Source organism: Bubalus kerabau, chromosome 2, assembly GCF_029407905.1.
Source record: "Bubalus kerabau isolate K-KA32 ecotype Philippines breed swamp buffalo chromosome 2, PCC_UOA_SB_1v2, whole genome shotgun sequence".
NCBI classification, from domain to species: domain Eukaryota; kingdom Metazoa; phylum Chordata; class Mammalia; order Artiodactyla; family Bovidae; genus Bubalus; species Bubalus kerabau.
Genome location: NC_073625.1, coordinates 100,534,914 through 100,607,002, shown reverse-complemented (window position 1 = coordinate 100,607,002; position 72,089 = coordinate 100,534,914). Strand labels below are relative to the sequence as shown.

General features: G+C 40.7%; 1 long non-coding RNA gene across 2 annotated transcripts; it reads right to left on the bottom strand.

The window, feature by feature from the left end:
• Positions 1 to 45,468: 45,468 nt before the first annotated feature.
• On the bottom strand, positions 45,469 to 71,718 carry LOC129644827 (uncharacterized). Of its 2 annotated transcripts, none has more exons than XR_008711005.1 (3): positions 71,644 to 71,718; positions 56,280 to 56,403; positions 45,469 to 45,675 (listed from the first exon to the last, which is right to left on the bottom strand). It is a non-coding gene; the product is annotated as an uncharacterized LOC129644827 (long non-coding RNA). The 2 variants fall into 2 exon arrangements; XR_008711006.1 differs by lacking the exon at positions 71,644 to 71,718 and adding an exon at positions 65,354 to 65,422.
• Positions 71,719 to 72,089: the final 371 nt, after the last annotated feature.

Below are 72,089 nucleotides of genomic sequence, written 5' to 3'. Positions count from 1 at the left end.
GAAAAGAATAATTTTACAGTGGAAAAATCTGACAAGTACTACTTCAGTCAAGTGATCAAGGTCAACATCGACAGGCATAAGTCATGTCCATAATATGTACTCCTGCTAGGAGGAGATGAAAATGGCACTTTACCCCTATGGTTTTTCTCCCAGTGACCCATAAGCCCAGTCTTATCATGAAAAAAAAAAAAAAAACAAAAATTAGTCCCATGGAGATAGAACATCCTACTTTTCATTCTAATTTGAAAGAGACTGCCGTAACTAAAAGGAGTCTAAAGAGATACGACATCTAAATGAAATGCAGAACCCCGGATGGGGTCCTAGAAAAAGGACATTAGGTTAAAAACTAAAGCAATATAAATGAACTGTGAACAATAGTTGCTGCTTCCCTGGTGATTCAGCCAGTAAAGAACCCTCCTGCAATGCAGGTGACCCAGGTTCCATCCCTGAGTTGGGAAGATCGCCTGGAGAAGGGAATGGCAACCCACTCCAGTATTCTTTCTTGCCTGGAAAATTTCACGGACAGAGGAGCTTGGTGGGCTACAGTTCATGGGGTCACAAAGAGTCAGACACAACTGAGGGACCAACAACCACCAACAACCAACTATGAACAATAGTAATAATGTATTGATATTGGTTTATTAGTTATGACACATATATTATACTAACGAATGATATCAATAAGAGGGAAAACAAGGTGTGGGTATAAGGGAACTCTGTACTATCATCTCATTTTTTTCTGTAAATCTAAAACCATTCTAAAAAATAAAATCTATTGTATTAAAAATAAGAAAAAGTAAAACAAAGGTTTTCCAGACATTGGAAATCAGGGCAATGACTCCCAAGAGAAGGTAAGCAAACAATATAAATTGTAAACTTCTTCAGCTCACTTCCTAACCAATCCAAAGGACATCAAACAGTGGAAGTATTTACATGCTGCTTCGTTGTTATTGTTTAGTCACTAAGTCGTGTCCACTTCTTTGGGGATCCCATGGACTGTGGCCCATCAGACTCCTCTATCCATGGGATGTCCCAGGCCTGGGTGAATCTAAATATTAATACTACAACAATTTGATAATGTCTGAGCCACCAGGGAAGCTCTCTTAAAACTCAATATATATCAACTGTATGATCCAGCCTTTCCAAGAGAATTAAATAATATGTCCATACAAGGACATGTACAGTGCAAAGACTTGTACCTGTTCCTGGAAACTTTGTAATAATCGCAAACTAGGAATAAACAAATGTCCATCAGTAAGTGAATAGGTAAACAAACTGTGGCAAATCAATACAGTACTATTCAACAATAAAAATAATGAACTATTAATACACTCAATATCATGGATGAATCTCAAAGTAATTACATTGAATGAAAGAAACCAGACCCCAGCAAAAAATAAACATTCTGTACAATTCCATTTATATAAAAGAATAGAACAAAGTGAAAACAAATTTACAGTATCAGAAATCAAATTTTTGGTTTCCTGAGGACAGGGAGAGAGGAAGTAAGAAAGGATTTTTAAGAAGTACAGGAAAGTTAGGGTTTCATTTTATTAATTGTGGTGGCATTTTTTTCACTGTATATACACACCAGGACTCCTCAAACTGTATGCTTTAAATGTATGCAATTTATTATGTGTCAAATACACCTCAATAAAGCTGTAATAAAATAATAATTAACAATATAGTATAACTAATTCAATAAAATAAGAATTTGATCCCATTCTGATAAAAGTAAACAAATACAAACAGAAAGCTCCATCTTAAAATTGAATTCCAACTAAAAAACATAGACAGAATGATAGAATTAGAAAATAAATTCATCAATCACCATTGTAATAAATGATTGAGGCAAAAGATCTCAATGGATATTATAATCACAGGGTAATTTTTTTTTTCTTTTACTTTTTTTAACTTTCTGATTTGGACTGGAATATAGCCGATTAACAATGTGCAGTCTCAGGTGAACAGTGAACAGACTCAGCCATACATATACATTTATCTATTCTTCCCCAAACTCCCCCCATCCAGGCTGCCACATAACATTGAGCAGAGTGCCAGGTGCTATACAGTACATCCTTACTGGTTATCCACTTTAAATCTAGTAGTGTGTGCATGTCCACCCTAAACTCCCTAGCTATCCCTTCACCCATCCTTACCCTGGCAACCATAAGTTCATTCTCTAAGTCTGAGTCTCTTTCTGTTTCCACATATAAGGGATGTCGTATGATATTTCTGGGCTTCCCTGGTTACTCAGTGGTAAAGAACACATCTGCCAATTCAAGAATCGCAGATTCAGTCCTTGGGTCAAGAAGATCCCCTGGAAAAGGAAATGGCAATCCACTCCAGTGTTCTTGCCTGGGAAATCCCATGGACAGAGGAGACTGGCAGGCTGTAGTCCATGGGGTCGCAAAAGAGTCAGACACCACTTAGCGAGTAAAGAGCAACGATACAATAGTTCTCCTTCTCTGTCTGACTTATTCAGTATGACGATCTCTATCTAGTTCCACCCATGTTGCTACAAATGGCATTATTTCATTCCTTTTAATGGCTGAGTAATATTCTGTCATAAATATACATACCACATCTTCTTTATCCATTCCTTTGTTAATGGACATTTAGGTTGCTCCCATGTCTTGACTCAACAGTGCTACAGTGAACACTGGGGTGCATGTATCCCTTTGGATCATGTTTTTCTCCAGATACATGCCCAGGAGTGGTATTGCAGGGTCATATGGTGCTTCTATTTTTAGTTTTTTAAGGAACCTCCATACTGTTCTCTGTACTGGCTGTACCAATTTACACTCCCACCAGCAGTGTAGGAGGATTCACAGGATAAAATTTTGATGAGAAAAAGAATATGTATGTGCAGAGTCTCAAAATAAATTACCCCCAGAATCTATTAATTCCTCAACTATCTTTAGTAATGAGAAAAAAATAATGTGCCTTCTGACATGAGCCATTGAAAATAGCACCATTTCTGTGGTATCCACACCAAAAAGTATATCCTGAATCTAGCCATGAAAAAAAAAAAAATCCGAGAAATCCAAACTGAAGGCAATTCTATAACATTTTAACCTATATATACTCTAGTCAAGTCAAAGTCACTCAGTCGTGTCCGACTCTTGTGACCCCATGGACTGCAGCCCACAAGGTTCATCTGTCCATGGGATTCTCCAGGCAAGAATATTGGAATGGGTTGCCATTTCCTTCTCCAATATATACTCTAAAAATGTCAAAATCATGAAAAACAAAGAAAACCTAAGGAAGTAGATTGAAAGAAACTAAACAGACATGACAATGAAATACAATGCATGATTTTCTGAATTGGATTTTGAACCAGAAAGGAAAGGAGGGAAGGGCAATAATTTTGTTACTACTATTCCTTTTTTTGTGTGTGTGTGGCACATGTAATCTTAGTTCTCCATCCAGGGATTGAACCTGTACCCCCTACATTGGAATCACAGAGTCTTAACCACTGGACTGCCAGGGAAGTCCTCTATTCCTTTCTATATTAGACAACTGGAGAAATTTGCATGGATTTTGTGGATTAGATAAAAGTATTGTTGCCATGTTAATATCCTGAATTCAATGGGGATATTGAATTTACGTATGCAAGTGTCATTGTTTTAGTATATATACACTAAAGTATTCGGGAGTAATTTGGAAACATGTCTACAACTTAACCTCAAACATTTCAAAAAGAAAATAATGATATATGGGAGAAAATGAAGACAAATGTTCATAATTAGGAAACCTGGGTGAAGTGTAGAGGGTAGCTCTTTGTATCATTATTAGACTGTATTTTTCTTGCAAATCTTTAAGAATGAAATTATTTTAAAATAAACTGCTAAAAATTGAAAAATATCAATGAATTTGGATAATGGGTTCATGACAGGTCTTTTTATTATTCTTGCATCTTTTCTGTAGGTTTGAAATTAATTTCCCCTCCCCGAAAAACACAGGTAATGGAAACATTGGAAAGATGAAGCAGAGATGCTTCACTGGGGTCTGGCCTAACCCAGTCATTCATACTCAACACAGATGTATGGGGTGCCTATCCTGCACCAGGCACTGTGCTTGTGTCTGAGGATATAGACATGAATGGAATGGGCATGATCTGGAGGTTGTTAGAATTAGGGAGTCCAAGGTGGCCAGTCAGCTCTGCACTAAGATTCTTCATGAAATCCAACAAAAGGAAAGGAGAATATGCAGTAGAAACCATCCTATTTTAATCTCTGGATAACAGCACTGTTGTTGTTTAAAGCCCTTAAATACATCCAGTTCTTCTCTGAAAATTGCGTGTATCACTTTATCTAGAAGAGCCACATCATCATTTAATTCCACATCATTTAAAACCCAGTGTCAAAAAAAAAAAAAAAGAAAAAAAAAAAACCCAGTGTCCACCTAGAGGGGTGGGATGGTGGGGGTGGGAGAGAGGCTCAAGAGGAAGGGGATATATGCATACTTACAGATGATTCATGTTGTTGTACAGCAGAAACTAACACAACATTGTAAAACAATTATATTCCAATTAAAAAATATATTTTAAGGGACTTACTTGGTGGTCCAGAGGTTAAGAATCTGCCTGGCAATGCAGGAGACACAGGTTTGATCTCTGATCCAGGAAGACCACACATGCCTCAGGGCACCTGTAAGCCACAACTACGGAGTCCACACATGCTAGAGCCCATGCTCCAAGAAAAGAAAACCCACAGCAATGAGACGCCCACAAGCCCACACACTGCAACTAGGGAGTAGCCCCCGCTCACTGAAACTAGAGAAAGCCCTCAAACAGCAAGGAACACTCAGCACAGCCAAAAATAAATAAACAAATTTAATTTTAAAAAATGACCCAACATGATAAAATTTACTAAAGCACTAGCTAGCTTTAAGGACAATAAGAAACAAACATATTTGAATACCTAATTTTTGGGTAAATCATTAACACAATGAATCTAAATTTGTATCAATAAAAAAATGAAATAAAATTCAATGTCCAATAGTGTCACCTATTGAAATAAATAATTTTATCAATAAACTTTACTCCCTTCTTGGATTAAACTTTTGTGTTCCCATGAAATTAATATCAGGATGAATTCAAGGTCAGGAGGGGTGGCAGTGAGGAGATACCCCTCGTCCAAGGTAAGGAGCAGAGGCTCCACTTTGCTGGAGCAGCCATGAAGATACCACACATCCAAGGTAAGAGAAACCCAAGTAAGACGGTAGGTGTTGCAAGAGGGCATCAGAGGGCAGACACACTGAAACCATAATCACAGAAAACTAGTCAATCTAATCACACTAGGACCACAGCCTTGTCTAACTCAATGAAACTAAGCCATGCCCTGTGGGGCCACCCAAGATGGGCGGGTCATGGTGGAGAGGTGTGACAGAATGTGGTCCACTGGAGAAGGTAATGGCAAACCACTTCAGTATTCTTGCCTTGAGAACCCCATGAACAATATGAAAAGGCAAAATGATAGGATACTGAAAGAGGAACTCCCCAGGTCAGTAGGTGCCCGATATGCTACTGGAGATCAGTGGAGAAATAACTCCAGAAAGAATGAAGGGATGGAGCCAAAGCAAAAACAATACCCAGTTGTGGATGTGACTGGTGATAGAAGCAAGGTCCGATGCTATAAAGGGCAATATTGCATAGGAACCTGGAATGTTAGGTCCATGAATCAAGGCAAATTGAAAGTGGTCAAACAGGAGATGGCAAGAGTGAACGTCGACATTCTAGGAATCAGTGAACTAAAATGGACTGGAATGGGTGAATTTAACTCAGATGACCATTCTATCTACTACTGTGGGCAGGAATCCCTTAGAAGAAATGGAGTAGCCATCATGGTCAACAAAAGAGTCTGAAATGCAGTACTTGGATGCAATCTCAAAAACGACAGAATGATCTCTGTTCGTTTCCAAGGCAAACCATTCAATATCACAGTAATCCAAGTCTATGTCCCAAACAGTAATGCTGAAGAAGCTGAAGTTGGACGGTTCTATGAAGACCTACAAGACCTTTTAGAATGAACACCCAAAAATGACATCCTTTTCATTTATAGGGGACTGGAATGCAAAAGTAGGAAGTCAAGAAACACCTGGAGTAACAGGCAAATTTGGCCTTGGAATACATAATGAAGCAGGGCAAAGACTAATAGAGTTTTGCCAAGAGAATGCACTGGTCATAGAAAACACCCTATTCCAAAAACACAAGAGAAGACTCTACACATGGACATCACCAGATGGTCAACACCAAAATCAGATTGATTATATTCTTTGCAGACAAAGACGGAGAAGCTCTATACCGTCAACAAAAACAAGACCAGGAGCTGACTGTGGCTCAGATCATGAACTCCTTATTGCCAAATTCAGACTGAAATTGAAGAAAGTAGGGAAAACCACTAGACCATCCAGGTATGACCTAAATCAAATCCCTTATGATTATACAGTGGAAGTGAGAAATAGATTTAAGGGACTAGATCTGACAGATAGAGTGCCTGATGAACTATGGACGGAGGTTCGTGACATTGTACAGGAGACAGGGATCAAGACCATCCCCATGGAAAAGAAATGCAAAAAAGCAAAATGGCTGTCTGAGGAGGCCTTACAAATAGCTGTAAAAAGAAGGGAAGTGAAAAGCAAAGGAGAAAAGGAAATTTATAAACATCTGAATGACGAGTTCCAAAGAATAGCAAGAAGAGATAAGAAAGCCTTCCTCAGCAATCAATGCAAAGAAATAGAGGAAAACAACAGAATGGGAAAGACTAGAGATCTCTTCAAGAAAATTAGAGATACCAGGGGAACATTTCATGCAAAGATGGACTCGATAAAGGACAGAAATAGTATGAATCTAACAGAAGCAGAAGATATTAAGAGGCGGCAAGAATACACAGAACTGTACAAAAAAGTTCTTCATGACCAAGATAATCACAATGATGTGATCACTCACCTAGAACCAGACATCCTGGAATGTGAAGTCAAGTGGGCCTTAGAAAGCATCACTACGAACAAAGCTAGTGGAGGTGATGGCATTCCAGTTGAGCTATTTCAAATCCTGAAAGATGATGCTGTGAAAGTGCTGCACTCAATATGCCAGCAAGTTTGGAAAGCTCAGCAGTGGCCACAGGACTAGAAAAGGTCAGTTTTCATTCCAATCCCAAAGAAAGGCAATGCCAAAGAATGCTCAAACTGCCACACAGTTGTACTCATCTCACACGCTAGTAAAGTAATGCTCAAAATTCTCCAAGCCAGGCTTCAGCTGTACGTGAACCGTGAACTTCCAGATGTTCAAGCTGGTTTTAGAAAAGGCAGAAGAACCAGAGACCAAATTGCCAACATTCGCTGGATCATTAAAAAAAGGAAGAGAGTTCCAGAAAAACATCTATTTCTGCTTTATTGACTATGCCAAAGCCTTGGACTGTGTAGATCACAATAAACTGTGGAAAATTCTGAAAGAGATGGGAATACCAGACCACTTGACCTGCGTCTTGAGAAACCTATATGCAGGTCAGGAAGCAACAGTTAGAATTGGACATGGAACAACAGACTGGTCCCAGATAGGAAAAGGAGTACTTCAAGGCTGTATATTGTCACCCTGCTTGTTTAACTTATATGCAGAGTACATCATGAGAAACGCTGAACTGGAAGAAGCACAAGCTGGAATCAAGATTGCTGGAAGAAATATCAATAACCTCAGATATGCAGATGACACCACCCTTATGGCAGAAAGTGAAGAGGAACTAAAAAGCCTCCTGATGACAGTGAAAGAGGAGAGTGAAAAAGTTGGCTTAAAGCTCAACATTCAGAAAACAAAGATCATGGCATCTGGTCCCATCACTTCATGGGAAGTAGATGGGGAAACAGTGGAAACAGTGTCAGACTTTATTTTTGGGGGCTCCAAAATCACTGCAGATGGTGACTGCAGCCATGACATTAAAAGACGCTTACTCCTTGGAAGGAAAGTTATGACCAACCTAGATAGCATATTCAAAAGCAGAGACATTACTTTGCCAACAAAGGTCCGTCTAGTCAAGGCTATGGTTTTTCTAGTGGTCATGTATGGATGTGAGAGTTGGACTGTGAAGAAAGGTGAGTGCCAAAGAATTGATGCTTTTGAACTGTGGTGTTGGAGAAGACTCTTGAGAGTCCCTTGGACTGCAAGGAGATCCAACCAGTCCATTCTGAAGGAGATCAGCCCTGGGATTTCTTTGGAAGGAATGATGCTAAAGCTGAAACTCCAGCACTTTGACCACCTCATTCGAAGAGTTGACTCATTGGAAAAGACTCTGATGCTGGGAGGGATTGGGGGCAGGAGGAGAAGGGGACGACAGAGGATGAGATGGCTGGATGGCATCACTGACTCGATGGACGTGAGTCTGGGTGAACTCCAGGAGTTGGTGATGGACAGGGAGGCCTGGTGTGCTGCGATTCATGGGGTCACAAAGAGTCGGACATGACTGAGCGACTGAACTGAACTGAACTGAAGGGTTAGAGTACATCATGAAGGTAGGGGCTTCACGATGAGATCAGCGACCTTATAAAATGAGGAAGAGAGAGGAAAAGCCTTACGAATACACAGTGAGATGGAATCCATCTGGAAGCCCTGAAGCAAGTTCTCATCACAATTCCAGCATGCTGCCACCCTAGTCTCTGACTCCAGCATCCAGAACTAGCAGAGAATGAACTTTTGTTGTTTAGGTCACCCAGATGGTATTTTATAATGGTATTTGGAATTAAGACATTGACTTTTCCTCTTCCCTTTCCAATTCAGGATCCAATCCAGGATACAGTACTGTGCTTGTCATATCTCTTAATATATCTGTCAGCATTATGGACAAATGAGTGAACTAGAAGTGAAGTGGCTACAAGGAAAGTTCACAAAAAAGATTTAATGGCTAATTTTTTTTTAGCTTTCTTTTTGTTTGTTTGTTTCTCAAATTCCATTGTTATTTTGTGGGCAAAAAGAAAACAAATTTAAGTCTAAATGTCATGAATGTGAAAGAAGGGAACTGACTTTCCCCTGACACAATGACATACTCTAAGTTAGCAAACTTCAGTGCACTACAGCTGGGGACAAGGCTATGGCAGAGGGGAATGATGAAGCAAATATGAATAACAGAAAGGCAGGGAAATGGCTGCTTCTGCCAAAACCTTAAAGAAGACCAAGTCCTGGGTCTACTTGCAATACCAGGGCTAACTCTTCTACAAACACTTACTAGATACCAGCCAGTGTGCTAAGTGCTTTAGGAAGTCTGTCTAAATTATATGCCCCCAATAATACAATAGTCATGTACGAATGTGAGAGTTGGACCATAAAGAAGGCCAAGTGCCAAAGAATTGGTGCTTTCAAACTGAGGTGCTGGAGAAGACTCTTGAGAGTCCCTTGGATAGCAAGGAGATGAAACCAGTCAATTCTAAAGAAAATCAACCCTCAATATTCATTGGAAGGACTGATGCTGAAGCTGAAACTCCAGTACTTTGGCCACCTGATATGAAGAGCCAACTCACTGGGAAAAACCCTGATGCTGGTGATAGCTTACAGTGAATGATGTCGAATTCATGATCTCCATAAAAGAAGATTCAGCCTTGGTCCAAGGGCCAGGCTTGATCACTCAAGAGCTTTTGTGTAGCAGAGGGACAGAGAAAGCTTCTGACATAGAGTTCTGAAGGGAGATGGAGAATGCCCCCTTCCCTAGTCTTAGCAAGGGAATTATATACTTTTTAATTGGTTATTAAAATAAATCAAAAGTGTGTCACAAGGTTGTAAAGATCTTACTAGACCCACTCCCATAATATACATTTTAAGGTAACAGGATTAGTCAGAAGGTTTTCAGGAAGGAGAAACATGTCCTTAAGCAGGATACATTATGTTATATAATCCTTACTAAGGAATGTGGGAAAAATGTTTGTCCTTTCCTCCTCCTTGAGAATTCCAGACCCCTATCTCCTTCTTGAGAGCCCCAGACCCCTTTCTCCTCCTTTGGGACCCCGGACTTCTTATCAACCTGCCTTACTCTCTCTCGTTCACCGCCACCCCCCCTCCCTTTTCTTATAGGAAAATTATGTTGCCAAGGGAAAAGAAGGTCGTTTTCATTGCATAACTACTTCCTGCTGTTGAGGGGCATGGTCCCTAAATTGTTGAGGCAACATATTCTCCTAACCCTCGTAATGAGGGTCTCTGATCCAGGAGCCCCAGGTAATAGTTGGAGGAGGCTGTGGCATCGTAAGAACCTAGACAACCATTTGTAATTTAAAAGCTTTCAGATGGTTAGAAACAAACCCCATTTTACAGTCACAAATGTAAGGCAAAATAGTCAGCAAACCAAGTTAAAACCTAATCAAAATTAAAAGTCACATTATGTTCATAGTTAAAGTACAATATGTTATACCAGTCCATCTTAGGATTGTTAGATGTCATCAGACCAAGAAGAGGCGTTGCATATGATTGTCATTGGTGAAGGTATTCGCAGAGTTGAAGAAAGTCCCTTCCTTGAAGTGGAGAAACCCACCATGGGAAGCCTTCAATTGATGAGGAGGCTGAAAAGCTGAAAGCTGGGTCACATAGTTAATTCTAAGGCTTCAGGGTCTATGACAATATCTGTGCACAAAAACAGTCTGCCATAGAGACAGTCCCTTCTTAGGGGCAGTTTGAGCCCTCATTAAAGCTATGGGTAAAACTTTAAACCAATTGCCTTGTGTTTCCTGAGTTAGCTTACACAAATGCCTCTTAATAATGTCATTAGCCTTTTCAATTTTTTCTGAAGATTGGGGTTTCCAGGAACAGTGTAAGTGATATTCTATTCCTAGAGTTTTCAACACCCCTTGAGTTACAGAAGCTTTAAAGGCGGAGCCATTGTTACTCTGAACTTTAGAGTTTAAGATCCCTCTTACATCCTGAGAAGTCAGCACAGTAAAATTTTGCCTATTAGCATACTTATGAGCTTTAGGCATTAGCAAAACAATAGTAGAAATTATCCTTAAGCAATGTGGCTATAGCCTTTTCTCAGTAACAGACATACTAAACTCTGATCCTGTGGGCAAGCTCAAAGCAGAAGCCTGCAAGAGAGCATTTTAAACAGTCTTAAAAGCCTTTTGAGTCTCTGGTGACTCAGAAACTGGTTTGGACCTGCTAAGTCTCAGTTATAAGTTTATATAAAGGCTGGACAAGTTCCCCATAACCCAGAATCCAAATGCGGCAATAGCCTGTTAATGCCCAAGAATCCTCTCAATTGTCTTAAAGTCATAGGTATATGATTTAATATAGGCTTAACTCTAGAAAGCATCCTTCAAATCAAAGACTGAAAAATATTTGGTTCTTTCAGGAATTTCAGACAATGAAGTAAAAGGATTAGGCACTTACTATTCATATACCTTGAACTAGTCTCCGTTTATCATTTAATTTATTTATACCCAGAATAGGAGTGTTGCATGGACTGTTACAGGGAATTAATAGCCCCTGCTCCTTTAAATTCTCAATGATGGGTTTTAACCCTTCCTTTATCTCAGGCTTTAGTGGGTACTGCTTTTGATATGGAAATAGGCAAGGGTCTTTGAGCTTGATAAAGACAGGAACAGCATTTTGTGCTTGACCCACAGTTTTTCCATCAGCCCACAATTTAGGATTTACATTCTGTTCAATTAATGGGAGAGAAAGAGCAGGCTCCATATTTATGAAAACAGAGGCCTGGACCTTGCTCAGTATATTCCTCCCTAGAAGGGGTGACAGAGAATCCAGCACGATTAGAAACTCATGAGAAAACAGCACAGAATCCCAGTCGCAGCTTAAAGGATGACTGAAATAATAGCATTTGGCTCGTCCTGACAGTCCCATTACAGGAGTGGATTGGCAGGAAAGCAGACCAGGGGCTTCAGTGAGCACAGAGAAATTTGCCCCAGTGTCCAAAAGAAATCGACTGATTGGCCCTCCACAGTTATTAATATGCTGGTTTCCTCAGGTGTAATTAGGACAGGAGCTCATGTGGGGACCCCCAGGCACTGTCAGTCACAATTGTCTTGAGAGTCTGACCCCTGGGGCCTACATCTCGTAGGGCAGTCTCCTCTCCACTATGGTCCTTTACAGACTGAACATGGAGCCTGGGGTGACTTAGATGCCTGAGGGCAATCCTGCTTGAGATGCCCCTCCTTTCCACAGTAATAACAAGTCTGTCCCTTTTCACCTGGGTCCCTCTGGGCATTTTTCTCAGGCTGTTTCAGAGCAGGTCTAACAGTCATTGTTGGGGCTTCAGTCTTTCCCTGGTCTTTTTTGTCTCTTATTGTCCTCCTCGTATTCTCTACCGTAATACACCATCTGAGCCAGCTGCAACCATTTTTTTTAAAGACTGATTTGGTCCAAACACCTGTTTTCATAATTTATGGCAGAAATCAGAAGCCAAATGAGTGGGAAATCTATCTTTAAGATCATTTCTCCTCTGCACTTTCAGGGTCAATGTCAGTAAACTGGCAGAGAGCCTCCCAGAGTCTATCTAGGAATTTACCAGGAGTTTATCAGAAGTTTCCTTCTCTCCCTGTTCTATGTCAGCCAACTTAGCATAAAGTTTTATCATGTGCTCACTTGAAGCCCTACAATAATGCAATTGACAAAGCGGTTCTGATCCCACCCTCTTTTAGCCATGTTATAGTCCCGGTCTGGCTCTGTCATGGGAACTGCTTGGCTCCCAGTAGGGAGGAGGGCTATTTCATGTTCCCTCTTATCTCATGTTCAAGCCATTCATCTCCAAAAGTAGTAGCTTCCCCCAAGACTCGAGCTCTTGAGTCAGGAGTCAGTGTTTGTCCTAAGACATGTATTATATCTCACCAAGTAAGGTCATAAAGTAAAATTAGCCCCATAAAGCCTTCTGTGTACTTTTTGGATCCTCTAAATAGTCTACGGAGACTGAGGCAATCCCCTCTAGAAGAGTGCCCTGATTCTCAGCCTGTTCAGTTCAGAGCCCCACGTACAGGGGCAAAGTAAGAGAACAGGAAACAGCTGTGTAGGTTTCACACCCAAATCTGTACCCTTAGGACACAAGACTGGCATGTCTCGAAGAAAGATAAAAGAACAACACTTATGTCACTTCTTCCCATTTCTCTTGTTTTCTACAGAACCAGTCTAGTTGTAAAACAGTGTCATAATTAAGAGACCCTTCAACAGGCCAGCATTCCCCGTCTTCCAAAGGATACCATGGCCATTCAACATCACAGAAGAAAATCAGGCATGTCTTTTTAAACTCTGGAGATCAAACTTGTCCTGGTTTTTTTAAAAAATACATTTTAAAAGAGTGGTTCTGGAACTGCTACCTCCCATCTGTAAGAGAGAAAAAAAGCAGCATCCACAGCCGTGGCTTTTTTCCACCAGAAGTGCCCTTCCCTGCTCTAGATGGGGATATAGACAGACTCTCCACCGAAGCTTTCCTTCCCTGGTCTGCCCCTTACCAACGCAGGTGTCTTGTCCCTCCCGTTCTACCACTGAGGTGGCGTGGAGACGCACCAGGGGTAGGCCTGATGGCATCCCAGATTCATGTCCAGTTCCTTACCACCAACACCTGTGTTTGGTTTTCCCATTTCCTCTGATACCACCTAGGGTGGAGCAGAGTAGTTTTCCCAGAATGTTTCCTAAGGTAGGACTCCTAGGGGAAGTATCCATGTTCCGTGTGCCTATGTACATTCCTGAGTACAGTCCTGGCCTCAGTAGAAGCAGTGAATCGTAGAGACGAACAATAACCAAGATGTCCCTTCTGAGTGCCACCACGCCAGTTATGTGATAGCAAAAGAAGTTGTGGAGGGATAGTCAGTGAGGAAAAAGTTATTTTTGTCCTCAAATTACTAGGGCCAATCCTTCCAGTTCATTTACACAGATTACATAAAAGGAATATCTAGGGAGTTGAGACAAAAGCCATCAGAGAGCCTTCTCTGGTCTGCTAAGAACTAGCACTACCAAAAGAAGAGGCCCATTATAATCCCAATCTAACCACATCTTGCAATTCCGGATCTGTATTCTCAAAAACCTCATGGTCACCAGCAATGCATCTATCCACACAGATCAGAGGCACAGCCATGACAAAGACTCACTTTCAGGTCACTGGCCCCTGAGGCAGGCTGCCAAGAGAATGACCTCTAGACTGAGAGATGTTCCTGGAGCTAGAGTTCTGCCTAGTTCCCAAATATGCTTTTGTAACTTTCAGCTCTTAGCAAGGCTAGGTGCTTCCATACTTGGGGTCTAAGTAAAAGTACATAGTAAGAGCATGGATCACAATTCCCTTTAAAGTCTATGATCCAACAGATTAGGCTAGTAGTTCTAATTCCCCATGCAATTATGAAATGGTCAAAGAGACCAGGAAAAGATGACTGAGAAAGGAAAATTCGGTCCACATGCTTTGCCCATCTCTGGTCATTCCCCTCACAGGGATGTTGGGTGTCTCTTGGTATTGGCAAGTTGGTATAAACCCCCAATAAGCTTCTCCTTTTGGGGGCTTCCTTCAGTCATTACAAGACACCTCGAAACCACAGAGCAGGGCTCAACACTTGCTTCATGCAAGGTGTCTCATTAACTCACACAAGCACACCATAAAGTTATTAAAGTAAAGCAGAAAATGCCTATACTGAGAAAGCAGAGAGGCTTGAGGTCTTGAGTGCTCTTACCTGGTCCTGAAGATCCTGGATGAGCCCTGAAGAAGATAGCTTGTTGTTGAGCCATGAAAGACGCTGAGATTCTTGGCCTCCGGAGGAGAGGAATTCAATCCAGGGCCAGTGACAAGTCTTGATTGCTCAGAGCCTTCATGTAATAAAGCTTTACTAAAGTACAAAATTGATTATATTCTTTTCAGATTGATTACACTCTTTCCAGCCAAAAATGGGGAAGCTCTATACAGTCAGAAAAAAAACAAGACTGAGAGCTGACTGTGGCCCAGATCATGAACTCCTTATTGCCAAATTCAGACTTAAAGAAAGTAGGGAAAACCAATAGACCATTCAGGTATGACCTAAATAAAATCCCTTACAACTATAGAGTAGAAGTGACAAACAGATTCAAGGAATTATATCTGATAGACAGAGTGCCTGAAGAACTATGGATGGAGGTTCATGACATTGTACAGGAGGCAGGGATCAAGACCATTCCCAAGAAAAAGAAATGCAAAAAGGCAAAATGATTGTCTGAGGAGGCCTTACAAACAGCTATGAAAAGAAGTGAAAAGCAAAGGAGAAAAGGAAAGATATACCCATATGAATGCAGAGTTCCAAAGAATAGCAAGGGGAAATAAGAAAGCCTTCCTCAGTGATTGGTGCAACAAAATAGAGGAAAACAATAGAATGGGAAAGACTAGAGATCCCGTCAAGAAAATGAGATACCAAGGGAATATTTCATGCAAAGATGGGCTCGATAAAGAACAGAAAAAGTATGGACCTAACAGAAGCAGAAGATATTAAGAAGAGGTGGCAAGAATACACAGAAGAACCACACACAAAAAAAGATCTTCATGACCCAGATACTCACGATGGTGTGATCACTCACCTAGAGCCAACATCCTGGAATGTGAAATAAAGTGTTAGGAAACATCACTATGAACAAAGCTAGTGGAATTCCAGTTGAGCTATTTCAATTCCTAAAAGATGATGCTGTGAAAGTGCTGCACTCATATGCCAGCAAATCTGGAAAACTCAGCAGTGGCCACAGGACTAGAAAAGGTCAGTCAGTTTTCATTCCAATCCCAAAGAAGGCAATGCCAAAGAATGCTCAAACTACTGCACAATTGTACTCATCTCACATGCTAGCAAAGTAATGTTCAAAATTCTCCAAGCCAGGCTTCAATAGAACGTGAACCGTGAACTTCTGATGTTCAAGCTGGATTTAGAAAAGGCACAGGAACAAAGATCAAATTGCCGACATCCGTTGGATCATTGAAAAGCAAGAGAGTTCCAGAAAAACATCTATTTCTGCTTTATTGACTATGCTGAAGCCTTTGACTGTGTGGATCACAATAAACTGTGGAAAATTCTGAAAGAGATGGGAATACCAGACCATCTGACCTGCCTCCTGAGAAATCTGTATGCAGGTTAAGAAGCAACAGTTAGAACTGGACATTCCCCCTGGTCATTTAAATTATATTCAGTGTGTGTGTGTGTGTGTGTGTGTGTGTTAGTTGCTCAGTCATATCTGACTCTGTGACCCCATGTACTGTAACCCTCCGGACTCCTCTGTCCATAGGATTCTTGAGGTACATCAAGCAAAATGCCAAACTGGATGAAGCACAAGCTAGAATCAAGATTGACAGAAGAAATATCAATAACCTCAGATATGCAGATGACACCAGCCTTATGGCAGAAGTGAAGAACTAAAGAGCCTCTTGATGAAAGTGAAAGAGGAGAGTAAAAAAGTTGGCTTAAAGCTAACATTCAGAAAACCAAGATCATGGCATCTGGTCCCATCACTTCATGGCAAATAGATGGGGAAATAGTGGAAACAGTGACAGACTTTTTTGGGCTTCCAAATCACTGTGGATGGTGACTGCAACCATGAAATTAAAAGAGGCTTGCTCCTTGGAAGAGAAGTTATGACCAACCTTGACAGCATATTGAAATGCAGAGACATTACTTTGCCAACAAAGGTTCATCTAGTCAAAGTTATGGTTTTTCAAATAGTCATGTATCATTGTGAGAGTTGGACTATAAAGGAAGCTGAGAGCTGAGGAATTGATGCTTTTGAACTGTGGTGTTGGGGAAGACTCTTAAGAGTCCCCTGAACTGCAAGGAGATCTAACCAGTCCATCCTAAGGGAAATCAGTCTTGAATATTCATTGGAAGGACTGATGCTAAAGCTGGAACTCCAATACTTCAGCCACCTGATGCGAATAACTGACTCATTTGAAAAGACCCTGATGCTGGGAAAGATTGAAGGCGGGAGGAGAAGGGGACAACAGAGAATGAGATGGTTGGATGGCATCACTGACTCAATGGACATGAGTTTGAGTAAGCTCTGGGAGATGGTGATGGACAAGGAGGCCTGGCATGCTGCAGTCCATGTTGTCACAGAGTTGGACATGACTAAGCAACTGAACTGAACAGAAAGTATAAAAGAGATAGAGAAAGCTTCTGACATAGACATCAGAAGCGGGCAGAAAGAGTGCTCCCCTTCTAGTCTTTAGCTGGATGTTTTATGTCTGTTAGAAAGCTATTACTCAAATAAGAGAGACACCTAAAAGCTGATGGAGTTTCACCAGGCCCCTCTCCCACAATATGCATTTTTGAGATAGGATGGCAAGAGGTGTGTCATCCCCCAGCCATAAAACAATTGGTATCAATTCTGGTTTGTTGAGCTATTATCAGCCCAAGGTTTGAGAAAAGAAAAAAAGTTAGTCTTAGGTGGAACCACTTTGAAGAAAGGCAAATTCCAAAGCAAATACATAGTTTGATTAACATAGCTTAAGAAAAATATTTCCATAAGAAAAACACATTTGTTAGTTCAAGTTATGAGAAAAGTTAAGTTCAGGTGGAAGCAGGTGTCGTCACGGCAACACAGAATTTTAAGAGAAAAAAAATCTGACACTTGTAGTTTGTTTCCTCCTGCAGCTTAAGGGAGAGATAAAAAATGTCTGACACTTGCAGCCTATTTCCTCCATTCGGAGACCCTTGGTCTTCCTGCCTGTTACGCTCTCACTGGGAAAGAGTGAGGGCGAGAGGAAAAGGGGGCGACAGACAATGATATGGTTGGATGTCATCACTGATTCAATGGACATGAGTTTGAGCAAACTCTGGGAGATACTGAAGGACAGGGAAGCATGATGTGCTGCAGTTCATGCAGTTGCAGAGTCGGACACGACTTAGCAACTGAACAATAGCAAATAATATGTGAAGAGGTTTCCATTACCTCCATACCCTCATTTGTTAATATCTTAGAGAAGTGAAGTTACTTTCTCAAAGTCATAGCAGTATTTAAGCAGCAGAAGTAAGGAGAACTCTCTCAAATAGTGCCTTTCAAATATACACACAAGTCACTAAGGAATCTTGTTAAAATGCAGGTACTGATTCTGTATGTCTGGAGGAGGACTATGATTCTGCATTTCAAATAAGCTCCTAGGTGATGCTGGCGCCGTGTTCTGCTAAACACACTTTGAATAAAAAAGCTCTAGAAGTATAAAACAACTTAGTGTACCTGGCATATAGGTGTCCACTAGATTTTTTTTTTAATTATTTAACAAATACAGAGGGGGAAAAAAAGATTCTAAAACTCTACTGTTGACTTCATTCTTAATCAGCAAGTCTTGATTGTTACAGCTTTTCTCCACAAGGATTTTATAAAATCAAATATTTCATGAGCAATCTGGAAGGTTTTTAGGTACAAGATGCTGCACAGTTACAGAGAACACAATACTGGAAAGCTGAGAGCAGACACCAGCCTTTGGGTGGTATACTTAGTTGTAATGTAGTATAGCAGACTATTCGCTTCTCCATCCTTCTTTCCTTTGACCTGGCTGGTGAGAATGCTAAGAATTAATAAAATGCTTCACCCTCTAAACATCATATGAGGCTACAAGGGCTGCAAAAATCCTGTCAGGAAGAAAAGATTCACTGGGAACAGAGTTGAAGACCAATGCTAGCGAGCATTCTTACCTAAGAGTAGATGGGTAGAAAAACTCCACATGAAAGCAAGTCACTGTGACTTCCCTGGTGGCACAGCGGGTAAGAATCTGCCTGCCAATGCAAGGAACACGGGTTGGATACCTGTCCAGGAAGATTCCACATGCCATGAAGCAACTAAGCCTGAGAGCTGTACCTACTGAAGCCGGAGCACCTAGGGCCTATGCTCTGAAACAAGAGAAACCACCGCAATAAGAAGCCCCAGCACCACAAAAATGAGTAGTCCCCATTCACTAGAGAAAGCCTGTGTGCAGCAATGAAGACCCAGGGCAGTCAAAAATAAAAATAAATAAATAAATTTTCGAAAGCAAGTCACTGATATGGCAACTGCAGAGTTATTGTTTGAGAGTATAAACTAAGTATGCGTACATGCTTGCTCGCTTCAGTTGTATCTGATTCTTTGTGACCCTATGGAGTGTAGTGCACCAGACTCCTCTGTCTATGGAATTCTCCAGGCAAGAATACTGGAGTGGGCTGCCTTCTCCTCCCTCCTCTAGGGGATCTTCCTGACCCAGGGATCAAAACCATGGTCCTATGGGTCCTGCATTGCAGGTGGATTCTTTACCACTGAGCCACATGGAAAGCCCATAAACTAAGTATAAGTACAGGTTAATGTGTAACAACTTCCAGAAAGAGTCAGTTTTGAAACTCTTAAATACTCTTATTAACAATTAAAGCCTTTTTAAGATAATTGCTTAACTGAGGTATAAATGACATCATAAACTGTACATCAGATATTTAAAGTATATGATTTTATAAATTGTGACAAATGTTATCTTAGACAGTTTTTTTTCACCCTTTTACATACCTAGTTACCAAGTTTACTCCCTAGCTAACAATTATTTGTGTTAAATTCTCTTTGTTCCAATAACTGATGTGGTTTCTGTCCCCTGACGGAACCTTGACTCATACATGTGAAGAGCAGCCATCAGCCACCATCATTACCATCACTTACCTGCCTAGCCGAAAAAAACAGACAAAGCTCATTCTAGATATTCCCTTTCACTAAAGCAGACATCTTGGATGTCCCAACAAAGTCAGGTCTGTATTAATTTCTAAGTTCTAAGGTGCTAAAATAGTTCAAAAGTTTGTATGAAACAGGATGTCATTCAAATAAAAGAAAACCACTAGGTTTGTGGTAATTTGTTATGGCAGCCCTGGGAAACAGTATAGGTAATAAGTGGGGAAAGACATCAATAAATGAAAAAAAAAAAAAAAAAAAAAAAGATGTGCTTCTATCAGGCAGTCAAGGAGCAGAATACTTTGAAAAGATAAGCATAAAATGTAATAAGCCTCAATTTTCTTTGGCAGATCTGAACCTAAGGTCACCAGAGTCTATATATGGAGTAGGAGAGCAAAGGTAATTTGTATATGTACCCTAGGGTACTTGGAACTCCCCAATTCTCTAGGACATTCTTGTAGTGTGATTTTCATGAAAGTATCTGTGTGGGATAACAGACTGATAGTTGAACAGAAATTTGGAGGGCTTGAAGATTTCTCTAAATGACAGTTTGGATATTCCTGAAAGGAATGTTACTTTGAAAGGGGTGGGATGGGGTGGAGATGGTTACTGATGCTTGCTACTCATTCCTCCATCTAGCATAAATCATGGTGGTAGAGGTGTCCCATTCATCTATTAATTCCTGGGGTCCAGTGGCTGAGACTCCATGCTGATCAGGAAACTAGATCCCACACTCCACAATGAAGAACAAAGATCCCACGTGCTGCAACTAAGATCTGTGAAGCCAAATACATAATGAAAATTTTTTTAAAAAAAGAATGACTTTCTATCAAAAGAAAAAGAAGAGAAAAAAATAAAAGACCTCATAAGGTTGCAGGCCACAAAACTATCACTACAGGTATGATATAAAAATTTACACTAACAACCCCTTATTTCATAAATTAAAAAGCAAATCTATGCCTTTTACCTTTATTTCTTCTTCCCAACTCCTTTGGGCCACTGAAATTCTCTTTGCTAAGTGCTTTTCAAGCTCCTTGATAACAGCTTTTGGTAAGTAGCCCATCATTCCAATACAATTTAGCATTCACAGTGAAAAATGAATCTAATACCTCTATATTTTGATAAATGCAGTTTCAATTACCTAGTAACTAAAGAGCCTGGTAAACAGAGCAGGAGAGGAGAATGTTTAAATCCATTTTCTAGGGACACTCAATTGATTTTCCTAAGTTTTGTATTTAAAATGGTACCAATGAAGTTATCTAATGAATACCAAGGATTTCCCCTTCATTTCTCAAGAAAGCTCATACATAAAACCTGGTCTCGGAAATCAGTATGGAGGAGAAAGTAGAAATGATAATATTTACTTAACAGTGTCAAGACAACACTGGAGCCATCCATTCAAAACACTTGTGAGGGACTTCCCTGGTGGTCCAGTGGTTAAAACTCCATACTCCCAGTGCAAGGGGTCTGGGTTCGACCCCTGGTCAGGGAACTACATCCCACACGCTGCAACTAAAAGATCCCGTGTGCCACAACGAAGACTTGGTGCAGACAAATAAATAAAGATTAAAAACAACAACAACCACACACGTGAATCTAGGCTCTGGGCTTTTAGTATTGGTAAAAAGTGAAAGTGTTAGTCCCTTAGTCACATCTGACTCTGTGACCTCATGGACTGTGGTCCACAGGCTCCTCTGTTCATGGACTTTTCCAGGGAAGAATACTGGAGTGGGTTAGTACTGGTAACCTTTGGGAAATGGAGTAGACACACATGAAGGAAAAAACTGACTATACTTTATATGTGATAGAACATTTTCTGTTCTTTAATGAGTTGATATGATACTTTTCTAATTTTAAAAAATATAATTGCATTGTGGTGAGAAGGATTATGGGAGGAAGAAAGTGTCAATGCCTCTGCCACATGCCTTTTTCAAAAGCGAAACAGAAGTGGCAATGCCCACAGACACTTTAGAAAGATGGTTGGTAGAGTTGAAGAGGAATGCAAGAAGAAACAGAAGGTCATTGAAACAGTCAAGTGTATTTAAAGCAGCTTTACTCATAGCAGCCCACACCAGGAAACAATACAACGTCCTTCTACATTACAACAGAAAAATAAACATTATTTACCTTTGAAAGATGATATTTACTGAGAACAGACCTCATGTAACCTTTTGAGCTTCTGGAAAAACTCTAATTTTATCTGGGTTGTAGTTAAAGGGTGCATATGTAAAAATTCATGAACACTAAAGGTTAGTTTATTGTATATGTAATATAAGTCAATAGAAACTCCGGGAGATAGTGGAGGACAGGGAAGCCTGGTGTGTTGCAGTCCATGGGGTCTCAAAGACTAGGACAGGACTTAGTGATTGAAAAACAACAACAAAATGTCACTAGAAAAAAAAAAAATATGGCAATGTATTTATTGTATAAACACACTCTGGATTCTTTCATGTTGCTTAGTAAACTCTGGATCCTGCCAACTTGTAGCCAAGAAGGTGATACCAAGAGAATGATTAGCCACATTCAGGTCTCACCTCTAGGTGGAATCAGAAGACCAGTTGTAGTTCAGACCCTCCCTGGATAAATCCAAAGCCCACATCAACCTTCCCCTCGACCTGGCCACACCTTCCTGCTCTGCTGATCCAGAGGCAATCATCTTCCAGAAGAGGAAGCAGTAAATACAATTGATCCTTGAACCATATGGGGGTTAAAGGCAGCGACTCCTCCCCAGGAATGGAAAATCTGCATACTATTCTATCTTGAAAACAAAGAAATTGATAAATGACTCACCCAAGGGCAGGAAGTTGAAAGAGTTTGGACAGAATCAAGACTCAAATCCTAGTTCTTGTGGTTCTACATAATGTGTTCTCTAATAGAACCCAAACTTTTCCCAACACATTTAAAGATCTATAAAATGAAAATACAGGCACAATGCTTATTGAAAAAAAAAAAAAATCCATGTGTAAGTGAACCTTACAGTTCAAACCTGTATTGTTGAAGTGTCAACTGTACTTCTAGCACTGACAGAGGTACAAATTCTCACCCAGAAAAAAAGGCTTTGAAGGATCCCAGAGTCACTGTTTATATTACATTATACAGTAATCTCAACCACCTCGCAGCTTTCTCAACTTGAGACCTGATAATGCCGCTTTCAGAGCACACTCATCCCAAAAGTGGGGAATGCAGGTAAGAAATAAGGAAGACAGCCCTTCAATGCTTCCATGTGATAGTCCCTACATTCCATCAGGTGAAGTGCACAAGTGGAACAGGATGGTCCACTCATGGCACAATCTCCCCAGTACTTGTTCCTGATTCCTCCTAGTTTTTTTCTAGTTTTCAAAGCTTGCACTCGTTTCTGTTTGACAGCTTGTCTTCTTCTTTGGGGTTTGTTCTAGACTTCCTCGTTCAAGACTGTGGAAAAGGAAAGGAGAAGAACATAGAAATAATAAAGATGTTAAATATCTCCCGAAGGTCATCAAAATATTGCCCAAGTAGCAGCTTTAAAAGAGGAAATTGTTGATGCATTAATTTGAAATTTATGGTGCTATTGTTCTCAGAAAGCATAATTTTAAAAATATAATGTGCAAGAGAAATGACAGCAGCAAATTCCTCCAAATGGGATTACAAACAAACACAACCATCCTGCCTGGTTCACTAATGTCCAGTTGAGTCCTAACTCCATGAGGAAGATCCAGAAGTAATATCCTAATGTGAATATAGTATTTTGGACTTTCAAAAACACAGCAGCCAAGGACAAGTTCATGAACTAGGAGAGGGCTGTGCCCCAAATGTGAGAACATTGGTTACTGTAGACAGTCACCCCTTAACTTGGGCAAACACCAACCTTCAGATACCCCAGGTACTTTTCCATTACTTCCCTTCCCCTCAGATTTGCTCTTTACAATCATCTCCTCAGGCACAAAAACTTTCACTGTTACTTCCTCTGGGTTCTCAATGCCCACCCTAGCTTTTTCATGTTAACAGAGGCCTTAACATAAAACATTTTATTACTTGTTTAGGCCTCATTTGCCCCAAGTGTCTCAGTGGTAAAGAATCTGTCTGCCAATGCAGGAGACAGGAGTTCCGTCCCTGGGTGGGGAAGATCCCCTGGAGGAGGAAACGGCAACCCACTCCAGTATTCTTGCCTGGAAAATCCCATGGACAGAGGAGCCTGGTGGGCTACAGCCTAGAAGTCACAGAGTTGGACACAACTAAGTATGCACACATGTCAGCACAGTAGATAGACCATGCAGTTAATATGAACCCCAGTCCTTGACTAGCTGGTTAGCTGTGACTAGCTGACTAGCTGGTTAAATAAGTCTAAGCCTCAGTTAATTCATCTAAAAAGATGAGGATAAGATTAAAATTTAGAGGGACTTCCCTGGTGGTCCAGTGGCTAAGACTTCAGGTTCCCAAGGCAGGAGGCCCAGATGTGAGTCCTGGTCAGGGAACTAGATCCCACATCCTATAAGACGCAATGAGATCCCACATGGCACAATCAAGACACAGTGCAGCCAAATAAACACACATTAAAAGATTTTATATTGCTTCATTTAATCCTCACTGCAACCCCACAAAGTAGCTATTACCCAGCCCACTTTACAGATAAGGAGACAAGCACTAAAAGGATACATAACCTGCCCAAAGTCACACAGCTGCAAAACAGCAGCCTGAGATTGGAGGCACATGGCAGAGGTACATGGCTCCTGGTATGTATAAACTTTCTGTTCTACTGTTTCATATACCTCAGTTACTATTAATTTTACTGCATGGGAATTTAGGATAGTGGTCAGATTGTAACAGAAATATTTAGCTAAAGATGAGCTTGATGTTTTGCAGGAGACCTGGGTTCGATCCCCACGTTAGGAAGATTTCCTGGAGGAGGGCATGGCAACCCACTCCAGTGTTCTTGCCTGGAGAATTCCCAAGGACAGAGAAACCTGGTGGGCTACAATCCATGGGGTCGCAAAGAGTTGGATACGACTGAGTGACTAAACACAGCACAGAAGACTTGATGCTTACAAAGAAAAAAAAGTAATGGTAGCCCGTGACCATCATGGGAGTAATTCATTGGTACATTTATTTAAGACATATTTGAGGGCTCAGCACTGTTTTAGAGGATGAATACGCAGCTATGGATGAGACAAAATTGTATGGTTTTACCTCTGTACCTTTTGCTGAGAATGTACCTGTACACACACACACACACACACACACACACACACATACACACACGTGCTTTGTAGTCTGATCATTCCTCACTTTTTCCACTCAGTGTAGTAAAACTCAGTTACTGCTCCACCTATTCTGGATTCCTACCTTCAGCACACATCTCAGAGTCCCTAATTAAACTCAAAGAGGAACAAGAGAATAAAAGAACTTAAAAAAAAAAAAAAATAAGACAAAGAAAGAAAAGAAAAAGGATGCATTTGGGAGGTGCCAAAAGAAAGAAACCAAAAACAAAAATTAGAAATAAAAAGACAGTTAAAATAAAGAGTGAAAAGGATGAAATGACAAGGCAGTTTAGTAATATGTTTAGTACATGAAGGACTTTTACATGGAGAATAACAATAGGCTCTTCTCCTTAGGGAGTTATAAGGGAGGAAATCATTTGCAGTGAAAGTGGTACAGACAGAGGCAGCTAGCTTTTATTAGGCACTTCCCATAGGCAGGGCATAATCACTACTATCAAGGCGCTTACAATTTAATGGGAAAGACAGCTGCACATAAAAAGATGACTAGTAATCAATTTAATGGAAAAGATTACAAGAGCAATGAATGCAGAGAAGGGACAGATTTCAATGAATTCATAAGCTGCAATAGAAAGGAAACACTTCACTAAGGAGATAAAATAGTAGAGTCTTATCCATGAAAGAAAAAAAGGACTTGGGCAAAGGGTAGAGCTGAAGAAAATGACATAAAACATGATTGAACTGTCTTAAAAATGCATTTTTAGAGGCCCTTTGCTAAAGCCAACTTCACTTCTCCATCAGAACTTGCACCAGCTTCATCAAAACTCCTCTCCATTTTTTTTTTTCTCTTCTCTTTTCACTGGATAATTCCATCAATATAGCTTTCTATCATCTAAAACATTAAACCAAAACTACTGCTGCTATACCTATTGCGCCATTTCTCTCCTTTTTCCTTTTTTTCTTCCAGTTTCATTGAGATGTAATTGACATATAGGGCTTCTCTAGTGGCTTAGTGGTAAAGAATTTGCTTGCCAACGCAAGAGATGCAAAAGACAAGGGTCTGATCCCAGGGCCAGGAAGATCCCCTGGAGGAGGGCTTGGCAACCCCCTCCATTATCTTTGCCTGGAAAATCCTACAGACAGAGGAGCCTGGCGGGCTACAGTCCCTGGGGTCACAAAGAGTTGGACATGACTTGGCGACCAAACAATAACAAATTGACATATAGCACTGTATAAGTTTAAGGTATACACTGCATACTGATTTGACTTAAATATATCATGAAATGATTGCCACAAGTTTAGTGAATTCCCATCATATATATATATATATACATCAGAGTTAAAGAAATAGAAAAAAATTTTTTTTTCCTTGTCATGAGAACACTTATGATTGACTCCTTTAACAACTTTCATGTAAAACATTCAGCAGTGTTAATTATATTTATTGTGTTAAACATTACTTCCCTTACTTATGTATCTTATAATTGGAAGCTTCTATGGTAACTTCTGACCACCTTCATCCAAGTCCCCCTGCCCCCACCTCCCACTTCTGGTAACCACAAATCTAATCTTTTTTTCTGAGTTTGTTTTTGAGGTATAATTGACTTACAACACTGTAATAGTCCTGCACACAACATAGTGAGTTGATTTTGTATACATTTCAAAATAATCACCATGATAAGTCTAGTTAACCTCTGTTACCACAAAAAAATACATAGTTATTATTTACTGAGTATACTCCCCACACTGTACATTTCATATCCATGACTCGTTTTTTTTTTTTTTTTTTTGAAATAAACTCTCCAAGCTAGAAGAGAGTTTAGTCTTTTTTTTTTTTTTTACCACACCACATAACTTGTGAGATTTTTAGCTCCCACAGTGACAGTGCAGAGACCTAGCCACAGAAATTCCCCTGTGACATTATTTTATAACTGAAAGTTTGTGCCTTTTAATTTCCTTCACCTGTTTCTGTCCTTCCTTTTCCTTTTTCTTGTGGGAATATTTTTTTGACATCATTGTCTATGTTCTCTGTCTCCTATTCCTCTCTTTGCATTCTCTCTAGATCCCACTACAATCAAGCCAACCTCACACCAAACTTTTCCCATCAGGCCTCAAGGGACATTCACATGCCTAAATTCAGTGGTCAATTTTCAGGCCTCATCTCACTTACTTGACTTACTTGACACCTCTCTCCATGAAATACTTTCTGACCTGGCTCTCAAGACATCAAGCTCTATTTCCTTAGTGCTCTCATTTAGTCCCAAGGTTTTAAATATCATCTATATGCTAATAACTCCGAAACTAATATCTCTGCCTTAATTCCTCACTTGTGTATCTAACTGCCTGATACCTCTCTGCACGTGTCCAAAGGCATCTCAAATGTAACAAACCCAGGATTACATTTCTAATATTCCTCACCGTCCCTTAATTCTACTCCTTTTGGACTTTGCCGGTGCTGCAATGATTAAGACTTTGCCCTCCAGTGCAGGGGGTGCTAAGATCCCATTGCCTCATGGCCAAAAAACCAAAACACAAAATAGAAACAATACTGGATCAAATTCAATAAAGCCTTTAAAAATGGTCCACATCAGGACTTCCCTGGTGGTCCATTGGTTAAGAATCTGCCTGCAAATGCAGGGAACATGGGTTCAATCCCTGGTCCAGGAAGATTCCACATGCCATGAGGCAACTAAGCCCATGCGGCACAACTACTGAGCCCACTCTCTAGAGCCTTCGGGCTGCAACTGCTGAAGCCCACACGCCCAGAGCTCAAGCTCCCCAAGAGAACCCACTGCAGTGAGAAGTCCTTGCACCACAGCTAGACAGCAGCCCCTGCTCTAGGCAACTAGAGAAAGTCCACAGGCAGCACAAAAACCCAGCTCAGCCAAAACTAAATAATTTTTTTAAATGGTCCACATCAAAAAAAAAAAACTACTCCTTCTACAATGCTTTTCTTGATAATGATAGCTCTTCTTTGCTCAGGACAAAAATCTTAAGAGTCATCACTGAACTCATCTTTTTCTCACCCCATATTCAGTTTAGCAATCAAGGTAATCATTTTTTCAAATATATGCATAATCTGGAGGTCCTTTCAATTTGTTGTCATTGTGCAGTTGCTTAGTCGTGTCCCACTCTTTGCAACCCCGATGGACTGCTGTACACCAGACTTCTCTGTCCTTCACCATGGACAAACTCATGTCCATCAAGTCAGTGATGCTATCCAATCAGCTCATCCTCTGCCATCCCATTCTCCTTCTGCCTTCAATATTTCCTAGCATCAGTGTCTTTTCCAATGAGTCAGCTCTTCACATCAAGTGGCCAAAGTACTGGAGCTTCAGGATCAGTCATTTCAATGAATATTCAGGGTTGATTTCCTTTAGAATTGACTGGTTTGATCTCCTTGCTGTCCAAGGGACTCTCAAGAGTCTTCTCCAGCACCACAGTTATTTTCAATACCTCCTACTGTTATCTGATTTTAAGTCAAAATGGCAATTCACTCCAGTGTTCTTGCTTGGAAAATCCCATGGACAGAGGAGCCTGGCGGGCTGCAGTCCATGGGGTCACAAAGAGTTGGATATGACTGAGCTCATACACACATCATCTCTCCCCTGAATTATTACAAACTTGCTAGTTGATCCCTCTGTTTCCACTCCTCCAGTTTATTCTCAACATAGTAGCTGGAACATCCACATAAAATGTCAGTCAGACCAGTGCACATCTTCAAGCTAATGTCTCCAGAGTCTTTCCACCTCACTCATAGGGAAGAGCCAATGTCCCATCTCCAACCCACCACACTCACAGCATTTGCTCTGCCTATTTTACTTCTCTGTTCTAGTCTAATACATTCAGATCTGTTCACCCGAGGCCAACTCCTCTAACTTCTCATTCCTGGGACATACTAGGCATGTTTCTGTTGATGAGCCTTTGGGCTTGATGTTTTTCCCTCCACTTAGAATTTGCTTCTTGGGAATTCCCTGGTGATTCGATGGTTAGGACTCCAGGCTTTCACTGCCAGGCCTGGGTTCAATCTCTGGTCAGGAAACTAAGATCCTGCAAGACAAGAATAGGCCAATAAAAAAAAAAGAGGAACATGCTCCTCTCTTTTGGATATCTACATGGGTAGACTCAGTTTCTTTAGGACATGGCTCTTACACCACTTTCTTAAAAAAGGCTTTCTTGATCACCCGTGTAAAATTTTTAAACTCTTTCCCCAAACTCCTAACCTCCTTCCCTCTCTGTTTTTCCCCTTAGCACTTATTAGTTGTCATACAATGAAATTTACTTATTTATTTATTATCTACTCCATTAAAATCTAAGTTAGCTCCTTGATGGCAGGGCTTTGCTGCCGTGTTCCCAAGTACTTTAACAGTAACAACAAAATAGTTTCTCAATGAATGGATGCTGGCAAATATTCATTGTAGTATTCACATATCAAATAGAACTTCTATTCAGGAATGAATTGTTTCGTGTAACCTGTAAGCCATTTAAAATTGAAGAGTTCCTTTTTTCCATGTCACATCTTCAACTATAAAGACAAATTATAATGCATTTGGCAGGCAATAAAAGGAGTAATCAAGAGATACTTTTTTACTAATATATTCTCATTATTGCCCATCAAAAGTGATGAAATTTTGTGAAATGCATTAAAAAATGGTAATATTTATATTTCAGTGGCTTCTGGTGATGTAAAACATATGCATATTAAACTAACTGGATGTGAAATTTGGAGAATTGTTTAAATCTCTTCAAGAAAATAATCCATAGATAATCCACATATGCTCCAAAATAATGTGTCATGGGTAGTGTAGCTCAGCATGATATTATCCAGCACTAAGAAGAAACAAAAAGAAAAATTAAAACCTATTTAATTTTGACAAAATGCTTTTCTATCACTTAGAATTTTTATTTTAAGCCTACTGGAAATGTTTTTCAGACTTACTTAGACATGAATTTCTATCAAACAACATTTTTGCACTTATAAAAGAAGCATGATATAAGTGAAATAAATCAGTCAAGGTGTTTCTAGTACTTCACACTCAAAGGCTGACTCATCTGAATTACTTCTCAACTTGGTCTCATTGATGTCCGTGTTTTTCCATCAATTTGCCAGTAAAGCAAAAACAAAACAAAACAAAAAAAACTATGAAAAAACACCAGGGCTTCCCTGGTGGCTCAGCTGGTAAAGAATCCGCCTGCAATTCGGGAGACCTGGGTTGAATCCCTGGGTTGGGAAGATCCCCTGGAGAAGGGAACAGCTACCTACTCCAGTATCCTGGCTTGGAGGATTCCGTGGACTATATAGTCTGTGGTGTTGCAACATTTTCAGAGAAAAAAAAATTTTCCACCCTGACCTCTGGGTGCTTTCCTGATCTTACTATAAAGCATTAATGTATGATTTTCAAACTATGAATAGGACTTGTACAGCCTTTCTCAGATGTTCCGAAATGTCCTGATTGAAACTCTGAGTTACAGTTTTGCAAGCATGCTACCAGGAATAATCAAAGACTCCCATTGCCCAGCAATGGTAACAAGATCATGTCTGCCCCTCTGGCTGACAGTCACTGTAAGATGCCCTAGATTCTGAGACCTCAATTTCAAGACATTAAAATGTGCAAAAATGTGACACATAACATATGGTAACAAACTTCAGCTTGCTTTTGTCAGGTACCTGTCCTGGCTCTTGAGAAATCTGTATGCAGGTCAAGTCATGTCCGACTCTTTGCGACCCCATGAATTGCAGCACGCCAGGCCTCCCTGTCCATCACCAACTCCCAGAGTTCACTCAAACTCACGTCCATTAAGTCAGTGATGCCTTCCAGCCATCTCATCCTCTGTCGTCCCCTTCTCCTCCTGCCCCCAATCCCTCCCAGCATCAGAGTCTTTTCCAATGAGTCAACTCTTTGCATGAGGTGGCCAAAGTACTGGAGTTTCAACTTTAGCATCATTCCTTCCAAAGAAATCCCAGGGCTGATCTCCTTCAGAATGGACTGGTTGGATCTCCTTGCAGTCCAAGGGACTCTCAAGAGTCTTCTCCAACACCACAGTTCAAAAGTATCAATTCTTCAGCGCTCAGCCTTCTTCACAATCCAACTCTCACATCCATACATGACCACAGGAAAAACCATAGCCTTGACTAGATGAACCTTTGTTGGCAAAGTAATGTCTCTGCTTTTCAATATGCTATCTAGGTTGGTCATAACTTTCCTTCCAAGGAGTAAGCGTCTTTTAATTCCAAATCGGGAAAGGAGTATGTCAAAGCTGTATATTGTCACCCTGCTTATTGAACTTATATGCAGAATACATCACGAGAAATGGTGGGCTGGATGAAGCAGAGCTGGAATCAAGATTGCCAGGAAAAATATCAATAAACTCAGATATGCAGATGAAACCACGCTTATTGCAGAAAGTGAAGAAGAACTAAAGAGCCTCTTGATGAAAGTGAAAGAGGAGAGTAAAAAAGTTAGCTTAGAGCTCAACATTCAGAAAACTAAGATCATGGCATCTGGTCCCATCACTTCATGGCAAATAGATGGGGAAACAGTGGAAACAGTGACAGACTTTACTTTTTTGGGCTCCAAAATCACTGCAGATGGTGAATGCAGCCATGAAATTAAAAGACAATTATTTCTTGGAAGGAAAGTTATGACCAACCTAGACAGCATATTCAAAAGCAGAGACATTACTTTGTCAACAAAGATCCATCTAGTTAAGGCTATAGTTTTTCCATTAGCCATGTATGGATGTGAGAGTTGGACCATAAAGAAAGCTGAGTGCTGAAGAATTGATGCTTTTGAACTATGGTGTTGGAGAAGACTCTTGAGAGTCCCTTGGACTAAAGGAGATCAAATCAGTCAATCCTAAAGGAAATCAGTCCTGAATATTCATTGGAAGGACTGATGCTGAAGCTGAAACTGCAATACTTTGGACACCTGATGTGAAGAACTGAATCATTTGAAAAGACCTTGATGATGGGAAAGATTGAAGGGGGGAGGAGAAGGGGACAACAGAGGATGAGATGGTTGGATGGCATCACCAACTCAATGGACATGAGTTTGAGTAAACTCCAGGAGTTGGTGATGGACAGGGAGGACTGAAGTGCTGCAGTCCATGGAGTTGCAAAGAGTCGGAAACAACTGAGTGACTGAACTGAACTGAGTAGGCAAATCATTTGATTTTGGCATGAGTGCACTGCAACTCTCCTTGCTAAGCACTGTGACCCACAGAATCTATCTTTTATTAACATGGTAAGATTTTAGTTTAGGTAAGAGACCTTTAAACTCATGTGGATGTTGCTATCAGATGTTAATATAAGACAGCCAAGTTTAGTAGAAACAGAAATCCCATTGAGGTTGAACAACATGCAGAGAAAATGCCCTAAGTTCAGTTAAGAGGAATGTCATGGGTCAATTTGGTTTATTTTTTGTTGTTGTTGGGTTTTTTTTTTGTTTTTTTTTTTTATTTTAATCGAGGTTAATTACTTTACAATATTGTATTGGTTTTGCTATACATCAACATGAATCTGCCACAGGTGTACATGTGTTCCCCATCCTGAACCCCCCTCCCACCTCCCTTCCCATACCATCCCTCTGGGTCATTCCAGTGCCCAAGCATCCTGTATCCTGCATGGAACCTGGACTGGCAATTCATTTCTTATATGATATTATACATGTTTCAATGCCATTCCCCCAAATCATCCCACCCTCTCCCTCTCCCATAGAGTCCAAAAGACTGTTCTATACATCTGAGTCTCTTTTGCTGTCTCGCATACAGGGTTATCATTACCATCTTTCTAAATTCCATATATATGTGTTAGTATACTATATTGGTGTTTTTCTTTCTGGCTTACTTCACTCTGATTAATAGGCTCCAGTGTCATCCACCTCATTAGAACTGATTCAAATGTATTCTTTTTAATGGCTGAGTAATACTCCACTGTGTACAGAATCAATATAGTGAAAATGAGTATACTACCTAAAGCAATCTATAGATTCAATGCAATCCCTATCAAGTTACCAACGGTATTTTTCAGAGAGCTAGAACAAATAATTTCACAATTTGTATGGAAATACAAAAAATCTTGAATAGCCAAAGCAATCCTGAGAAAGAAAAATGGAACTGGAGGAATCAACCTGCCTGACTTCAGGCTCTACCACAAAGCCACAGTCATCAAGACAGTATGGTACTGCCATAAAGACAGAAATATAGATCTATAGAACAAAATAGAAAGCCCAGAGATAAATCCACACACCTATGGACACCTTATCTTTGACAAAGGAGGCAAGAATATACAATGGAGAAAAGACAATCTCTTTAACAAGTGGTGCTGGGAAAATTGGTCAACCACTTGTAAAAGAATGAAACTAGAACACTTTCTAACACCATACACAAAAATAAACTCAATATGGATTAAATATCTAAACATAAGACCAGAAACTATAAAACTCCTAGAGGAGAACATAGGCAAAACACTCTCCGACATACATCACAGCAGGATCCTCTATGACCCACCTCCCAGAATATTGGAAATAAAAGCAAAAATAAACAAATGGGACCTAATTAAAATCAATTTGATTTAGACTGATCACTTTTAAATATAAGATTCTGTGACTCTTTCAGATTTTTTTCTACAGAACTAAGTTATAGTATAGCTTAACTAGAGAAATTTATTAATTCAAAGTTTAATAGACTTGTGCTTAAAAAAAAAGAAAAAAATCACATTGTATATCATTATTTAGCATTTATTGAATTCCTCAGGTCTAATAACAGGTTATGAAATACAGTATTAAAAGTAATTCTATAATCCCTAGGAAAAAATGTTGGCCTTTTCAACTCTAGCATGAAAAGATGGGGCTGCCTGTATTATAAGTCAATCCACACTCTTAGAAACCCATTAAAATAGCTGGATATTATGTTTAAATCTCTTAGACTTCTTTGGTACAAAAAGGGGATTAGAAACCTAACTATTGAGAATGTTTTAGACCTGTGCACAGTTAAACTTACTCTTAAATCTGAGATTTGCAAAAAATCTGAAAGAGTCACAGAATCTTATATTTAAAAGTGATCAGTCTAAACCAAATTGATTTGCAAGAGTTTTCCCTGAGGAAGAGAGCACTTGTACCTTTTTTTTTTTTTTTTTTTTTTTTGCCTTATAGCATAATAATAATGCAATAAAAATAATGAGTTTGTACTTATTTACAAAATAAATAATTAAACAAGAAACCATAGTTAAATGTATTTCTCTGATACATAAAGAAGTGTCTCTTTGTATTCCAGGGGAAAGGGAGAAACTAAAGATAACTGTCAGAGCTTTCTTCTGGGCTGTTGACAGGGATGGATTCATTTCATTCTCACAGTATATTTATGAGATGGGAGATTTTGGAAACCAAGGTTTGGGAAACCTAGATCTCTTTTCTGAGATCAGGGGGCTAATGGAAGCAGGGCTGAGACGGAGCCCAGTCTGCTTAGCCTTCATTCTCAGTGAGTGTCTTTACACTCTCATACCTGCTAACAGATTATTAGTCTACCAAAAGTGATCCTTTCTGCCTCCACAGAATCCTAGATTTCTCAAAGAGAAGTAATTTAAAAAGAAGTCAATCAATATTGAGACATAGACAGAGGTTCTATTTCTATCTACTGGCTAATAAGCTCAACAGTCTAGTAACTGAACAGTTTCTAAAATGTTCCCCGGCCGTAGGCTACATTGCTGACAGTACTACCTAGATCCTTTCCCAGGAGTGAATCGAGATCATTTGGGAACCTTCAACCTACCCTCTTCACTCTGCCACTCACCTCTTTGTCAGCACCCTCTGCCTTCTCCAACATGGGACAGCTGGGAATGATGAAACCTGGTAGAGGAGACTGTGCTCCTGCCCCCTAATTTTAGAGTCTAGGGTCCTGGGGATTTACAATTAGGTTTATTCCTGAAAAGATTAAGCAGCTTCCTGCCCTTTACCCATAATTAGGAGAAGTCTTGCAAATCCAACTAGAATTCAGAATGCTTTAAGTACAATATACTCCACTAGGCCCTGCAGCAACCACTATTCAATAGAACGGACCCCTAATTCTTTTCCAGAGGCAATTTTTATTTTTTCTCTTTCTTTCAAGACCTTCTCATTCTATGCATTGAGACAGCAACAGAAAATCTCTTTGGCTTCCTTCCTTCCTTCCCGCTACTCTATTTATAGTTCCAAATGTTGCCTGGTGTCAGCAACAAAATTAAAGCGGGATCATTAGAGTCTCTCCAAGCTGTTGTTGTTACTTAGGGTGCACCTAATATTTTACATTAGCAAGTTGCAGTGCAGTTGCCTTTATTCAACTATTCTGGACATTTTAAAGATGCTGAATGATTTACTCTTTTCCAAGCCCCAGACAAAGCTTCTCTGTGTGCTGTGCACATTTAAGCTGCTAATACCAAAAGAATTGAGCCTGGGGGAGTCATGATTCAAGCTGAAATTCTCCTTTGAAAGCGCCTGTGCTGGCTGGAGTGTACTCAACTTCATGTTGTGATAAAGCAGGTAAGTAGCTATGCTTTAACACCAAAGAAATAGAGCAACTGCTTAAGATGGTAATTCCCACACTTTTAAAAGCAGGCGCACACCTTCATCAACAGGTTCAACTCATTTATCTATAAAATGGGAATGGTTTTAATTAAGAGATAAATTCTGGAAAAAAAGAAAACAGAAAAAGACTGCTTTCTCTATTGCTGTTGCTTAATTAGCTTTATCTCAGAAGAAAGCTGGAAACTCATAGCCTAGTTAAGTTTCATTACCGTGACCAGAGTGTCTGCGGGTGGGTGCCTGGAGGGACAGGGGTCTCAGAATACTTCATTACGAACAAGCTTATATTCTGGCCAGCGGGTTAGTTAGGGAGATGAGGCATATAACCAGGTGCTACCATCTCCTCTCAATCCTGCCAGTCAGTGGGGTGGGGGGCAGGGGGAGAACCAAACCTCAAAAAGTAACTGTGAGTTTCCCAAACTATACATGTTCATGAGGAAATATAATGGAGATATTAGATAACTGGAACTTGAACTCAGCAGACCTCCTTTGAAAGTCAGCCTGGCATTTGTAAGACCAAATGATGGGAGTAGAGAGAGAGAAGGAGAAGGCAATGGCACCCCACTCCAGGACTCTTGCCTGGGAAATCCCATGGACAGAGGAGCCTGGGAGGCTACAGTCCATGGGGTCGCTAAGAGTTGGACACGACTGAGCAACTTCACTTTCACTTTTCACTTTCATGCATTGGAGAAGGAAATGGCAACCCACTCCAGTGTTCTTCCCTGGAGAATCCCAGGGACAGGGGAGCCTGGTGGGCTGCCGTCTATGGGGTCGCACAGAGTCGGACGTGACTGAAGCGACTTAGCAGCAGCAGCAGAGAGAGAGATGAAGCAACTAGGTTTCTCTGCTCCTGTTTGCTTTGAGCAATTCCACGTGCTTTCCAGTTAACTTTCACCAAACCCTTTGGGAAATAAAAATTTTTGCATCAGTTTAGAGGATGTTGAAAACAGAATGTACAAAGGCTCTGACTTTGATCGCACACAAACACAAAGCAAACCAAGCCTGAAACCATATACTAATCATTATGTCCAGGTGAACTGGACAGTCTCTCTGGCTTCAAAACCTCTGCTCTTTCCACTCTGCATGTTGAGTTTTGTTGTTGTTTTAAAAAAAAAAAAAAAACACTATTCAGGGAGTGAAAAAGAAATTAGCCTGTATTAACACTGTTTTTGAATATATGTGTTGTTGTTGTCATTCAGTCACTAAGTCACGTCCGACTCTGCAACTCCAAGAACTGCAGCATGCCAGGCTTCTGTTTAAATGTGTTTCAGTTCTAAAAATTATAGAAGTACTAGCAGCAAATAAGACATGCCTGGAAATCCAGAAATGAAAGCAATTCAGAATACTTCAGAATTGGAATTAGAAAATATCATTCTGTGGCCTTCTACAAAAAGCATCAGTTTGTCAAATTATGAATTTCCTTTACAGCATTCCCAGAGGGAAATGTCACCAGTTTCTTCTCAATTGTGTCTCGGGTTTCCACCACTGAACTAGGAACTTAACTATAAAATCAAATATAGTATCTCCACATATTCCAACCCCTACCCCCAACTCCCACTCCATCATCCAAGTCCATTTACATCCACCCACTTTTGAACAGTTGGGGACAAATTTGAGTTCCCAAATCCCATTACGTAAAGAGTTAATGTAAACATTAATCTATCTAGAATCGAATGATCCTTTAATTGCTCCAGGTTTAGGTATCCTGGGGAGGCTGGGGGTGGGGGGGGGGCGGTGCTACTAACAAAGGATGCTTCAAATCTAAAAGTTTATGAAATTCTAAAGATCTTTTTTCTTAAACAACAACCAAAAAAAAAAAAGGTCTTTTAGACATAACACTTCATTTTCATAGTCCCAGGCTTTTAACACTTGAATTGCCTCATTTTCTTTACAACTAAAATCAGTGTGCACTTCTATTAAAATGCATAAGATTTGCTGTTTGAGGCTTTTCAAGAGCTTAGAGAATGGTAGGTTTATTTGCAGCTATCTCATATTGATTTTTCTGTCATCTTTAGGCTTAACCAATTTGCTTCAAATAAGATTTCTGTACTACCTGCACCAGAGAGAATCTCAAAAACCTCAGAGGAGAACTTAAAGAAATAGAAAATATATAGACAATATCATAGCAGAAAAAATATTTTTCTTTATTTTATGTTGCAATTTACTCCAGAGACTTCTAAATAGTATGAATGAAACACCTGGCTGTGGAAACAAACCAAGACCAACCAGAGGAGGAAAGTAAAAGCTACCCATTCAGAGCTTTCTACAGCAATGGTTCAAATACCCTAGGACCTTCACTGGTAAAATCTAAAACTGGGCCCCAATCACGGCGGGCAAGGAAAGAACGAAGAAAGAGGCAGCCCACTCTGGATTGGTAGCTAGTAGATTTAATAATATAGGGCTTCTCAGTTGGCCCTAATGGTCAAGAACCTGCCTGCCAATGCAGGAGACTTAAGAGGCGTGGATTCGATCCCTGGTTGGAGAAGATCCCCTGGAGAAGGGCATGGCAACCCACTCAAGTATTCTTGCCTGGAGAATCCCATAGACAGAGAAGCCTGGCAAGCAACAGTCTATGGGTCTGCACAGAGTGGACACGACAGAGGAGACTTGTTAAGGCATGGCACAGGTTTAATAAGCAACGTTGGCGGGACAGGGAAAGGCATCAGAACTTACTTATCAGGCTTGTCTGGAGCCATCGCAAGGGTATTGTATTAATAGATCTCCGTACCCGCCAGGAGAACTTTAAAAGTTTACACTGAAGCCTTACCTGGGTTCAGCCAGGTAGCGATGGGCTCAACACCTCAAGCTCCGTCCTTGAAAATGGCTCCAGCCGTGGAAAGGGTGGGCAGAAGTACATTCCGGGGCTGGGGTGGGGGCGGGTGAGCCTCTGATTATCCGGATCCGGTTCGTGGGTCAACTGGTGGTCTTGTCCTCTCCATGATCTCCTCGAACCTCCACACCTCCTGAAGGGCTCTTACAGCCTCACGCGCCCCACCTTCTGCGGTGTGCCCTGAGCACTCAGCCAGGTTTTGCACCAGTTAAGAAGTAGCTCAGGTAGTTATCTTGCTGCACTTGAAGCAGACAACACAGCAGCAGTAGAGGAACATACAAGAGAAAACACAGATCAAAATGATTGCCATAGGGAACTCTGCTCAATGTTACGGGGGCAGCTGGGATGGGAGGGTAGTTTAGGGGAGAATGCATACATGTATGTGTATGGCTGAGTACCTTTGCTGTCCACCTGAAACTATCACAACATTGTTAACCATCTATACTCCAAAATAAAAAGTTAGAAATAATTCCTAAAATAAGTAATGATATTTTTTTTCCACCAAGACCCCTCTGATCTGAACCACTGATTTATTAAATCTCCTGGGCTGAGGGTCAGATCAGTCAAGACGTTCACTTCTGTCTTCATGTGATTTAATAAAGATGACACTTCGGCAGACTCATCAGGTATGTATGTATCCACGACCCTCTGGATAATGACACAGGTGCCTCCTTGTGAGGCAGTAATAATGTTCAAGGCCATGGTACTCTTGGCATCATGTCCAAATGCCAAGAGAATTTCAGTGTTCAGTAAAGACAGGCTTTGCCAGCTGCCATTAAGGTTTGCTGGGTAAATTTAGTAAGGATGTCTATGGTGGTATAATGCCCTCCAGGCCAGTGGAGGACAAGAACTAGTGGCCAGATGACCATACCAGTGGGAAACAACATCATCACCTGGCCTTGAGAAGGAGATTGGCAATTTTTGTTACTATGGGTAGATTCTCCCAGAGTGCAGCAGCCCAACCTCCCAGGTGAAAGCCATGGCAACCTATTTAGGGATATCCAATAAACACCTGGGAAGTGGGACCAGTCAGTGCCAAACCAGTCTCCATCCTTTAATATGACAGAATGATTACATAGTTCCAGTGATATCCACATCATATCCTTGGTGCGATTGGGTTGGTTCCATTTAGAGTGATTTTTCTGTTTCCAGAATAGAGATACCTAGGTTCAATTAGGGAGAAGGCAATGGCACCCCACTCCAGTACTCTTGCCTGGGAAATCCCATGGACAGAGGAGCCTGGTAGGCTGCAGTCCATGCAGTCGCTAAGAGTCGGACACGACTGAGCGACTTCCCTTTCACTTTTCACTTTCATGCATTGGAGAAGGAAATGGCAACTCACTCCAGTGTCCTTGCCTGGAGAATCCCAGGGACGGCGGAGCCTGGTGGGCTGCCATCTATGGGGTCACACAGAGCCAGACATGACTGACACGACTTAACAGCAGCAGCAGCAGGTTCAAATATCCACAACCCTGGGTGAGCTACATGAACCCATCCCAAATCAGAATGGTGGAATGTTTCATGTAAAAAGAGGACAGCATTTTTACTTCACTTGTTTTTTCCTAATATCTTTAATACTGTTTTCTTTCTGCCTTCTATTTTCCTTGGACTTTATTCTTTGGCTCGGGTCAACTGATTTTGTTCTGTAAGTCTCTGTACTCTCTGTTAATGAGAATGAGACCTTGTTGTTAGTCAGAATAGTAGGAAAATCTAATTTAGACTTCGTAGAGAAGGATGCTGATCAGTGTAGATAAAGCTCATTCTAACCACTTTGGACAGCAAGAAAGTTGAATGCTAATTAGAATTATTAAGGCTCATTGTCTTTTCCTGTTTGTCCTATTTCTGCCTCTGTCTCTCTTCATCACTTTGCCAAGCATCCCCCATGACTCTTGGGCTAAAGCCAGGGGACGAATCCCTGCAAGAGTCCTTCTCAGTGAAAGCACCAACCCATTCTTTTGAATCTATCTTCACTTGCTGCTGCTGCTGCTGCTAAGTCACTTCAGTTGTGTCCAACTCTGTGCGACCCCATAGACGGCAGCCCACCAGGCTCCCCTGTCCCTGGGCTTCTCCAGGCAAAAACACTGGAGTGGGTTGCCATTTCCTTCTCCAACACATGAAAGTGAAAAGTGAAAGTGAAGTCGCTCAGTCGTGTCCGACTCCTAGCGGCCCCATGAACTGCAGCCCTCCAGGCCCCTCCGTCCATGGGATTTTCCAGGCAAGAGTACAGGAGTGGAGTGCCATTGCCTTCTCCGCTATCTTCACTTACCTTTAGACTTTTCTCCTCTTTATTCATCTTCATTACATTCTATTTGTGTCACCTGTGAAGAGATGCAGTTATTCCTCAAATATAGTCTAACTGCAGCACAATTAAAATGGAAACAAAAAGGAAACATGACTGTGCTAAAAGTATTCCATATTCATTCTGAATTCCTTTATACTTCAGGCACATATGCCTATATTTATGACAATATACGTAAGAAAAGGAGGAGAAAAAGTTCTGTCCTTTCTTGCCTGCAAAATGGCATTGCACATGACCATGAGAGACTGAATATACAATGGACAACTGCTGGACTATGTATATAAATAGAACTGTGATTCACAACCTGCAGCTACCTGTGCAGGAAGTCAACCCCTCTTCTCTATAATAAATAGCCCAGGAAGCCAGCCTGCTATAGATGGTGGGGGCCCACTTGGAATTCCAGAGTTGAAATGAAGATTATTTTAAGCTGAAAGGTTTGAGATTCAGTAGATTCAGAAACAAGTCTTCTTGGAGCTTCCTATATCCTACAGGGAAAAAAAAAAAAAAAGCAACTTCTGGAAAATGAGGCTTCCTGTCAGGGACATGAGAGGTGAAACCCCTGGGAAAGTGAGGAGAGTGAAGATCAGGATAGCATGGCAATTGACAATGAAATGGATGAAATGTCCAGCACAGCCCAACCCTTCGTAAAAGAAAGGCAATGCATAGCACTGTAACCCAGCCAGCAGGGCAACCCCCAATTCAGGAAATGTTCATGATGAGAGAACATACTCCTACTGAGCTTACTGAGCCTCAAGTTTAAAAATAAAATAAAATTTAAAAAAAAATTTCTAATGATGATGTATGGCAGAAACCAACACAATATTGTAAAGCAATTATCCTTCAATTAAAAATAAGTAAATTAAACAACAACAACAAAAAAGAGCCTCTTGATGAAAATGAAAGAGGAGAGTGAAAAAGTTGGCTTAAAGCTCAACATTCAGAAAACTAAGATCATGGCATCTGGTCCCATCACTTCATGGCAAATAGATGGGGAAACAGTGGACACAGTGGCTGACTTTATTTTTTTGAGCTCCAAAATCACTGCAGATGGTGACTGCAGCCATGAAATTAAAAGACACTTACTCCTTGGAAGGAAAGTTACGACCAATCTAGACAGCATATTCAAAAGCAGACATTACTTTGCCAACAAAGGTCTGTCTAGTCAAGGCTATGTTTTTTCCAGTGGTCATGTATGGATGTGAGAGGTGGACTATAAAGAAAGCTGAGAGCAGATGAATTGATGCTTTTGAACTGTGGTGTTGAAGAAGACTCTTAAGAGTCCCTTGGACCGCAAGGAGATCCAACCAGTCCATCCTAAAGGAAATCAGTCCTGGGTGTTCATTGGAAGGACTGATGGTGAAGCTGAAACTCCAATATTTTGGCCACCTCATGCGAAGAGCTGACTCATTTGAAAAGACCCTGATTTTGGGAAAGATTGAGGGCAGGAGGAGAAGGGGATGACAGAGGATGAGATGGTTAGATGGCATCACCAACTCAATGGACATGAATTTGAGTAAACTCTGGGAGTTGGTGATGGACAGGGAGGCCTGGATGCTGCAGTCCATGGGGTCACAAAGAGTCAGACACGACTGAGTGACTGAACTGAGCTTATTGAAATAGCTGCGAAGTTCCAGGGAAAGTATCCAGGCCTGGTTAGTGCAGCTCTGAGGTACAAGGTGGGATGAGATTTCCCTGACTGGGCAGGACGCAGAGAAAATGTGCAACATAACCACACACCCTCCCCTCTGAAGGTGCCTGGCCAGAGGCATGCTGGGGTGTGGGGGGACTTTGAGGAACTCACTTTTGTTTCTTTGGAGTCTCTTCACACTAGAATATATGCTTCATGATGGATGATAGTAAAGACTTTTGTCTGTTTTGTTCACTGTTGTGTTCACCAGCATCCAGTGTGCCCAAACCATCATGGTAGTGCTCAATAAACACTTGAAGAAACTATAGGGCAAATGGAGCAGATCAAATGAAAACAATAAAGGCAAAAAGAAGATATTCTTGTTATACCCTGGCTTGTCAATAATATCCTACCATGATAGCCAAAACAGAGAGGTGATTCATGGGGACTTATTGCCCTTGATCGAGACCAAAACACCAAGGCACAGCATTAAAATCTCCCCTTCTCCTCCTCCTTTTGATGACAATCAGGGTTCTCAGCCATCCCCAGTCAATAGAAATTGACTAGAGGCCACATAAGAAATTCAAGCAAGACTTTATTGGGGCTTCTGCTGCAGCAAGGAGGAGTAAGAACAAGTAACAGGTTTCTTTGCTTGTTTGCTCTCTGAGAGGGGATGAACCTGTTCTTTATGTGGGGTGAGGTTAGAGGTATGGCCAGGGTCAGTCCAGAGGGGTGGCTTAGGTGTTGTGCCCACGCCTCCAACAATGTTGAGTGCAAGAGGCATGCTCAATACCCTGCTTTTGTTCCCAACACTGTTTTTGCTCTGGGCACCTTTTGGTCTTTCCGTATCTTTTGTCCATAATTTGCCCCAACTGCACATGCAATTATTTTCAGTCCCCTGTGAAGAAAGCTGAGTGCTGAAGAATTGATGCTTTTGAACTGTGGTGTTGGAGCAGACTCTTGAGAGTCCCTTGGACTGAAAGGAGATCCAACCAGTCCATTCTAAAGGAAATCAGTCCTGGGTGTTCTTTGGAAGGACTGATGCTAAAGCTGAAACTCCAGTACTTTGGCCACCTCATGCGAAGAGTTGACTCATTGGTAAAGATCCTGATGCTGGGAGGGATTGGGGGCAGGAGGAGAAGGGGACGACAGAGGATGAGATGGCTGGATGGCATCACCGACTCGATGGACGTAAGTTTGAGTCAACTCTGTGAGTTGGTGATGGACAGGGAGGCCTGGAGTGCTGCGATTCATGGGGTCACAAAGAGTTGGACAAGACTGAGCGACTGAACTGAACTGAACAGTTCCTTTCTATTTTATGTTAGTCATTCTAGAACCTAAGCATCCTTCTTCCAAAAAAAGTGTGCAAAATAAAATTATTTTTTCTTTAGCAAAATAAATATTCTCTATTGTTAAAAAAAAATCTTCAAGTTGATGTTTGGTAGAAACCAACACAATACTGTAAAGCAATTAACCTTCAATTAAAAATAAATAAATACAAAAAAAAATCTTTTCATTGCGCTTTTACCTCCACCAGCTTTCCCAATCTCTTGCCTTCCTCTCACAACTACATTTCAGGAAGAAGTGGCCTGTGTCACTGATCTCCCCTGTCTTACCTTCAAACATAGTACCTGAAAACTCACTTCCATCAGGCTTTGATTCACGCACATGCTCTCCTAATTCTGCATTCTCCCAGGTCTTTCTTTCTCCTCCCTTTTGCAGGACCTTTTTGCTCAGCTCTTAGATAGTGGTTGTCTCATCTTAGCCCTCTCCCTATGTATCAATACTATTCTTGGACAGTGGCATTCACTCTGTTGAATCAACCCATTACCCCAACCCACCTCTGTGCAGAGCTCTAGGTTAATATCTCACAGTCATCTCCTTCTGGACGTCTTTCAATCACATCAAAATTAAAAGTACAAAACTGAAATTTTAAACTCTAATATGACAATATGTCATGAAACATTCCCTCTTCAAACTGCTCCTCCCCTTTTGGGTGCCCTCATCTGTGAACAGCATCATCTACTGAGACAAGGAAACCAGCCCAGACTTATCCTTGACTCCTCTCTCTCCTACATTCAAAATGTCATGGTTGTGCAGGTTGAGTTCTCCAGGAAGCAGGCTCTGAGGTGGAGGTTAGTGGGTAGGAAGCTAATGAAGGCGTGCCCTTCACATTTGTAGAAGGGGAATCGGGCAGGATTAAGCAGGAGGAGGCAGACTTTAACGCAGTCCCAACAACTGCCTGAGCTAACTCCATTGGGAGCTCTGATACTTACAAGTGACTTTTCAGAGTTAGCTGAGATCGACTTAGATGGCAAGGCCTTTATGCCCGTCATCAATACCATGATTTGCAGAGTCCAGTGCAAGATGAAAATGCAAGACTATATATTTAAAAATTAAGGTTTCCAAGAGGGTAACAGCAGAACATTAGACCAAGCACCGTGCACAGGGGGCTGTGTGACTGCACACATTGCAGGCGCGTGAAGCTGGGACTGGTCCTCATCAGTCACTGCATGCAGTCAAGGTCTCTCTGCAGTTGACATCATCCCTGAAGGGGCTGGCAGCTGAAGGCTGTTTTCCAGTGGCACTGCCAGCAAAGGGAGCAACTGAACATCACTCATGAGGCATCTGGGCCCGGGTCACAGTATCTACTACATTAACCAAGCCTGTCCATTTTACCACCTTGAAATTTCTCATATCCATTCTCTCTTTGCAATTGACCCTGCTAATCAATAGAATTAAAGTTCTCATCATCTTGCCTTAAGTACTGAAACAGTCCCATGCCTGTTAATTTCTCTTCTAGTCTGGTCTTCACATCCTCCACTACTGAAAATGAGACTAACACACTAAATTCCTAAAACACTAAATGACTTCCATTGCCCACAATATTAAAATCTAAGCCAACATTTCCCAAACTCTGTTCATAAAACACTTGGTCTTCAGAGTACAAAAAATATGATGCAAGTTTTCTTCTGAGTTATTTTTAAAATTCTTCTGTAATAAAAATACTAAGCCATTTATACAATTATGTTTATAATTTTATGATTATCATGCCAAAGGATTGGTGAGTTATACCTCAGAACTCCAGAGGTAGCAGGAAAATTCTCCTAATCAAAGAGTTTTATTCAATCCCACATATTGACCCCTAAACAACATTTACTAACTACTGCCTAGATATATCATCGTACTGATAAATTTTTTTGTATCTTCCATCTAATTTTAATAATATCAGTGACATTATTCAATGTTTTTTATTGTATGCATGGATTTTATAAAATATTTTCCCCTTTGGATTTGTGGATTATAGAAGTCTGTCACTACATTTTAGAACCTACTTTTTTCTTTACTGATAAGCACTTAAATATACTAACAGAAGTAATACATACAGAAAGATGTAGGCATCATAATTGTACAGCCTGAAGAATTATCACAAAATGAACATAATAATGTAGCAACCACCAAAATCAAGAAATAAAATGTTGGTAATTCCCTGACTCAGCACTTTAACTGCAGTGGCCCAGGCCTGGGTTCAATCCCTGGTTGGGGAATTAAAATCCCACAAGCTGTGTGGTGCAACCTGAAAACAAAAAAAAGAAATAAATAAAATACTAGCATCTAATGGCCTCCTTTTGCCCTTACAGTCTATTACTTCTTTTATCTGTCCCAAAGTTGCCCACTACCCAACCTCTAACAATTTGTGATCTACATGAATCCAAGATTGATTTACATGAATTCATGTTATCTTATTGTGCCAACTAATGGTGGAGCTGGGATTCAAATTGAACTCTATATACAAAGCCTATGTTTTCAGAATGTTCCTAATTGTTGCTTCCATTCCCTACTGACATAATAAAAAGAAAACAGCTATTTCTTCAAATTACAGAGGTTCCCACACTGCACCTTGACAGGAAAAAAAAAAAAATGCCTTCCACATATTTAAGCAAAGTATATGAATGAAGATAGACTTAAATCTAATTGTTTATTAAACAATGAAGCTACTAAATCTTACATCTTTGGATTGATATAAGAACAATATATAGGTGTGTGTATGTGTGTGTGTATGCAAATACATATATATGTATATTATGGTCATAGAAACCCATATCTGTAAGAAAATAAAATATATTTTCTAAGTTTGACACAAATTCATTTGGCAGTAAGAGCTGCCTGAAACCTCTATGAGCCTAAATATAGTCTTTGTTTATTATGCAAATATATTGTATTATGTTAACATAATAAATAAATATATTTTGCTGGTGAAATGTTAAAGTGTTTGAATAAGTTGTGTGATCCCAGACCTCCTAGGTGTGTCATGCATGTAACGTAGCATATATAACAAATCTGCAATATAGTAAACACGTGTGGGTTTTGATGTTTTTAAAAAGAAAAATCCTGAAAGAAATTAAGGACTGTTGACCTGTTAAAGCAAAGAAAAGTCATGCAAACAATGCTCTCTTCCACTAAAAAATGACTAAAAAATAAAAATATGGTATTGGGAAATAATAGCCATACTAAATGGAAAATCCGTGAGATTTCATAGTATAATAAGCTGCCCTCTTTCATCATTTCTCCCTACCAAAGTAAACAGAAATGTCTTCTAAATCATTTTTAAGACTTTGTACACATTTGATCATTTCTAAATCCAAATGCATCTTACAATTAATATGCATGTTTAGTATGTAAGAAAAACAGCTATGTATAAATCAGGGATGAACATTACAGTCACGTATATTGAAGCAAATAAGTTATGTCGTGTCATACCTGAAGCATTCACCTGTTTCTACTAGTGAAGCATGATTCAATAAAATTACAGAATATCCATAGCCACTCTATAACTCTGTCGGAGACAGTTATAGAATTCCAAATGATGTGCTGGTGTCTAAGGTTATGAGAACTGACTTATACAAACCTAGTCAGAAATCCTTTCACAGTAGCTAAATTACTTTTGGGAGCAACACCTCAAGTTAGCAGACAAGAAAATATGTTTATTCATTAAGTACTCTGTTATATCATTGAGCTATAAATATTTAAAAAGTTAAGTTAGATTGTGGAAATACCACAATAAAGAGCACCTAATTCATAATCATTACTTATTGATTGTAAACAGGAAATTTTATATATATTTGTATATATGTTTATATGTAACATTATTATGTGTGTTTAAAAGGAAGATATCACAAGGAACACATCATTCTGCAACTTGCTTTTTTACATTGCTACATAGTATCCCAAGGGTGCCTATCCCACAGACATTTCCCACAATGATGAATATTTTGGTTTCTCATTTCTTGGCTGTTTTAAATGTGAGTCAGACCATCTCTAAAGGGCACATTAACAATTGGTATATCCTGGTTGCCTACAAATCACAGAATAGACACCTGGCTTTGAGAAGGAAACTTACTTTTCCCTGAGCATCATTTTATACTGTTTGAATTTTCTGTATGTGAAGATAACAATTACAATGTTTATTTTTTTAAAAGCTCTAAATACAATATTAGTATCATGTAGTCATTAAAACTGAAAAACACAAAAAGTAAACCTGCAATGAACTTCCCTTCTTCAGTATATTTTTTGGTTAAAATCTACCGGACAGTGTGTTAGAGTTGTATATATCTTGCCTCATTTTGCCTCATTTAGCCTTTGTAGAAACCTTACAGTTCAGTTCAGTTCAGTCACTCAGCCGTGTCCGACTCTTTGTGACCCCATGAATTGCAGCACTCCAGGCCTCCCTGTCCATCACCAACTCCCAGAGTTTACCCAAATTTATGTCCATCGAGTCAGTGAAGCCATCCAGCCATCTCACCCTCTGTTGCCCCCTTCTCCTGCCCCCAATCCCTCCAAGCATCAGGGTCATTTCCAATGCATCAACTCTTTGCATGAGGTGGCCAAAGTACTGGAGTTTCAGGTTCAGCATCATTTCTTCCAATGAACACCCAGGACTGATCTCCTTTAGGATGGATTGGTTGGATCATCTTGCAATCCAAGGGACTCTCAAGAGTCTTCTCCAACACCACAGTTCAAAAGCATCAATTCTTCAGTGCTCAGCTTTCTTCACAGTCCAACTCTCACATCCATACATGACCACAGGAAAAACCATAGCCTTGACTAGATGGACCTTTGTTGGCAAAGTAATGTCTCTGCTTTTGAATATGCTATCTAGGTTGGTCATAACTTTCTTTCCCAGGAGTAAGCATCTTTTAATTTCATGGCTGCAATCACCATCTGCAGTGATTTTAGAGCCCCCAAAAATAAACTCTGACACTGTTTCTACTGTTTCCCCATCTATTTCTCATGAAGTGATGGGACCAGATGCCATGATCTAAGTTTTTTTAATGCTGAGCTTTAAGCCAACTTCTTCACTCTCCTCTTTCACTTTCATCAAGAGGCTTTTGAGTTCCTCTTCACTTTCTGCCATAAGGATGGTGTCATGTGTATATCTGAAGTTATTGTTATTTCTCCCGGCAATCTTGATTCCAGCTTGTTTTCTTCTTCCAGCCCAGCATTTCTCATGATGTAATATGCATATAAGTTAAATAAGCAGGGTGTCAATATACAGCCTTGACGAACTCCTTTTCCTATTTGGAACCAGTCTGTTATTCCATGTCCAGTTCTAACTGTTGCTTCCTGACCTGCATACAAATTTCTCAAGAGGCAGGTCAGGTGGTCTGATATTCCTATCTCTTGATGAATTTTCCACAGTTTATTGTGATCCACACAGTCAAGGCTTTGGCATAGTCAATAAAGCAGAAATAGATGTTTTTTTCTGGAATTGTCTTATTTTTTCCATGATCCAGCAGATGTTGGCAATTTGATCTCTGGTTCCTCTGCCTTTTCTAAAACCAGCTTGAACATCTGGAAGTTCATGGTTCACGTATTGCTGAAGCCTGGCTTGGAGAATTTTGAGCATTACTTTACTAGCATGTGAGATGAGTGCAGTTGTGCGGTAGTTTGAGCATTCTTTGGCATTGCCTTTCTTTGGGATTGGAATGAAAACTGACCTTTTCCAGTCCTGTGGCCATTGCTGAGTTTTCCAAATTTGCTGGCATATTGAGTGCAGCACTTTCACAGCATCATCTTTCAGGATTTGAAATAGCTCAACTGGAATGCCATCACCTCCACTAGCTTTGTTTGTAGTGATGCTTTCTAAGGCCCACTTGACTTCACATTCCAGGATGTCTGGCTCTAGGTCAGTGATCACACCATCATGATTATCTGGGTCGTGAAGCTCTTTTTGTACAGTTCTTCTGTGTATTCTTGCCACCTCTTCTTAACATCTTCTGCTTCTGTTAGGTCCATACCATTTCTGTCCTTTATGGAGCCCATCTTTGCATGAAATGTTCCCTTGGTATCTCTAATTTTCTTGGAGAGATCTCCAGTCTTTCCCTTTCTGTTGTTTTCCTCTATTTCTTTGCATTGATCGCTGAGGAAGGCTTTTTTATCTCTTCTTGCTATTCTTTGGAACTCTGCATTCAGATGCTTATATCTTTCCTTTCCTCCCCACGTGAACAACCCCACGTCTGAGGTCAGGGGTGGCAAATGAGATGAACAACCCCATGTCCGAGGAGCGGCGGCTGTGTGGGCGCAGGAGGGCTGAGAGGAGCTACTCCACGTTCAAGGTCAGGAGGGGTGACCTCATACAAGGTAATGAGCAGCTTACCTTGCTGCTTACAAAGCTGCACTTTACTGGAGCAGCCATGAAGAGATACCCCAGGTCCAAGGTAAGAGAAACCCAAGTAAGACAGTAGGTGTTGCAAGAGGGCATCAGAGGGTAGACACACTGAAACCATAATCACAGAAAACTAGCCAATCTGATTACACAGACCACAGCCTTGTCTAACTCAATGAAACTAAACCATGCCATGTTCACCAAGATACCGGGGTCACCCAAGATGGATGGGTCATGGTGGAGAGGTCTGACAGAGTGTGGTCCACTGGAGAAGGGAATGACAAACCACTTCAGTATTCTTGCCTTGAGAACCCCATGAAAAGTATGAAAAGGCAAAATGATAGAATACTGAAAGAGGAACTCCCCAGGTCAGTAGGTGCCCAATATGCTACAGGAGATCAGTTGAGAAATAACTCCAGAAAGAATGAAGGGATGGAGCCAAAGTAAGAACAATACCCAGTTGTGGATGTGATTGGTGATAGAAGCAAGGTCCAATGCGGTAAAGAGCAATATTGCATAGGAACCTGGAATGTTAGGTCCATGAATTAAGGCAAATTGGAAGTGGTCAAACAGGAGATGGCAAGAGTGAACGTCGACATTCTAGGAATCAGCGAACTAAAATGGACTGGAATGGGTGAATTTAACTCAGATGGCCATTATATCTACTACTGCAGGCAGAAATCCCTTAGAAGAAATGCAGTAGCCATCATAGTCAACAAAAGAGTCCAAAATGCAGTACTTGGATACAGCTCAAAAACAACAGATTGATCTCTGTTCGTTTCCAAGGCAAACAATTCAGTATCAGGGTAATCCAAGTCTATGCCCTGACCAGTAATGCTGAAGAAGCTGAAGTTGAACAGTTCTATGAATACCTACAAGACCTTTTAGAAATAACACCCCAAAAAGATGTCCTTTTCATTATAGGGGACTGAAATGCAAAAGTAGGAAGTCAAGAAACACCCAGAGTAACAGGCAAATTTGGCCTTGGACTACAGAATGAAGCAGGGCAAAGACTAATAGAGTTTTGCCAAGAGAACGCACCAGTCATAACAAACACCCTCTTCCAACAACACAAGAGAAGACTCTACACATGGGCATCACCAGATGGTCAACACCAAAATCAGATTGATTATATTCTTTGCAGCCAAAGACGGAAAAGCTCTACACAGTCAGCAAAAACAAGACCAGGAGTTGACTGTGGCTCAGATCATGAACTCCTTATTGCCAAATTCAGACTGAAATTGAAGAAAGTAGGGAAAACCACTAGGCCATTCAGGTACGACTTAAATCAAATCCCTTATGATTATACAGTGGAAGTGAGAAATAGATTTAAGGGACTAGATCTGATAGACAGAGTGCCTGATGAACTATGGACAGAGGTTCATGACATTGTACAGGAGACAGGGATCAAGACCGTCCCCATGGAAAAGAAATGCAAAAAAGGAAAATGGCTGTCTGAAATCTTACAAGACGGGTATTATTGTCCTCACTTTACAGATAAGGAAATAGAGTTTAAACAAGTTAATCTTCTTGGGTCACAGAGAGAGAAAAAGAGTGACAAAACCAAGATATAAACCAAATTTTTCTACTTCAAGAAACACTCTCAGCCACTGAGCTGGACATTAGCTGCTTCTCTTCAGAGACTTCTCCTAAACTCCACCACCTTTGACTTTGCTACAACTTCGGGAATCATTTATAGGAGACTAGAGAACTAGATTTTCTCATGTTCTCAGATCCCCTCTCTTTATATACTTTCCCCTCTTGGTTAATTCTTACCGAACCTTCAGTGATCAACTCGAGCTTCACCTCCCTAAACTTCAGACTGAAAAGAATGTGTTTTACCTGCTGTTTTCCCATCCTGTGCTATCAATGTGTTCAAAAAGCTGTTAAACCGCCTAAGTATCTCTCAGCCAACAAATCCTCAGGAAATCTAAATAGCCCTCAGACTAGCCGCAGTGCTAGTAATATTTAGCATACATTATGCCCTCAATCACAATATGCTGCATTCAAGCCAAGGACAAATACAGACAAAGAACTTAAGGATGTTAGAACTAATTCAGGATTTCCAATCCTGGCTGCATAATAGTAACTTAAGGAGCTTTTAAAATAGGTTATCTAGCCTTGTCCAAGAACTAATCAGAGTGGCTATGGGTGGAACTACACATTTTATATTATTTAGAAGGCTTTCCAGGTGGTGCCAAGTTTGAGAATTCTATTCTACATGTCTCACTTCATGAAATATGGAGATTGAGACCTAAAGACATTAAATTACTGGTCAAATTTACACTGACAGAGGTGAAGATAGGACTTGAACCCTAGTTTCTTGACTTATAGCTGCTTTACTCGATCACTCAAAACTATTTGTTAAGTGTCTTTTATGTGAAAAGCATTTTGCTAGGCCCTGTAGATACAGTGGTGGGCAAACTAGAGCTTGCATTGTAATAGGAAAGATAGGATTAAACACATGCCCATATAATTAATTGCTTAACCCTGGGTGGGAAGATCCCCTAGAGAAGGAAATGGCAATCCACTCCAGTATTCTTTCCTGGAGAATCCCATGGACAGAAGAGCCTGGTGGGCTACAGTCCATGAGGTCACAAAGAGTCGAACACGGCTGAAGCAATTTAGCAGCAGATTGTATTAAGAGAATCTGGTGGTATATACCCAAATAACTGGGGGACATGTTTTAGTCTGGGGGGAGTTGAGGGTTGTCGCATAAATCTTAACTGAGTTAAGAGTACACATACAGAAATAATTAGACTTGTATTTTTCAACATGAAATTCTTGGGCCCATAGGTCCTCTGGAAGACTTTGTTTAATTTCCTATTTTCATTTTGTTGACAACCTTAAAGATTAATAGAAACATTTTCCAGGAGTTCCCTGGTGGTGAAGTGTTAGGATGTGGTGCTTTCACTACTGTGGTTAGTGTTCATTCCCTGGTGGGGAAACTAAGATCCCATTAGCCATGTGGAATGGCAAAAAAGAAAAGCGAAACATTTTCTGCATTTTTAAAAAATGATTGAGTTCTGCCCAAAGCTTCAAAACCCATTTGAACATGTGGTTTTTGATTGAGTTGGCCACAAGTAGTACTACTCTAATTTTCTCAGGCTTATATAAAAAGAGCAGACCAACTTAATGTGTCTATACTGCATTCCTGCCAAATGAAGATCAAATGCCTACCACAAACACTACAAGAGTAAAGGTTTCATGGTAGTTCACATACCACAGGGCAGTGGTGGGTGAAGTGGGTCATGGCACAGCACCTGAGCATCAGTCAATCTGAACTCAAAAAAACCTGGACCATGGGAATCAGATGCTGGTGCTGTGCAAATAGGATTTCAACAATCATCATCTACCCCACTAAGTTAGTAATGTGAATTGTTATTTGAAAAAGAATGTAACAACTCTGTAAAAATAAGCTCAGACTAAATACCCTAAATAACTCTGCTGCTGCTAAGTCGCTTCAGTCGTGTCTGACTCTGTGCGACCCCATGGACCACAGCCCATCAGGCTCCCCCCTCATACATATATATTGGGAAGGTGAACTGCAAGGCTGAGACAATGGGTAGGAGGGAGAATTATTTTTTAATACTCTTATTTATTTAGTTTTCAGTTTTGGCTGTGCTGAGTCTTTGTTGCTGCACGAGATTTCCTCTGGTTGCTGAGAGCAAGGGTTACTCTCTAGTTGAAGTGCACCGACTTCTCAGTGCAGTGGCTCTTCTCGTTGAGGAGTTCAGGTTCTAGGCGCTGGGCTTCAGTGTTGCAGCAGGTGGGCTCAGTAGTTATGGCTCGGAGGCTCTAGAGCACAGGCTCAATAGTTGTGGCGTTCAGGTTTAATTGCTCCTCAGCACATGGCCCAGATCAGGGATTGAACCTGTATCTCTTGAATTGGCAGGCAGATTCTTTACTGCTGAGCCACCAGGGAAGCCCAAGAATTATTTTTGATTACATATCCTTTTGTGTGTTTTTAGAAATTATTAATATCTTTCTTTTTAGTTTTTATTTTAGATGTGATGTTCTATATGACATAAAGAGTTACAGTTGTGTGTGTGTGTGCGTGCTGAGTGGTATCTAACTCTTTGTGACTCATGGACTGTACCCCGCCAGGCTCCTCTGTCTATAGGATTTTCCAGGCAAGAACTCTGGAATGGGTTGCCATTTCCTTCTCCAGGGGGTCCTCTCGAACCAGGGATTGAACCCGTGTCTCTTGCCTCCCCTGCAATAGCAGGTGGATTTTTTACCACTGAGCCACCTGGGAAACCCTTCCCTTATAGCTCAGTTGGTAAACAATCCACCTGCAATGTGGAGACCTAGGTTGGATCCCTGGGTTGGGAAGATCCCCTGGAGAAGGGAAAGGCTACCCACTCCAGTATTCTGGTCTGGAGAGTTTCATGGACTGTAGTCTATGGGGTCACAAAGAGTCAGACACGACTGAGTGACTTTCACTGGGAAGCCCAGTTTATCTAATTTTAAGTGTGCACTATTTTATATTGTAATACTGATAGCTGGACACCAGAAGACATAGGTTTTTTTCCCTTGAAGTGACTTGTTACTTTACTCACAAGGAAAGGAGGGAGTGTGCGTGCATGTTGGGGGGTCAGTGAGAAGCAGCAGCCCCCCGTGGAGCTGAGCAGGCTCACAGAAGAGGAAGTTCCCACAGAACTCCTAGGCAGCCACGAGCAAGGCTGACGCAGAACCAGCAGGGGGCAGGCCAGGCAGACCAGTCCCTGAAGTAGGTCAGCGGTAAGGAATTTAGTCTTTCCTCTAAGAATAATGAGAGGCCCTTGCTCTTTCCACCATATTAAATATTTTTACAAATTTTTTTTTGTTGCAGGCATTTGAAATTCTAAAACCACATTAGTTTAAATACTATTTCCTTCTCTCCAAATTCATCCAAAATATTAAAATTTGCAATGGAATTCAAGTGAGCAAAGAATGATATTATTTGAAGAGAGTAAAAAAAACTGACAGGTTTATAGATTAATATGTATAGACCCACTCTTTCCAATACAGTAGCTACCAGCCCCATGCAGCTTACGGGTTACTTGAACGGGGGCTAGTCCCAGCTGAGGTATTCTGTAAGCATGAAATGCACATCAAATGTCAAATAATTAATACCAAAAAAGACTATAGATTATCATATTAAAATATGTTTACATTGATCCCATGTTGAAATATTGTTTTGGAGATATTAGGGTAAAGGAAATACATTACTAAAACCTTTCCATTTGTTTCTTTTTATTTTTTATTTTTATTTTTTTAATTTTATTTTATTTTTAAACTTTACATAATTGTATTAGTTTTGCCAAATATCAAAATGAATCCGCCACAGGTATACATGTGTTCCCCATCCTGAACCCTCCTCCCTCCTCCCTCCCCATACCACCCTCTGGGTCATCCCAGTGCACTAGCCCCAAGCATCCAGTATCGTGCGTCGAACCTGGATTGGCAACTCATTTCATACATGATATTTTACATGTTTCAATGCCATTCTCCCAAATCTTCCCACCCTCTCCCTCTCCCACAGAGTCCATAAGACTGTTCTATACATCAGTGTCTCTTTTGTTTCTTTTTATTTTTTTTAATCTTGCTACTAGAAAATTAAAATTATCTATGTGGATCACTTCATATTTCTATTTGAGCAACAATGACATACTTCCTACTAGAATACACATAATAATTTTTCAAAATTGTAAAATTCACAGTGTGTGTCTGGTACCCTTGTGCTTCCACATGTGTTAATGCATTTAATTCTCATATGAATCTGATAAGTTAGGCACTGTTATTACCCCATTTTGCAGATTATTATTCAGTTTATTAACTGAAGCACAGATGCTGCACAGAACATTTTTGTAAGCGTACAGAAGAAACTGACAACAGTGGGGGTCTCCTGGGGAGGAATTAGGGGTTAAGATGTGAAAATAAATTTCTAGGCCTGAGATGGCACCATTCCTGCCCCAGGTTAGCAAACCAAAACTTAGGTAATATTTGTGTACTGTAAATGCTCTGCTTTACCAGAAATAAATGCAATCAGCCAACCCCCAAACACCAAACCAACTCTTATTTACCTACTTCCTTGCTCCTTATTCTTTTCCTATAAAAGCTTCCTACCTTTTACCCAACTTTGCCATTCTCTGGACCCTTAGGAACACAGCCTGGATGCTTTCTGTAGTGTCAAAGTGTTTACATCACCTAAATTGTCTTTAACCATTGTTAACTAAAGTCAGGGATGAAAAGGAGATTATTTCTCATTGTGTATCCCTTTGTACAGACTGAATTTATTACAATGTGAATATGTCATCTGTTAACCACTTTGGTATAACTATGAAAATAATAGAGACAAATTGCAAAACCACAGTGTTAGGAGCACCAACTCAAGTACATTAAGTACAATTGAGCACTTACTCAATTAAAAGTAATTGAGAGAAGACCAACTAGAAATAAAAGCAATAAAAAACCATTAAAAAATGTGAACCTTCCAATCTAATCACAGACATGTCTTTCTTGTTTATTACCTGTAATTTGCCAAAGTGACTGTGTCCTGAGTATCCAGTTTGTCAAAGAGCCAAAGCTTGCACACCAAGGAGCGAGGCTCAGCAATCATTTCCCAGGACTACGGTTCTCACTGAGACAAAAGGCCTGAAAAATACAAATGCATATCGCTTCAGTTTATGCCTGCAGTCTTTTATTTAAAAAATAAGCTATGTACTGTTCTTCCTTAATGCAAATGTGAATTTAACTTCTTTTTCCTAAAAACATGAATTAGAAGTCCCATGAGCCAAGGTTAGGCTCATGATGGTGCTGTTTCAACCACACTTCTACTGTATTATCACCGTTATCAGTGAAACTCAGATTAAGATCTCTTCAATAACTGCTGTAGTTACTGAAAATTCCTGCCCCCACCCCCATATCCCTACCCTTTGTTTGCACTTCGTGTGTATATTCCTCTGTGTGGTAGGCTCATTTTGGGGGGCTGGGAGTGTAACAGTGGTGACCCAGACAGACAGCAGCTTTTTCTCTCACGGCTACTATTCTTGAAGAGGTGGAGAGAAAAGCAGGTATGAAGACCTTGAAAGGAGAGGTCAGATGTGGGAAGAGCTGTAAAAGTAACTGCGCCCTAGAGCAGCTGGAGCCGGCTGAGTCAGGACAGTGGGGAGAGTCCAGGGACTGAATCCTTGCCACCGCATTAAATATTTGTAAGCCAGAGTCACACGTTTAGAATTTACTCTAAATTTAATGGGATTTTCAAGATTTCTATTTTAAAAGGTCTGGCACTCAAATACTGAGCACTGGTTTAATGATGGACCATCAAGTCACGGCACAGAATCAGCCAGTATCCCCCTCCCAGTGTGGGTAACTCCCCAGGACTGGGCTGGAAATGCCCTACTCCTGTCAGGCCCTGCCCTAGACTGGATCCTGCCTGCTTGCTAAGTCGCTCAGTCATGTCCGACTGCTTGCGACCGAATGGACTGTAGCCCACCAGGCTCCTCTGTCCAAGGGATTCTCCAGGCAAGAATACTGGAGTGGGTTGCCATGCCCTCCTCCAGGGGATCTTCCCAATCCCAGGACTGAAGCCATGTCTCCTGTCTCCTGCATTGGCAGGCGGGTTCTTTACCTCTAGCAGCACTTGGAAAGCATTTTCATAAGCTCCCCAGACTCCCTTGGCTTCCTTGGTAGCTCAGCTGGTAAAGAATCTGCCTGTAATGCAGGAGACCTGGGTTCTATCCTTGGATTGGGAAGATCCCCTGGAGAAAGGAATGTCTACCCACTCCAGTATTCTGGCCTGGAGAATTACATGGTCTGTATGGCCCATGGGGTCACAAAAAGTCAGACACAACTGAGTGACTTTCACTTCCAGGGGATTCATGAGCAGATTAAAGCTGGAGTAGTGCTTTGTAAGCTAGGGATCTCAGCTTTGACTGTATTCTGGAATCACCTGGTAGGGATATAAGAAACTGTTGGCAGCCTCTTTCCAGAGAGGCTGTTGTAATTGGTGTGAGCTGCAACCAGGGCATTGAGAATTTTGGAAACCACTCATCTTTCCAAGGTTGAAAATTACTGCCCAGAAGTCGCAGTGAATGACCAGCAGCTGTTTTTCATGCTCAGCTGATTTCCTCCACTCCTTTTTTCTTTTATTTTTCCTCCTAGCAGTCCCTGGGGCTCCCCTTGTTTCTCTGTGTTTGGTCATCAGCAAAAGTACTTCTCTCCCTGGGGATTTTCAACTGCCCACGCTGAGGAGAGCAGTCTGGCTAACCCCAAGACAGACACACTGGCTTTTAATGTTAAGAATCAATTGGTTTCTCTACTAAGGCCACAGGCTGTCAAATAAAACAACCCTGAACAAGATACAAAACTCAAAATGTTCCTACAAATGTGATCCTTAGACCAAAGTGCCAGTAGGAACCCTCAGGCTCTAAGTCATGTCTGACTCTTTGCAACCCTATGGACTGTAGTGCACCAGGCTCCTCTGTCCATGGGATTTTCCAGGCAAGAATACTGGAGTGGGTCGCCATGCCCTCCTCCAAGGGATCTTCTCAACCCAGGGATCGAACCCATGTCTCCTGCATCTTCAGGCATTCTTTACCACTGAGCCAGCAGGGAAGCCCATATTCATTGTACTGTTGTTCAGTTGCTCAGCAGTGTCCAACTCTTTGCACACCAAGGACTGCACCATGCCACACTTCCTTGTCTTTCACCATCTTCTGGAGTTTGCTCAAACTCATGTCCATTGAGTCCTAACGCCATCCATCTCATCCTCTGTCTTCCTCTTCTCCTCCTGCTTTCAGTCTTTCCCAGCATCAGGGTCTTTTTCAATGAGTCGGTTTTTTGCAACAGGTGGCCAAAATACTGGAGCTTCAGCTTCAGCATCAGTCCTTCCAATGAATTTTCATGCTTGATTTCCTTTACGATTGCCTGGTTTTATCTCCTTGCAGTCCAAAGGACCCTCAAGAGTCTTCTCCAACACCACAGTTCAAAAGCATCAATTCTTCATCGCTCAGCCTTCTTTATGGTCCAGCTCTCACACCTGTACATGCCTACTGCAAAAACCATAGCTTTGACTAGACAGACCTTTGTTAGCAAAGTAATATCTCTGCTTTTTAATACATTGTCTAGGTTTGTCATAGCTTTTCTCCCAGGGAGCAAGCATCTTTTAATTTCATCGATGCAGTCACTGTCCGCAGAGACTTTTGGAGCCCAAGAAAAGAAAATCTGTCACTGTTTCCCATGTTTCCCTATCTAATTTCTATGAAGTGATGTGATCAGATGCCATGATCTTAGTTTTTTTAATATTGAGTTTTAAAACAGCTTTTTCACTCTCCCCTTTCACTTTCATCAAGAGGCTCTTTAGTTCCTCTTTGCTTTCTGCCATAAGGATGATGTCATCTGCATATCTGAGGTTATTGGTATTTTTCCTGGCAGTTTTGATTTCAGGTTATGATTCATCCAGCCCAGCATTTCACATGATGTACTCTGCATATAAGCTAAATAAGCAGATTGACAAAATACAGCCTTGATGTACTCCTTTCCCAATTTTGAACCAGTCCATTTTTCCATGCCAGGTTCTATCTGTTGCTTCATTGTACATTGTGTATAAGGGACTTGAGCAGTCAAGGATTTTGATACCTGCAGGGTCTCCTGAAACCAACTCTCCCTCCCCTCCTGTAACTGAGTATCTCTGAGGAGTTGGTTCTTCCCAAATCCCACCCAGCACAGGAATGAGCCCCCCAGGCATTTTTGGCCACCCCTTGCTGTCATTTCCGGTTGACTTCTGGAGCCAACAAGTAGGATCCCATAATCCCTGCTGCTGCTAAGGTCTACAACATCATTCCCTTCTTTAATAAAATGGTTTCTTTTCACATTAGACTTCTCATACAGGAGCAAAATGAGTTGTAAGGAAAAGAGAAAACGGACACTCTGATTTTTCATACAATGGTTTAGCCTCAGGGCTTCAATATAGGGCTTCAAAAGGTTTAGCTTAAATCACCTTTATAAAGGACCATTACATAAGAGGAAACTGCCAAGAAAGCATCTCATTCTCTTTAGGTTTTCTAAACTTTCAGCCTCAACAAGTAGTTATTATTCAAATGTACTACTTGACAACTTGTTAGCAAAAGCATTGAAACTACCAGTGATGAATCAGAGTAGAAGGACAACTTTATGAAAATGCAAACTTCACTCAAAACAAATCTGAAATAATTAATTAGAAAGGGAATGGAAATGTTAGACACCTTTTCCTTACTAATGATGATTATGAATATTTACTGACCAATACTGTTACCTGAAAAAGTGAGTTCACCTCTTGGTAGATGTCAAAAAACACAGTAAAAGACACAATCAAGTCAAAAATCAGGTCTTATTACTTACAGCAAGTAAGGGGACTACTGGGGAATCTTTCCCAAAACAATGTTTCCCCAACAGCAAAATTGGGGAAATTTTAAGCTAAGGGTGCATGAATATTCATGAAGGGACTTCAGCAGAAGAGAATTCAGCATAGAATTGGGCAAAGGTTGCAAGGTCCAACCTTTAGTTGATTGAACTCTTGAGAATCAGAAAAGGTCAACATCAACATTTCTTAGGTTTAGACCTGTGCGAGGTCTCAGGTTGCAGTTACCACCCTTCACCTGCTGAACACCAAAGAATTGATGCTTTTGAACTGTGATGTTGGAGAAGACTCTTGAGAGTCCCTTGGAATGCAAGATCAAATCAGTCAATCCTAGAGGAAATCAACCCTACATATTCACTGGAAGGACTGATGCTGAAGCTGAAGCTCTGATGAAAAAAGCTGACTCATTGGAAAAGACTCTGATGATGGGAAAAATTGAAGGCAGGAGGAGAAAGGGACTAGAGAGAATGAGATGGTTGGATGGTATCAATGAGTTGAGCAAGCTCAAGGAGATGGTAAAGGACAGGAAAGCCTGGTGTGCTGCAGTCCATGGGTTGCAACTGAGTGTGTCTGACTCAGCAAGAGCAACACCTCAGTGGAGGCGTTAGGTCCTGCAGAACTCAAAGGTACATATCAGATTGTTATGTATATCCCGTAAAGAGGAACTAGGACTCTCTTTTATTGCTAAACTATTATTTATTGATTGCTTTTCCTTTATTGGCTTTCCTGGTGGCTCATAGGTAAAGAATCCGTCTGCCAAGAAAGAGATTCGTGTTCGATCCCTGGGTCAGGAAGTTCTCCTGGAGGAGGAAATGGTAACCCACCCAGTATTCTTGCCTGGGCAATTCCATGGACAGAGGAGCCTGGCAGGCTATAGTGCATGGAGTCGCAGAGCCATGAGTAAACAAACTTTTCTTTTGTTTCTTCATCCACTTAAGGTCCTTAGTTTTTGAGACCTGTTCCAGGGAAAGCGCTATGGCCAGGCTTAGATCACAAAATTACTTAGGCCAAGAATGATTTCTCTCATGTCAAGAAAGCCATTCCTGGTTCTCTTTTTCTGGGGACCCCCTACTCTATCCCCTTATAATACTTGCAAGGAACTAAAATATACTTTATGCAATATTTTTGCAGTGTTTTTTCAGGACTGCTTTAAAATGAGAAGGCAGTTGTTATAAGTCATTGCCTTTGTAATAGTGATGTTATAGTCTGCCTTCTTCCTAATGCTCCATCAGTGAAAAAATATTCTACTCTTTGAGTCCATTTGGATGGTGTTCTTATGTTGACTTTGAGTCTAGGCCAAAAATAATTGGAATTAATTCAGGAATTAAGTTTACTTATTCTGTAACATCTGGGCCTTTGTCAACTAGCCTTGCTTATTCTTGCAGTCACATTGCAATCATCAGCACCACTCTTGGAAGCTTTGAATTTAATTGCTCTCAGAACTAGTTTTTATACTATTAGTACTGCCATTTGAAGCATATGTAACACAATCAGCGACTTCTTTCAGTTCAGTTCAGGCTCTCAGAAGTGTCCGACTCTTTGCAACTCCATGGACTGCAGCACGCCAGGCTTCCCTGTCCATCACCAACTCCCAGAGCTTGCTCAAACTCATGTCCATCAAGTCAGTGATGCCATCCAACCATCTCAGCCTCTGTCATCCCCTTCTCCTCCTACCTTCAATATTTCCCAGCATCAGGGTCCTTTCCAATGAGCCAGTTCTTTGAATCAGGTGGCCAAAGTATTGGAGCTTCAGCCTCAGCATCAGTCCTTCCAATGACTTCATTACATGTGCATTATATTTTCCATGTTTTGTCCCTCATCAAGATGATTTTGGCCCTTGGGGCCTTAGCACGAGCTCTGTCCTCTGTCTAGAATGTTCTTGCCTCTCAGGTCTTCGTATAACTGGCTGCTTTTATTTAATTCTCAGTTATATGTGACCTCCTCAGAGAGCCTTTGCCTGACTACTCAATCTAAAGTAGTCCCCAGACACTTTATCACATCACCATATGCTATTCTTCCCTGTGCTAGGCACAATCTTAAATGGTTTTGGCTTATTTGTTGGTCTCTCCTTTCCCTAAAATCTGTATGGATCACAACAAACTGTGGAAAATTCTTAAAGAGATGGGAATACCAGACCACCTTACCTGCTTCCTGAGAAATCTGTATGCAGGTCAAGGAACAACAGTCAGAACTGGACATGGAACAACAGACTGGTTCCAAATGGGAAAAGGAATATGTCAGGCTGTATATTGTTGCTGCTGCTGCTAAGCTGCTTCAGTCGTGTCCGACTCTGTGAGACCCCATAGATGGTAGCCCACCAGGCTCCCCTGTCCCTCAGATTCTCCAGGCAAGAACACTGGAGTGGGTTGCCATTTCCTTCTCTAGTGAATGAAAGTGAAAAGTGAAAGTGAAGTTGCTCAGTCATGTCCAACTCTTCAAGACCCCATGGACTGCAGCTTACCAGGCTTCTCTGTCCATAGGATTTTCCAGGCAAGAGTACTGGAGTAGGGTGCCATTGCCTTCTTCTGTATATTGTTACCCTGCTTATTTAACTTATAGGCAGAGTTGCTGCTGCTAAGTCGCTTCAGTTGTGTCCGACTCTCTGCGACCCCATAGACGGCAGCCCACCAGGCTCCCCTGTCCCTGGGATCCTCCAGGCAAGAACACTGGAGTGGGTTGCCATTTCCTTCTCCAATGCATGAAAGTGAAAAGTCAAAGTGAAGTTGAGTACATCATGCGAAATGCTGGGCTGGATGAAGCACAAGCTGAAATCAAGATTGCGGGGAGAAATATCAATAACCTCAGATACACAAGCTGACACCACCCTTACAGCAGAAAGGGAAGAAGAACTAAAGAATGTCTTGATGAAAGTGAAAGAGTAGAGCAAAAAATTGGCTTAAAACTAAACATTCAGAAAACTAAGATCATGGTATCTGGTCCCATCATTTCATGGCAAATAGATGGGGAAAGATTAGAAACAGTGGCAGACTTTATTTTGGGGGGCTCCAAAATCACTGCAGATGGTAACGGCAGCCATGAAATTAAAAGACACTTGTTCCTTGGAAGAAAAACTATGACCAACCTAGACAGCATATTAAACAGCAGAGACATTACTTTGCCAACAAAGTTCCACCTAGTCAAAGCTATGGTTTTTCTAATAGTCATGTATGTATGTGAGAGTTGAACTATAAACAAAGCTGAATGCCAAATAATTAATGCTTTTGAACTGTGGTGTTGGAGAAGACTCTTGAGAGTCCCTTGGACTGCAAGGAGATCCAACCAGTCAAGCCTAAAGGAAATCAGTCCTGAATATTCATTAGAAGGACTGATGCTGAGGCTGAAGCTCCAGTATTTTGGTCACCTGATATGGAGAACTGACTCATTGGAAAAGACCCTGATGCTGGGAAAGATTGAAGATAGGAGGAGAAGGGGACAAGAGGATGAAATGGTTGGATGGCATCACCGACTCAATGGACATGAATTTGAGCAAGCTCTGGGCGTTGGTGAAGGACAGGGAAGCCTGGCGTTCTGCAGTCCATGTGGCTGCAAAGAGTTGGACACGACTGAGCGACTGAACTTAAATGAACTTCCCTAAAATGAAGCTTCCTGTGCTTTGGGTCCATGTCTGTCTTCTTCTTCTTCTTTTTTTAAATTTATTCGGCTGCCCCAAGTCTTAATTGCAGCACGCAGGGTCTTTGATCTTTGTTACAGCATGTGAGTTCTAGTTCCCTGACCAGGGATCAAATCCAAGTCCCGTGCGTGCACCAGGAGCACAATCTTAGCCATTGGACCCCCAGGGAGATCTCCTTGTCTCTCTTTTCACAGCTTTATCCCCAGCCCCTAGAATTTGTTTCAGACACTGTGAGTGCTCAGTAAATACTGCTGACTATCTTTCAGCAAAATGGTATGGATTTGCTGGCAATGGCACCCCACTCCAGTACTCTTGCCTGGAAAATCCCATGGACTAAGGAGCCTGGTAGGCTGCAGTCCATGGGGTCGCAAAGAGTCGGACACAACTGAATGACTTCGCTTTCACTTTTGACTTTCATGCATTGGAGAAGGAAATGGCAACCCACTCCAGTGTTCTTGCCTGGAGAATCCCAGGGACGGGGGAGCCTGGTGGGCTGCCGTCTATGGGGTCGCACAGAGTCCGACATGACTGAAGCGACTTAGCAGCAGCAGCAGCAGCAGCAGCAGCATCCAGTTATGGTAATTGGAATGAAACATTAGGAATATTTACTTTTAATGCATCGGAAAGACAACAAAGTTTTCTCTATAGTATTGCTCTTTAGAAGACCTAAAAATTACAGTTCTTCAATAATGAAACATTGAATTATAGAAGTAGATTTGCAAACCTGAGGAATTTTCTTCCCTCAAAGTCAGAGGATAACAAAAAGAGATTGGATCTTTGATGCTGCTTTAATTTCTGTCACTGTGACTAAAACTCAAATTGGATTCACTGTCTCAGAAAGATATCCTGGGCCATAGTGATATAAAATATAGAGAGAATCAAGAAGAGAAATCTCGGCAAGAAAGGCATTTTAATATTATTGATAACTCACAGAGCATCTCATAAGTAGACTTACCTCAAAGAAAAGTTGTATTGCAGCTGTGGGTCTGTAACTCATTACCAATGTATATTTTGTTCCCCCTCCCCCCCAAAAAAGTTTATATATGCTTTGCCTTGTAAGCACTGCTGATAATCTGATAAACCATAGCAATTTCAGGAGGAAGACAAATTTGCTGTATTTTATACTGTAAGCCACTACCAGAGTTACTACACCATTTAGATTTTCTATAACTACCTTCTTCTCATATTTCTTACTGTTTTAATTCTAGCTGTGTATTCCACATATATTTAAAGGAGAATTTCTTCTTTAACTGTATCTCTGTTTTTCACACATAACATGACTTATATGGGGCTGTTACATTCCCAAGAAAGAAAAAGAAATCATCTGCTACTTGGACTTTGTTTAGCTTGTTAGGTGCTTAACTTGACTCTAATTACCAGATGTTATCCAGTTGGCAAAACAGTGTTTTCTTACCCATCTGTGTGTGCTCATCTCTCCACTTAATTCTCCAGCTGTATTGCTCTCTGCCTCCTTGTATAAATAACGGTATTGAAATATTTCCCAAGAAACATGCCACTTTTTCTTAGCTCTTACTTCCTTATCCACAAAGCACTTGAGAGTCCTCTGCACTCACCTCCCAGTACCCTCTGGATTCCCTCTCATGGTACCAAAAGCATCGAAGGTACAGTACTGTCGCCCCATCTGTAAGCGGAAGAGAGTTCTGAAGCTGATTAAATCAGCTGGGGTTGTAGCCTACTTCTGAATTCAGCTAGGCTTCATGAAGAGCTTCAGCAAAGATGTTTACCTTTCCTGAAGAATGCACATAGATCATTTCTGCAAACTAGGGGCAACTCATGCTGTACCAGCATCAGTGAATGATGAAAGTATGTTTAAAATTGTTTTCCCAAGCCCCAAAGCCCATTGAAATAGTTTAATATCATTAACAAATATTATATATCTAAATAATCTACTAAGCTTATAAATCAACTATACCAGTAGAGCTCATCACTTTAAAATTCATTATTTAGACAATATCCTTCATGTTAGTTAATATCTGCTCTACAAATGCTCAAACTGAGAAGAAAGTAACCCCTGATTCACCAGAAGAATAGGGAGGAAAAACAATTATTTATATAATAATAGTAATAACATGTTAATTGAATGGTTACTATGTATCAAACCCTGTGAAGAGAGATTTACATCCATTACCTTTTTTTCTTTTTTTGGTCACCCTGCAGAGCTTGTGAGATTTTAGTTCCATGACCAGGGATTGAACCTGGGTCCTTGGCAATGATAGTATGGACTCCTAACCACTGGACTACTAGAGAATTCCCTACATTCTTTTTAAATCTCATATGGATCCTAAGATTGGTAATATTATTACTGCCATTTAACAAAAAAGGAACCTGACAATTACTTTGCCCAAGGCCACATGGCAGATGGATAAGCCATGCAGGCAAGATTCTAAACAGAATATAAAAAAAAAAAAAAATTACTTTGAATTTTTGAAATTTCATAAATTAGGGCTAAGAGAGGAAAAGCTATGGATGCTGGATTTCTCTTTCCATTTTTATTTTGACAGTTTTTAAATGAACACAAATTAGTTGTTGTTGCCTTTTAGTTACTAAATTATGTCAAACTCTTATGACCCCACAGACTATAGCCTGCCAGGGCTCCTCTGTTCATGGGATTTTCCAGGCAAGAATATTTCCTTCTCCAGGGGATCTTCTCAACCCAGGGATCAAACCTGAGGTAGAGAGAACATGAACATGCATTTCTGTAAGCCAAATATATCTTACCAAATGTCACTTTCCTTCATCTATCCTTTTTTCCTCTTTGTAACCCTATTTTAAAACAGACCCAGGGACTTCCCTGGTGGTCCAGTGGCTAAGACTCCATGCTACCAATGCAGAGGGGCCCAGGTTGGATCCCTGGTCAAGGAGTTAGATCCCACATGCCACAACTAAGACCAGTACAGCCAAATAGATAAGTACTGTAAATAAACAAATCGATAAATAAGCAGATCCTAGGTATCATATTATTTTGTATCAACATATTTTAGCATGCATCCCTTTAAAATGTGGCCATTTTCTTACTCAACATTCAGAAAACGAAGATCATGGCATCCAGTCCCATCACTTCATGGCAAAGCATGGGGAAACAATGGAAACAGTGACAGACTTTATTTTCTTGGGCTTCCAAATCACTGCAGATGGTGACTGCAGCCATGAAATTAAGACACTTGCTCCTTGGAAGAAAAGCTATGACCAACCTAGATAGCATATCAAAAAGCAGAGACATTACTTTGCTGACAAAGGTCCGCTAGTCAAAGCTATGGTTTTTCCAGTAGTCATGTATGGATGTGAAAGTTGGACCATAAAGAAGGCTGAGGGCCAAGGAATTGATGCTTTTGGACTGTGGTGTTGGAGAAGACTCTTGAGAGTCCCTTGGACTGCAAGGAGATCCAACGAGTCAATCCTAAAGGAAATCAGTCCTGAATATTCATCAGAAGGACTGATGCTGAAGCTGAAACTCCAGTACTCTGGCCACCTGATGTGAAGAAATGACTCATCTGAAAAGACCCTGATGCTGGGAAAGATTGAAGACGGGAGGAGAAGGGGATGACAGGAGACAAGATGGTTGGATGGCATCAGTGACTCAATGGACAGGAGTATGAGCAAGCTCCAGGAGTTGGTGAAGGACAGGGGAGCCTGGTGTGCTGTAGTCCATGGGATCGCAAAGACTTGGATAGGACTGAGCAACTGAACAACAACAATTTTCTTTCTGATTTAAATGTCATATCAACCAAACAAAATTAAGAATAATCTTTGCTGTTCACTAACACCCAGGCTGGTGGTAAAGAATCCCACTTCCCAGGGCAGTGGTAAAGAATCTACCTGCCAGTGCAGGGGACACAGGTTCAATCCCTGGGCTGGGAAGATTCCACATGCTGCAGAGCAAGTAAGCCTTTGAGCCACAGCTACTGAAGCCTGCACCCTCTAGGGCCTGCAAGCCATGACTAATGAGCTTGCATGCTGCAACTACTGAAGTCTATGCACCTCGAGTCTGTGCTCTACAATAAAAGAAGCCACTGCAATGAGAAGCCCATGCACTACAGCTGGAGAGCAGCCCCCACTCTCCACAACTAGAGAAAGTCCTCACATAGCCACAAAGACTCAGGGCAATCAAATAAATAAATAAAAATAAATAAATTATTTTAAAAATTCCTTCTTGCATTTAGCATGTTCAAAACAAAATCCACATAAGATCCACATGGCACATTTGCTGATTATGACTCTCAAGTCTCTCTGAATCAAGTAGACTACTCCAACTTTCCCCTGTGTCTTTGTTATATGCCATATTCTGGATGTGTCTGTTTCATTCCCTGTGTAATCACTTAATTTGTTTCTTTCCCACACGGTTTTTGTAAATGAAAGTGTGCCCCAGAACCTTGATTAGATTCAAGTTCACTGTTTGGGGCAATAATACTTAGTGCGTGGGTTAAGCACCACAATGTCTGATTGTTTCTCTATATTTCTGTAGGTAGATCAGTATATTTGTGCAGTAACTACTGAATCCCTCCATTGTAAAGATCCATCAGCCTTTCGCCTCCTGGTTTCATCCATTGATGTTGCTTGAATTATTACATTAGGAGCTGCAAAACACTGACTTTCCAATTCTATCATTCCTTCCATTTTCTTTACCTATAACTTCTACAAAGGAGAACTTTCTGATACTTACTGGGACTATTTCTTAACTTTGTCAAGCAATCAAATCACAGTCTTAACACTGTAGGAGGAAAGTATAATTCTTTTTATCTAATTGTCAAATTTAAGATAAAAGGCTGATATTTTAGCAAGTTCTAATGCTGTCCCATAAGTTGAAGGGGATGAGGTTGGTGGGGACTGAGAGAGAGGCTCTCTTTCCCTCCCATTTGTTCCATTATGAATTTATCCTTCTCTATTAATAACTATACATTGATATCATTGATTTCAGAAGTGTCTAGTGTTCCACTGTTTGCCTAGATTAATGGTTCTCAAAATGTGTTCCCTGGACCAGCATCATCAGCATTCCTTGGAAACTTATTAGAAATGCGAATACTTCAGCTTCACTCCAAACCTACTGAATCAGAAACTCTGCGGGTGAGGTCCAGAAAGATATGTTTTAACAAACCCTCGGGGTGGTTCTGATACCCACCAAAGTTTGAGAGTCAGTGGGCTAAATCATATTTAAATTAACCACTCATTTATTGTTGCTATTATAACCTGCTTTACTTTAGAATGACAAGCTTGTTTTATATCCTTTTCTGGTGAGGCCATAATTATGTAATGGCTTTTTTTGATGGTGGGGAGGAGGTGTGGGGACTTGGCTGTTTTGTTATTGCCTACGATTTCAATGTGCTCATCTCAGGCTTTGGCAAATATTGTTTTAGTTCTTTTTTTTTTTTTCTTGTATGACTTTAAAGTAGAAACAGTATTCATATGCATCATAAAAACAAGTATCCAATTTTCATGTTAGAGAATATAATATATTTATTTCTCAAACAGACAATGATAAGGGTGAAGGAAGTTCGAGTTCATTTGTAACTGCTGCTTTGTTTGGCTGTGGCTGGAAAAAAAATTGCTTCCCAAAGCAAGCTCAGTTCTTTAAAAAACATGTACATTTAAAGTCTGTTTTTTAACCAATATATTACTTGAGATAATCATCAAATCCAACAGATACTATGTATCAGAATCCCTGAGAAAGACACTTGCTTTAAAACATTAAATACTACCATTGTAACTTTGCTGAATCTTATGGACAACTATCAAGATGCCATTAAATTAAAGGAAAGTAAATGTGGATCTTACAACTAGTAAAGCCTTAATGTTAATTTTTACTAAGGCTGAAACATTCTCCCTAAGAAATAGAAGGTTGTTGAAAAGATTTTTAGGTATGATAGATTTTATTATGCATTTTTTGAAGTAAGAGAAAATCTTTCAAAAAAAATCATGCAGTATAAGATAAATATGGAGTATCATATTGCACTGTAAAGCAAGAAGGCTAGCAAAGATTAACTGGGCATGCCAACTTGAGCCATCAAAGAATGGTACATCCCCCATGGATGGAATACTTTGCACTCCAGGACTTGCTGTTTGTATTTTTATCCCCATGCTTAATGCAGTTCCTGGTACCTATTACCTATTTAAGAATTAAGAAAAGGAAACTCAAAATTTTATCAGACTACTAGAAGGGCATTAAAAATAAATATACTTATATCTTCTATCCTGTTTTCCCTATGCTCATTGCCATGATACCCTCCCCTCAGCTCATACCACCACCACTATCACCAACATGACTTACTAACCAAGGACCTGACTAGTCACACGTACTATACATCAATACTAACTGGAGAGCAATTTGAGTCAATGTCGGGATTCCTGTGGCCAGACACCCAAACATAGTCTCAGTAGCAATGAGAAGGACTAAACCAAGCCCTGGAAAATTTGTTTACTCATCCATTCAGTCATTTATTCATTACTTAGCCAATATTTGTGTGCAAGGCTCTTAGACAAAGGTTGACAATACAAAGTTAAATAATGCAGAGTCCTTTTAATCTACGAAATCCTAATCTAGCAAATCATTATACTATAGAATAAAAGTCCTGCCAGATCTGCAAAAGGCAAAGAGGAAAGAATTAAATGGGGTGAAGCAATTTGTCAGATAATTAACTAGGACATTTTTATCAAGCTGGTTTTACTTTGGACCACTAAATGGATTCCAAAATTTTCACTTTTATTTAACATAGAAAGATACATTATGATTCTATGCTCTATGCTGTCCATGGAATCTTAACCAAAGCCTGACAAATACTTGATTACATACCTTTGGATTTATCATATGTCAGGTGGGTCATGGCAGGAAATAACACCTATCAATGGTTGCTAAGTGCTACAATCTACTTATTTATTTATTTGGCTGCACTTGGTCTTAGTTGAAGCACATGGGATCCAATTCCCCAAGCAGGGATTGAACCCAGGCCCCTTGCATTGAGATTGAGGAGTCTTAGCCACTGAACTACGAGGGAAGTCCCTGTGCTTCAATCTTTAAAGTCCATGACACATCTCCCTTTTATGCTCTCTTTGGTTCAAACATGGTGTTAATCATACCACCATTTTCCTGGTACCATATTTAAACCTCACTTTTATATTTTCCAGGCAAGGATACTGGAGTGGGTTGCCATTTCCTTCTCCATAAATAATTTTAGTGCCCCAATATTCCACAATATTCAATCTCCCAATATTTTTGTAACTAATTTCAATCCCCCAATAATTTCCAAAATCACTGCAGATGGTGATTGCAGCCATGAAATTAAAAGACGCTTCCTCCTTGGAAGGAAAGTTATGACCAACCTAGATAGCATATTCAAAAGCAGAGACATTACTTTGTTAACAAAGGTCTGTCTAGTCAAGGCTATGGTTTTTCCAGTGGTCATGTATGGATGTGAGAGTTGGACTGTGAAGAAAGCTGAGCACCAAAGAATTGATGCTTTTGAACTGTGGTGTTGGAGAAGACTCTTGAGAGCCCCTTGGACTGCAAGGAGATCCAACCAGTCCATTCTAAAGGAAATCAGTCCTGGGTGTTCATTGGAAGGGCTGACGCTAAAGGTGAAACTCCAATACTTTGGCCACCTCATGCGAAGAGCTGACTCATTGGAAAAGACTCTGATGCTGGGAGGGATTGGGGGCAGGAGGAGAAGGGAACAACAGAGGATGAGATGGCTGGATGGCATCACCAACTCGATGGACATGAGTTTGAGTGAACTCCAGGAGTTGGTGATGGACAGGGAGGCCTGGAGTGCTGCAATTCATGGGGTCACAAAGAATTGGACACGACTGAGCGACTGAATTGAACTGAACTGAATAGGTTCCCATGGGATTTTACCTCATCATGTATCACATAATCTTCCTTGTCTCTCCAGTTCCACCAACAACCATTTCATTCTGGTCTTCATGGTCCCTGTAAAAATCCCACACTCCTTCCTTACCAGAGTAATTTTCATAAAGCGCAATTCCTATCATACCTCTCTAAGTAACACAGCTGTGCTCATCATTAAATTCCCATCAGTTCTGACCCATAAACAGTCACCAAATGTTTGTTAAAATTGACCCCTGGCTTCACTAATGAATTTACCGAGGGAAGCAGAAAGGATTTAATATTCACAATATCTGCTTCACTGTAGTATCAAGAATGTTTATGTCCAGTAGCTGGAGTTTCTCTCTCCTTTGGACAATTGTAAATAAATCGAAGAACTGACATATTCTTTTTCTCTACCCACTCTGGTTTATAACAGGACATGACCACACTGCCTCTCTGCATTTGTATCCATT